This window comes from Triticum urartu, chromosome 1A, assembly GCF_056163025.1.
Source record: "Triticum urartu cultivar PI428250 chromosome 1A, HENAU_Tu73, whole genome shotgun sequence".
NCBI lineage: Eukaryota > Viridiplantae > Streptophyta > Magnoliopsida > Poales > Poaceae > Triticum > Triticum urartu.
This window is the reverse complement of record NC_141873.1, coordinates 214,693,752-214,765,840: the sequence shown is the minus strand read 5'-3', so window position 1 is coordinate 214,765,840 and position 72,089 is coordinate 214,693,752. Positions and strand designations below refer to the sequence as shown.

Sequence of the window (72,089 nt, the reverse complement as noted above, 5' to 3'; positions counted from 1 at the left end):
TCGTCCAAGGCTTAATGCACTCCTTATGGTGGCTTCAAAGTCTTAAAATCATCACTTGTAACTCCGTTCTTGTTCCCCTTGCGCATGCCATCATCTCCATGCTTGAACTTGCTCCAAGGTTCATCTTTCTTGTCCAATCTAGGCCCTTCATTTGTAAGCAAAAGAAATGTATCCAATTTAGGCAGCATCATATTCTCATGAACATTAGAATCGTTACCAAGAAACGAAAGTACCTGATAATTCATTTGGCGTGCGCGAGCTCTAGTAATTGGTCCAGTATGTATAGCAGCAGGGGCTGCGGGTGTAACAATGGTATTGATGTCCTCATCATCCTCCCCTTCTTGAGATGAAGTCATCCTCGACGAAAGTTCATCGTCCTCACCCAAATAAGGCTTCAAATCTGCAATGTTAAAAGAGGGACTAACCCCAAAATCTGCAGGCAGCTCAAGTTTATATGCATTATCATTTATTTTCTCTAACACCTTAAAAGGACCCTCATCACGTGGCATTAGCTTTGATTTGCGCAAATTATGAAATATATCCTTACGCAAATGTAACCAAACAAGATCTCCAGGTGCAAACACCACATGTTTTCTACCCTTATCTCCAGCAAGTTTATATTTAGCATTCATATGCTCAATGTTTTCCTTAGTTAACTCATGCATTTTTAAAATCAATTTAGCACATTCTTCAGCATAAAAATTAACCTTCTCCAAAGATGGAAGAGGCAACAAATCAATAGGTGCACGAGGTAGGAAACAATACACAATTTCAAAAGGGCACATCTTAGTAGTAGAATGCAATGAATGATTATAAGAAAATTCAATATGAGGCAAGCATTCTTCCCACATTTTATTGTTATTCTTCAAAACAGCCCTAAGCATAGTAGACAATGTTCTATTGACTACTTCAGTTTGTCCATCAGTTTGGGGGTGACAAGTGGTACTAGAAAGCAGCTTAGTCCCCAACTTAGCCCATAAACATCTCCAAAAATGGCTAAGAAATTTAGTATCACGATCTGAAACAATAGTATTTGGCACACCATGCAAGCGAATAATTTCACGAAAGAACAAATCTACAACATTAACAGCATCATCGATTTTATGACATGGTATAAAGTGTGCCATTTTCGAGAACCTATCCACGACAACAAATATGCTATCCCTCCCCTTCTTTGTTCAAGATAAACCTAAAACAAAGTCCATAGATATATCCTCCCAAGGAACACTAGGTACACGCAAAGGCATATATAAACCATGAGGATTGAGTCGTGACTTAGCTTTTTGACATGTAGTGCAGCGAGCAACAAAACGCTCAACATCCCGTCTCATCTTTGGCCAAAAGAAATGTGTAGCAAGTATATCCTCCGTCTTCTTGACGCCAAAGTGTCCCATTAATCCTCCTTCATGCGCCTCCTGCAACAACAAAAGACGAACGGTGCTAGCTGGAATGCATAGCTTGTTAGCATGAAACACAAATCCCTCGTTAAGAACGAACTTGTTCCAAGTTCTCCCTTCCTAACAATTCTGCAATACATCTTTAAATTTAGCATCATGCACATATTGATCTTTAATGGTCTCCAAACCAAATATTTTAAAGTCAAGTTGTGAAAGCATAGTATAACGGCGACACAATGCATCGGCAATAACATTTTCTTTACTATTCTTGTGTTTAATGACATCAAGGAAAGTCTCAATGAATTCAACCCATTTAACATGTCTACGGTTCAGTCTTGCTTGACATTTAATGTGTTTCAAAGATTCATGATCAGAATGTATAACAAATTCCTTGGGCCATAAATAATGTTGCCATGTTTCTAAGGTCCGAACAAGAGCATATAATTCTTTTTCATAAGTAGAATAGTTCAGACTAGGCCCACTCAATTTTCCAAAAAAGTATGCAATAGGTTTTCCATCTTGTAATAACACACCTCCAAATCCAATTCCACTAGCATCACATTCAAGCTCAAAAGTCTTATTAAAATCAGGAAGTTGGAGTAAAGGAGCATGTGTCAACTTATCTTTCAATACCGTGAAGGCTTCTTCCTGTGCGGTACCCCAAACAAAAGGCACATCCTTCTTTGTAAGCTCGTTGAGAGGTGCAGCAATGGTGCTGAAATATCTCACAAAACGCCTATAGAAACCAGCGAGGCCAAGGAAACTCCTCACTTGTGTGACCATTTTTGGCTGCGGCCAACTCTCAATAGCTTCAATCTTGGCTTTATCAACTTCAATTCCCTGTGGAGTAACAACATAGCCAAGAAAAAATACTCGGTCGGTGCAAAAGGTGCACTTTCCAAGGTTACCAAACAAACGTGCATCACATAGAGCAATAAAAACAGCATGTAAATGTTCCAAATGTTCCTCCAAAGATTTGCTATAAATCAATGTGTCATCAAAGTAAACTACCACAAATCGTCCAATGAAAGCACGTAAAACTTCTATCATTAATCTCATGAAAGTACTAGGTGCATTAGTTAACCCAAAAGGCATAACTAACCACTCATATAATCCAAACTTAGTTTTAAATGCTGTTTTCCATTCATCTCCCAATTTCATACGAATTTGATGGTATCCACTACGCAAATCAACTTTGGAGAATATTGTAGAGCCACTCAATTCATCAAGCATATCATCTATCCTAGGAATAGGATGACGATAACGAATAGTAATATTATTAATGCCTCTACAATCAATGCACATACGCGACATACCATCCTTTTTCGGCACTAAAATGATAGGAACAATACAAGGACTAAGGGATTCACGTATATAACCTTTGTCGAGAAGTTCTTGTACTTGACGCATAATCTCCTTCGTCTCCTATGGATTGGTATGGTAAGGTGCACGGTTGGGTAATGATGCACCGAGAATTAAGTCAATTTGATGCTCAATCCCTCGAATAGGTGGTAATCCCGGTGGCACGTCTTGTGGAAAGACGTCAACTGATGAGGACATGACTACCTTGGATACGACCAAAAATATTGCATACATGCATATTTGTCAGGTGATTTCTAATGCAAACTATTCAATAATCTATTTATGTTATCCAGAACAAAAATACTTCACACACTTTTGTGTTTTGTCTAATTGCAGGTGTATGGGACATTTGTACAATCCACATATGAAGACAAGGGAAAAGGAGAAGTTTAGGTTGTATTCAAAAAGTCCTCTCACGTCACTTTTGGGCCAAGAGAAGATAGAGTCCAAGTCTCTCACGTTTTGGATTCAGATTCGGACTGCACAGACATACCTGACTCAAAACGCCAACAACTTTTTCATACGGTCTCCGAATTGGGTGATTCTTTTTTTGTTGGAAACTAGATTTCGTGCTCTTTCGAACCCAATTGGATTCACCTTCAAATTCATCCGGAGCGTTGAGTTACGGACGAAACAATCTGACATTGCAGCAGAATCCGAGTCAAACTACAAGCCCAAAGGTGTTGCATTACCTCCACTTGGGCCCATGAGCCTTGTACGACCTAGGGTTAGTTTTAGGCTGCCTTGGGACGTCCTCCCACCTCCTTGGCCGCCACCCCTTGCTCCTATATAAGTAGATCCATCTAGTAGCTTTTTCCTGGGGATTTGTTTAGTTAAAAGTTAGCCATTGCAACTTCGTGTACTTCGTTTGTGTCCAACGACCAGACCAAGACCGCTTATGGATCCCCACCATTATCAATACTTCATATATATTTGCGATATTCAGATTGCTTTATCATATTCTTGCTCGTTCTTCGATTGCTTGCAGGAATAGACCTTCGTGGTCAGGCTGACCGTGCTTCCAGCATCGTCAGTAACCTCAGGAGATTGGTTTAGCGGTTGCTAAGGCGCAACATCGTGCACGTTTGTAGTCGGATCGTCAAAGTCGTCTCCACCAAATCGATAGTTATCATCTCATCGAAAGATCGGGACCCTCGCCTCTATCATCAACGAACTCCTGCAAAATATTAGTGACAGCAGGAGGCAAAGAGGAATGCACGTCCTCGAATGAAAATAATGCCTCTTTACACACAAAAGCATAGCAAACAGATTTGCTGAAATCTAGCTCATCAATATCAGATTTTGTGGGAAGTAAACATGCACTTTTCAATTTAATTTCAGAAGCAACACTAGATGGTTTATTATTAGGTTTCATTTGTTGCTCAAATTCTTTTGCCACAATCGGATTTTCAGTCTTATTTTTCTCCTGTTTTGCTTTATTAGCTCTATTAATATCATCTTTCAAAATGGATTCAGGAGTCATAGGAAGCAAAGTAATATTTTTATCCTTATGAACAAGAGTATACTGATTGTTTCTACCATGGTGTACAATTTTTTTATCAAATTGCCATGGTCTAACAAGTAATAAGGAACATGCTTGCATAGGTACCACATCACAATCAACATAATCAGCATATGTAGAGATACTAAAATGCACACGAACAGTATGTGTGACCTTAACCTTGCCGCTGTTGTTGAACCATTGGATGTAGTAAGGATGTGGATGTGGTCTTGTGGTGAGAGATAGCTTCTCCACCATCTCCATGCTAGCCAAGTTATTGCAGCTCCCTCCATCTATGATGACGCGAACAGAACGTTCCTTCACAACTCCCTCTGTATAGAACAAATTATGCCTCTGATTTTGTTCAGCTTGTGTAATCTGCACACTCAAAACACATTGAGTAACTAAACATTTATACCTGTCAGCATCTTCAGCAGCCATGTATTGCGTCTCATGATCAGAATCCTCTCCACCATGTTCTTCATGTGTAATAAGAGCCAAAGTCTCCTCATCATAGTCACTAGCGGACTCATACCCACCATTCTCAGTAGCAATCACCACGCGCTGAGATTGGCATTCTCTTGCAAAATGTCCTCTTCCCTTACAACGACGACAAATAGTATCACTTGTGTGCCCTGTTGATGCCATGGAAGAAGAAGAGCTCTGCGCAGGCCCGGCAGGTGTGCCCTTGGCAGATATTGGTGGTTGTGCCTGCTTTCTTGTATCACGGCTGGAGGTGGCACCTGATGGAGGTGCTAGTGGAGTGGAAGTAGAGGATGCGCGTGGTGTCCATGATGAAGATCGACCTACAGAAAAGTTTTGTTCACGCCAATGCCTGTCGATCCTGCACTTCACGTTCAGCTTTACAAGCAAGATGGAATAAACGAGTGATTAATATACTCCTTATACTATAGAATGGTCTGAATCTCTCTATTTAATCCACCCATAAAACGTGCAAGCATAGCTTCATTCTCCTCAACAATACCACATCTAATCATGCCAGTTTGTAATTCCTGATAATATTCTTCTACAGAATTTTGTCCTTGTCTTAAACGCTACAATTTTTGAAGTAATTCATGTTGATAATATGTTGGAACCCAACGAGTACGCATAGCAGTTTTCAAAGCAGCCCAAGTAGCTGGAATAGGATATAATCTACAATGTTCAGACCTCCAAACACATGCAAAGCTAGTGAAAGCACAAACAGTAGCAGGAACACGTCTCTCCTCAGGATATTGTAAACATGTAAATCGTTGTTCAGTTTCTAACTCCCAAGTAAGATATATATCAGGAACATATCTACCCTCAAATGGTGAAATATTCAATTTTAGTTTAGGAAGATGGTCATGTACCTCAGGTGGTGGTGCAGCCCTACCGTTGCGATGATATGCATGAGGACGACCTGGTGGTGGTGGTGCTGGTGGTTGCACGTAGTTCTGATTTTGGTCAACCTCATCCTCGTAATGGTCCTCCACCTCTGCAGTACCAGCAGGAGTGACAGAAGCACCAACAGTAGGTACAACAGCACCAGAAGTTTGACCAGGCTCAATGGGAACGCGTTGTGCTCGTCCCACTTGATTTGGAAGACGATGTTGTTGTTGTTGTTGTAGAGGTGCGACAGGTGCAGCGGGCGGTGGTAGACGTGCGAGCAATTCATTAAATTTGTGATCGAGCTTTGTTTCAAACGGCTTGTCAATGCCATCTATCTTCTCCAGGGCCTCTTCAAATCTATTTAGCACATCTTCCACCTGTCCACTCATCATTTGCTGAAACTTATCATGTAACTCTTTGTTTGTCATGTTCTCCCAGTCAGTCTCAGCGGCTTGTGATCCTGCCATGGTTAGCAGCAATAGAAACACACAAGAATATGATCCTACAGACTACTAGTAAGTGGTGGACAATCACAAATCCGTCAAGCAAATCTCAAATTCTTACCAGTTCTTACCCAGCAGCAGGCGGTGATCGGCAACCGTCATAGTCAAAACTCTCAAAGCTTGGATACAGCGATTACCAGGGAGAGTCAAATGCACGACGTAGATGTATATGGAGCTAGGAAGGCTTATAATATGGTAGCAAAAAGGGTCAGCAATAATCAATTCAGAGATGCAAAGTTGAATAAACGCTCAACGACGGTACTGTGCTGGTCCTAGGCTAGACCGTGCTAGAGACGCGAGCCTAGAACACTAACAAAATCACGGTGCTGCACGTAAACAAGGGAGGAGCACGCTCTAAATTTGTTTTTTTACACTTTTTTTTGCTCCACAACAATTGTTTTTCGAAAAAGTCTACAAAAGGTCTAAAAACTGCCTAGCCAGAATTTTCTACACTTAGTTTGGAACTATTTTTCTTCTGCGGGGGTGCACGGAATCTCAGGAGTCCTATTCTGTCACGACTCGAAGTATCGCGTGATCCAGAAATCAAAAACAATGCAACAATTACTGGACTCAGACTAGGACTGGTGGCGGAGATGAATCTGGTGGAATCTCGGACTGGTGGCGGCGATGAATCTGGTGGCAATCGGACTGGTGGCGGATAAATGTTGCAGGTGGACTCGGATTGGCGTGATGGCGGTGGATATGTGTTGGCGTATATGGCAGCGACGATGAAGTTGGTGTGGTGGTGGTATATGGCAGCAGCGATGATGATGATGCGGTGGTGATATATGGCAGCGGTGACGTGACAACCTGTGAACAGAACTCGAAACTCTAAAGGTCTAGACGCTAAGACCAACAACTTGACACGACGATGCAACCGCAAATTCAACAAAGCAAATACAGAAAAGATTATGCAAAGGCTCAGATTGGTTCGGATAGGATGAACTAACCCTAATTTTTTGGCTTTTTCGTGGACTATAGGTACGAAGAACAGACTCGATCTAAACTATGAAAAACTGTAAAATCTCACCGAGCAACTAGGCAATCTGATACCACTTGATAGAGGCGAAGGTGTCCCGATGTTTCGATGAGATGGTGGCTATCGTTTCTATGGGAGTCGACCTTGACGATCCGACTACGTATGCGCGAGACGTCGCGCCTTAGGAATCGCTAAACCAACTTCCGAGGGGTTATTGACCACGCCGGAGCATGAACAACCTGACCACGAGGGTCGGTTTCCTGCGAGCAAACGAAGAACAAGCAAGAAACTGAGATTGCAATCTGGATATTGCGAATATAAGATGAAATCTTTATTGATCAAGGTGGGGTTTTGTGACATCTTCGTCTGGTCATTGGACACAAACGAAGTACACGAAGTTGCAGCGATGGCCAACTTTTAATCTAAACAAAACCCAAAGTCTAAACGACGCCCTAAGGGCTGTATATATGGAGGAAGAGGGGGGAATTTCGTGGCCCTTGGAGGAGGGGTCCGAAACCAACCCTAACTCTTGTTTCCCCACACATACGGACTCTAAAAACAGCCTATACTTAAGTATTTCGAAAATACATGGGCCTGGCCCAATAATAAGGTGACACAGCACCTAAAATAGCCTCTAGACGAAATTTATGAAGTGGCATCTTGTATATTTCGTCCAAGGCTTCATGCACTCCTTATGGTGGCTTCAAAGTCTTGAAATCATCACTTGTAACTCCGTTCTTGATTCCCTTGCGCATGCCATCATCTCCATGCTTGATCTTGCTCCAAAGTTCATCTTTCTTGTACAAGCTAGGTCCTTCATTTGTAAGCAAAACAAATGTATCCAATTTAGGCAGCATCATATTCTCATGAACATTAGAATCGTTACCAAGAAACGAAAGTACCTGATAATTCAATTGGCGTGCGCGAGCTCTAGTAATTGGTCCAGTATGTATAGCCGCAGGGGCTGTGGGTGTAACAATGGTATTGATGTCCTCATCATGGCTTCAATGACAAGGAGTCCGGCGCGTAGATTGTCTTCGGCATTGCAAGGCGGGTTCCCCCTTCCGAGCTCCTAGTTGATCTTCAGATGTAATGATTGTATACGGACTTGTATGCAGAACCGTAGAGGATATAATGTTTCATGGGTTCAACCCACCGACCATTTTTTTGGTAATATGACACCATGCCTGCCCGGCCTTTGCTTGCGAACCGTTTTAGCCGGCCCGTCACCCCACATCCCAGGACGTGGCCCTATTGGCGCATCTTATCCAAACGGAGATCGTGCCTCCCTTTTTAAGGGATTCCTGTCGACCCGAACGTGGGTAACCCAACCATCGCTTGGGTACAACTCCTTGGAAACAAGCAAGTTTTTGATGCCCGAGAGGAGACGTTTGATATCTGTAGTCTTTATATAGGCGTACAGACCCGTCTTTTTCTGCCACGCTCGCCTCTTCCTCAGCCTCTGCTACCCTGAGTTTCAACACCCGGGTTTCAGGCGCCACCAGCCTGATGCGGAGCATCCTATGGACATCACCATGTCAAGAGTTCATTCGGCAAGTGACACGTGCGACATCTACTTCACATACATAAAGGTGAATCCTCTCCTTTACACGTGCTCACTTGACCCCTTCCAGGATGGTATACTACTTGACCCTCCATCGTGCATGCATAGGTACTGTCGGAGCTTCACGAATGTCGAGGAGGAGTGCAAGCGCCAAGGAACAACTACAGCATCCGTGAGGGAAGCATGGAAGATAAGGAAGAAGAAGCCTAGACAAGTTTCTGGAATGCCCGGAACTTCCGGCCCCCGGAACCTCCGGCCGTCCCGGAACTTCCGGCCTCGACGCATCAAAGCCGTCCAAGAGTGTGCCAACTCTCTGGATAGCCTGGACCTTGGCCGAACCTTCGCCTGGACCTTCCGGCCGTCCCCGGAACTTCCGGCCCTACCTGCGCAGACACTCGGGCTGAAGCCCATGTACCCTTTCGCCCCTCACTTACCCCTTTGTGGACCTAGACTATATAGACTCCTCCACCTCCTCCTTTCTAGGGTTAGCATTGGTTTAGCTCAATTGAGAGATAGAGCTACTCTCATCCATATCGGATCTCCTCCGTGCGAGAGACTGCGGCCTCTTCGGAGAAGATCCCTTTGGATTCAAGCCCCCTTTCTAAGGTAAGATCCTCCCGTGGATTCAAGACCTCCTCACGAAGAAGACCGACTACCCTTGTATCGTCTTTAGTTGTCCGTGGATCGTGTATCTTCTCTTATGTACTTGTGTATCTAGCACATGTGTGATCATTCTTGTTGGTTTGAGTGTTCTCTTGTGTTCCCCTCGTGTTTTCCCCTCGTTTCCCTCCTCGTGTTCTTCGCGTTCTTCGCGGGATCCGCTCCTTTCGTGAAAGATCGGGCGATTAGGGTTCTACCCTACATCATCTTGGTATCAGAGCCACGTTGATCACGATTTCAGAGCCTCCCCTCTTTGTTTGCTAGCCTAATTTTGTTGATTTTGTCCCTAATTTGAAACTCCCCACCAAAAACAGCCCCAAATATTTTTGATTTGTTGGTTTGACGAAGTTTTGTTGGATTTGATCCATAGATTTGCTTGGTTTCAAGTGGATCTAGCATTCCCCATCTTTTCCCCCATTTCTATCCACGAAATCTTCCCAATTTTGACCTTGGAAATCAAATTTTTCCGCCCCCGTTCTCAGATCCGGAATTTAGGTTTCGTCCCGGAATAAATTCCACGACCCCCGGAACTTCCGGACTCCCCCGGAACTTCCGTCCTAGCCCCGGAACTTCCGGGCTAAACAGAATATTTACCCCAAAAATCCCCAGACTCCCCGCACTTTTTTCGTGACCCCTAGAACTTCCGGCCTAACCCAAAACATTGCACAGAATTTCAGCATCAACCTTCTTCACCGTTTTCATCACAACTTTTCACTCCGAACTCCGATTTGAGTGTTCTTTGGCTCGTTTTGAAGCTATCGACGTGCCCGAGGACCTCACCTTGGTTTCACCACCTTTTGACACAATCAAATTTTTTGAACTTTGGCATCTTTGCCTAGGGCTTCCACCACATCATCTGCTACACCACCACCGACTTCCGCAACCTAACCAATTTTGTTCCCCATCGCATATGTGGTTGCTTGAGGAGTGATTTGAGTCTCCTAAGGTGTCTAGGCTACTTAGGGACGGTTGCTTCTTCATCAACCGCCACCCCCACCATAACTTCCGCATAGGCATACCAACCATACACTTCTTCCACCCCAACTTAACCCAATTTTGTTTGTGTTGTGAGTTGTGTCTCCTAAGGTGTTTCGGCTACTTAGGGACCGTGCTTGCAACTCCGACACCGTGTATAGTCCACCACCTTACCCTCCACTTACACATTGCATCTCAAATCCCATAATTGCATTCCCACAATCCCACTGAGCTTCCGCAACCACCACCGCATCCCGCTACCACCATTTTGACATTTGAGATTTTGAGTTCATGGTTTTCCTATTTCCTAAGGTGTTTCAGCTACTTAGGGACGAGTCTCCATCATCTTGGTATCTCCATCAAGATCACTGCCACTCATCATCGCCAAGGACGGTAACCTCCATATCATCTTGGTATCGTGGTATCCCTCCATTGTATATTCCCTTGCCATTGCATTGATAACCCCTAGCCCATTTTGCGTCACTTGCCTATCGAGACTAGCCATTTGAGTATTGCCGGCAACGTTATTTGTGCACATTAGTGATCCACACCATACATTGCATACATACCATACCATATCGGTATCATCTTGGTATCATATCATCCTTCGTGCCTCAAGTTTGTTCCCGCATATACACAATAGCTATCTTGGTTTGTGCATTGTGAAAAAGTGGCCATACAAAAAAGAGAATAAATCTTTTAAGCAAAGAAAAAGAGTGAACAAATGATGCGGAGCATCCCATGATCATCCCCATCGACGCACCGACACCTCCAACGACACCACTTGGACCAATGACACGAGCCCGAGCCAAAGCTATCAAAGATAAGGTGAACTCACTCCTCTCCGAACTTCCACTTTCTATGCATGAGACATGGCTACTACCTAAGTCCGAGGTGTTGTGCATGATTAGGCACCAAGAGGGCCCTCCCGAAGATGCGCATGAAGATGTACAAGTCCCCAAGACCACGGATGAGCAGAACCACCGGAAGGAGCCAAGAGCATCTCCCAGGCGCCGGACGTCCGGCCAAGGCCCTGGACATCCGGCCCCTGGAGCGTCTTCCTCTACAGCGGCCCAGCCACAGAAGGCTACAGGCCCCGGACATTCGGCCCCGGTAGCCCGGACATCCGGCCCCTTCCGAGCCCCCGGACATCCGGCCACCGGCCCAGAAATCCGCCCCCCCGAACTCAAGAGCAACAAATGCCACCGCTCCAGCCCGGACATCCGGCCCCCCTGCCTGGACCTCCGGCCTCCCCTGTCTGCGCACAGTGAAGGGCCGAGGCCCGTGTATCCCTTCTCCCCCAAGACTATATATACTGATAGAGGCGAGGGTGTCCCGATCTTTCGATGAGATGATAACTATCGATTTGGTGGGGACGAATTTGATGACCGACTACAAACGTGCACGACGTTGCGCCTTAGCAATCGCTAAACCAATCTTCTGAAGTTACTGATGATGCCGGAAGCACGGCCAGCCTGACCACGAAGGTCTATTCCTGCAAGCAATGGAAGAACGAGCAAGAATATGATAAAGCAATCTGAATATTGCAAATATATATGAAGTATTGATAATGGTGGGGATCCGTAAGCGGTCTTGGTCTGGTCGTTGGACACAAACAAAGTACACGAAGTTGCAATGGCTAACTTTTAACTAAACAAATCCCCCAGGAAAAAGCTACTAGATGGATCTACTTATATAGGAGCAAGGGGTGGCGGCCAAGGAGGTGGGAGGACGTCCCAAGGCAGCCTAAAACTAACCCTAGGTCGTACAAGGATCATGGGCCCAAGTGGAGGTGATGCAACACATTTGGACTTGTTGTTTGACTCGGATTCTGCTGCAACGTCAAATTGTTTCGTCGATATCTCAATGCTCCGGATGAGCTCAACCACGGTCCCACAAGCGAGCGAAAACGCAAGATGACGCGTGTTCCATTCGGTGAGCAACATGGAGGGTCCAACGTGCCGGGCTGCAACGCGAATGCGACAAGAGCGATGTATAGTCAAAACCGATTGACCGGTCGTCACCGGAACCACTATTCACACCAGAACCTTCATTGCTTGGCCTATGGCAGCCACTGCCCTAAAACCACACCTAATCTCCAGCCCCTTCCCCCACCTTTCGATCCCCTAGCCTGCATCAAGCGTCCCCTAGTTCGTCGGAAAGCCATGGTGCGCCGCAATATCACGTATTACAAGATGCTGATGCTGGAGCGCCACGTAGAAATCGCGGAGGCGGTCGGTGCCAGAGACCTCCGTTCCCAAGCTCGCTTTGCGGCGGGCCAATCCGCGAGTTCTCTGAAGCCAAGCTGCGAGGAGAAGGAAGCCGATCCAATGTTCATGGCGGAGGTCGCAACGAAGAAGGCCCCCGATGGGTATGAGATGATGGACGTCGACCTCGTGTCGGCGTTCAAGTCCCCCATGGTGCAGGTGGACCAGCGGTTCAACCTGGCGATACTAAAGAAGCACCGGGAGGCAGAGGCTCAACTCGACTCGGAGCACGCGCATGCCACTGCCATCGAGGCTCTCTTGTAGGCGGAACTGGATGTCATGGATGTGAACCGGGCAGCGGAGGTTCAACTTGAGGCGGAGCGTGCGAATGCCGCTGCCATCGAGGCCCTCCTACAGGCCGAACCAGACGTCCTGGACTTGAACCAGGTGTCAGAGGCTCAACTCGACGTGGAGCGCACAGATGCCGCTCTAATCAAGGCCCTCCTGCAGGCGGAACCGGACATCCTGGACTTGAACCGGGCAGCAGAGGCTCAGACTCAACGCGGAGCGCATGGATGCTGCTGCCATAGAGGCCCTCCTGCAGGCAGAACCGGACGTCCTCGACTTGAACCGGGCGGTGCTCTCGTCCGTGCAGAGCGCCCGCATGGTCCACGTGAACAAGTAGCTGGAGGCCGAGGACAACAACGGTGCGGAAACACACGTCGGAAGCTACGGCTGGTTCGTGCTGGCAGCCAAAGACGATGAGGCCGTCTAGTTCCGTGAGTAGTGATAGTTTTTCTTTATGTTGTTGTTTTTATGGATCTTTTTCTGTGTAGTAAAAACATATATTGTTATGGAAGTCGCCTGACTTGGGTCAGTCTACCATTTCAGGCGGTTGGATGAATATCCAACATCTCCTAACCATTCTTTGTCACCTCTTCTTCTTCCCCAACAGAACACCGCATGGGTCATACGGATACTTCCCAACATGCGGTTTGATAAACATACTCTATGAACGAAAATTATGTGTCAGCAGTAGGATGGCTGAGTTTGGTTTGTTCACATGCGACAGCACGTGTCAGTGAGGGTGCATTCCCTTGGTAGGGTTTGCGGCGTGCATGAGCGATTGTCCATGTGAGGGTGCGGTGCGACCGCGGCGTGCAGCAGCGACCGTGTGAGGGTGCGGTGCGACCGCGACAGTCGTGCGCAAGTGTACCTCGTTATCATTTCGAAAACTTTAGGCAATCTTGGCAAAAATGTGTGGCAAAGTATGGCAATGCAAGGCCTAGACCCAAACAGGATAAGTACGTAGTACTACGTACTAGGAGTACTAGTGTTAAAAAAAGAAAGGCGGGGTTTTCCGTCACGGGATTAATCGATACAAATCCTCATTTCACGTGTCAATTAATGCGTATTTTTTTCTCCAAAGCCCAAAGAGCTAACCATCTCACTCCTCATCGCTTGATTAAGGCAGCGCCATGCAAACAAAACCTTCTCACTTCTGCATGCATGCAGGGGATATTAATGTCCTCGGTTACTAGTACGAGGAAAACCCCATCAATTTTGCCTCGATTAGTGTTATTGGCCTTTTGCAAATTGTAATTTTCATATACTGGCCTTGTGTACAAAAAAATGGAGTAGTAACTATATTTAACTTCCTTCCCCATTGCGGTGCCGTCGACGATATCTCAAACATTGTGGTTTGGCGAAGTACGTTCGACGGAGAACACCATTGAGGGAGACCACGGTAAGTCATTTGCAAGTGCCGCCTGCAAGCCGGGACAACCACCTTATTTGCATCTAGGAAGTCCATTGAACCAAAGGACGCGTAAATGTACTAGTACTGCTCATACATAATAGCACCGTCCGTCCAGCTTAGTGCGGTGAAATGGTTTCTCGAAGAAGACGATGGAGAAGCGGAGGCCGCGAAGAGTGAAATGATGGTTGCTTCGTCCGTGCTTTGTAATTTGACACCTCACTACTTTGTGATTTGTGATAGAAGGGACAGGGGAGTAGACTTTGCCCTCTATATTGTACATGCGTCCAAGCACGGGAGAAAGAGGAGAGACATTGCATTTTTCTATTCCTTTAATCAATCAATCAGGGAGCTTCGGTTCCATCCTTTTGGATTTGGCAACACCGTCCACAATGGTTCCCACGATGCCAAAAGCTATTTTCACATTTGGCTACACATTGTGGATGCCCTTAACCGTACCACTTGGTTTTGCTCCTGTGTGCTATCTATACAAATCTCAATTATATTGATCTATGAAATTATAGAATCAAGATTAGTAAAAAGGAGGTGATTTTGCTACGCGGATGGCGGGGGAGGTTTCTTATTTTTAGGGGACGTTTTCCTGGTGGTTTGCTAACATGCGGTCCCATGTGTCAGTACTTTACCAAGCTGATCCACTTCCCAGGTGAGGCAGAACAACAGCAGAAGCAACACGTGGTTAACTTGAAGAAGATGAGGGAGAAGCGGATTCAGCAACGAGTGAAATGATGGTTGCTTCGTCCCTCCAACTTATTTTTTTAGCATTATTACTTCGTCCATCCAACTTAACTTCAGAAAAGGTGCAGCTTTTTGATTTGACGCCTCATTGCTCATTACTACGCCGGCGCCATGACTGGGTGCTTCACCCGGCTACTCTGCACTGTGTTCCGGTATGGCACGTGGAACCGGTAGCTTAATGCCCCACATGTTGGCGAAAGGGACTAGAAGATTTATGAAAGCGAGTGCTTCACTCTTACAACGAAGGAGTACACGACACGATGGCCCAGTGAACTGTCACTTGTACTGTATATAGTACTATAGTTTTGTTGTTTCGCACGATCCATCGATACAAACCCGATTAAACAGGAAAGGGCGGGATTTTTCCCGCGTGGTATATGATACTGGCCATACATTTCAAAGGCAATTTTAATGTATGCAAACTGAATAATTAAGTAACAATATGATATCTAGTAAAATTAAAAACACATATGATTTATTGTGTTAGAGTGTAGTAGTAGTGCTGTATTACATAGTTGTTAGATGTAACATGCGAGAATGTGTAGAGATGTAGTTTTGGAGAGCCCACAGAGAGAAAAGCGTAATACGTTCACCGAACTTCAGAATAAGCTGATTACGGTCACTATATACGTTTTGCGGTGATTATAGAGTCACTTGCTCATGGTTCAGCATCGGATTGCACTCTGTTGACCGGCCAAATAGTCTGCGTGGCACCATGTTGACTAGTTAAATTGACCACATTCCTTGTGGGTCCCACCTGTCAGTTCGCATAGGGAAAAGGTCAGATAAACACAAATTTACGCAGGCGCGACAAGACTCCACCCCGTGCGGGAATCACCTGGTTGTGTATGTGTCTGTCAGGGCCTGATGTGTGCGCATGCACGTGTAGGTTGAGCACTTGAGCGTGAGAGTGTGTGTTGGTCATGTGGTGTACTGGTGTGTGCATGCATGCGTGCATGTGTGTGTGTGTGAGTGTTGCGTGCGTACATGGCTGCATGTGTACGTGTGAGTGTTGCGTGCATGCGTGGGTGCATGTGTTCGTGTGAGTGTTGCGTGCATGCGGTTCGTGTGCATGCGTACGTCTGTGTATAATCACCACACCAGCTCCTGTGTGTTAAAACAGACGGCTCAGCATACCAATACAAGCCCACCTTGTCTGTTGTGAACGCAGTCATGACTTCGAACCACCATCTAATATTTTTTTGTCATTTGTTTTCATTCTTACTAGCAAGATGCCCGTGCGTTGCACGTAACATCAAGATGCATTTGTATGACTAGTTTATCTTGTGAGAGAAAAGGATGAACGAGGGAAGGCCTCATTTGCAAATGTGAAGAAGTGTGTGGGTACCTTTTTGCAAAATTGTCATAGTTTCTTTCCTATCCGTCAGATATAAATCAGACGGCCTATATTGCAGGATGGCAGGCACACCATCATCACCAACTCTGTTTTTTATAAGAGTGTATTTTATCCCTACTCTTATAAAAAGCATAGTCGGCGATGATCGTGTGCCTACCATCCTGCAATATAGGCCGTCCGATCTATATCTGACGGATAGGAAGGAAACTATGGCAATTTTGCAAAAAGATACCCACACCCCTCTCCACACTTGCAAATAAGGCCTTCCCTTGTTCATCCTTTTCTCCCACAAGATAAACTACTCATACAAATGCATCTTGATGTTCCGTGCAACGCATGGGCATCTTGATGTTCCGTGCAACGCATGGTCATCTTGCTAGTATTTTATAAGAGTGTAGATGTAGAGTAGATACAAGCCGACAGGTGGGCCCGATGGTAGTGAGATAATGTGATGCAACACTAGAGGTGCCACGTGGAGCATTGTGGGGGGGTATAGAGGGGGGTATGCAATGGAGAGAGAGATGCTTTTTGTTTCTCTTTATTTTGACTAACTTTATATATAGTATAAAAATATATAAATTCACAGTGCGGAATAAATATCATTGTGGGCACCATGCAATGCAAGCGTTCATACTCCTCCATATAACTTTGTGATGTTGTATATATGTAGAAATTCTAAAACATTTTTTGGCCACACTTTATTCAAAAGGAATGGTGTATGCGAAATAAACGTGAAGAGAGGGCTTTTTAGATCAATGGGGTACGTGAGTAACGTGTGTGAATGTGTAGTTGATGCATTTGGCAGGGCCTAGAGAGGTACGTGTGTGTATTACGTATTTGAGAGAGGCATGTATAGAGGGGCCGGCAGGGGGGCGTGGGAGAGATAGCACGAGAAATGAGAGTGGTCTAGAGAGAGAGAGATGAATATGACGTCATGACCAGAGATTCCCTTGAGTGTCTATATGCAAGGGGGAGTGGATAGAGGCACCAGGAAAATTTATTTTTTGTGTGTGGTGTCTGTGTTGGTATGTGTGGGTGTGAGAAGATAACGAGACGTGGGGGCAGAGGGTGTGTCACCGCGTGAGGTCCGGTGGGTCGAGGTGAGGCCCTTCGTTCGGTTCTGTCCTGCGCCACATTGGTCGGCCCGTGACGTATTTAGGGAGACCCATGGATGACTAGTCGTACAAGACAAAGATAGCATAATTGTGATGGACTCTATGTCCACTGACAAAGCCGGCTAGGATTTGTAACCCTAGGTTCTGGGACTAAGGTAACCCCTTTATCTCTGATATTACTATTCATCCAACCTAACTTTAAGGGGCATCCTACAGAATGCTCTACTAGAATCATACTCGTCGATTAGGAAGAGACGTGTGAGACAATGCGTGAGAGACAGGCCTAAAGATAATGTGCGTACAGGAGACACGTAGGCAGGTCTATGTATATAGAAAGGGTTGATGGGGATTGTGCGTGTGTATGCTTGCGAGAGGAAGAGTGCTTGTGATAAAGGCTAGTGAAAATAGTCGTAAATGGTTACGAGAGGGAGGGAGGGTTATATCGACAGCATGTGTGCGAGAAAGACACCTCGGGAGAGAGTGTGTGAGCATGTGTGAGAGACCACCGATGGAGAGTGAAACTACACATACAAGGCTGCTGTACACGTTGATTAAAGATATAAATTGTGTCCAAATATTAGGATGAGATCATGATATTTGCAATTCGCGTAAGGAACGGTCATTGATCCATCAGACATCTAGATTCTATCGAATTTGAGAATGTCTATGTTATTATTCGACACAATTGATCCACATAGTTAGTTTTTTGAACTCCAAACAATGTATCGCTTTAGCAATCGAATATAAACGTGAGTATAGTTCATGTTGTGTGTGTAAAGCACATTATACATACGAAAGTTACACAATAAACATTATAAATAGCTACCTATGAACTAGCATACATTTGAATTCAACTTAAGGTGGTTTTAAAAAATCGAATTCAACATGAAGTCCATTCAATTATTTGAATTTGATATCATAGCATTTGTAAATCATACCTAAATTATGGGGGCACCAATATTTGCTCTAATTTTGTACATAATAGCATATGTAGTCGTGTACAAAATAGATTCTAATTTATCTCCTCCATTCCAAAATAATCGTAGTTATAGGATTTTCAAGTGTGAAAATTTCAAAAAGAAGCGGATAATTTAATGAGGTTTTGAAACATACAAGGTCAAATTTAACGTTGTCTATTTAGGTCAGTCCTCAAAGTTCAAGATTAATCTAAACGTGAATGCTTGTGTTTCAAAATTTCGAACGAAGCACCAAAAGAGCCTCTACTCGCCCGAAACCGCGTGAGCCCAATGTTTGGTAGTACAAGGAAAATACTTTTCTAATAACTCTGACCTGTGAAATCTACCGGCCCGACGTCCAAAGGTCTAAACCAGGGTAGGTTTGTAGCTTCATCTAGACACCACGCAACCCCCTCCGAAAAACATTCAAAAACAATGGCCGCTTAAGCACACATGCGCGCGGCCGAAATCGCTCCCGCCCACTATTTGGGACACCTGGGATTACCATCCTACCCCCGACCTGCAGTAGGTCCAAAATTTAAGAGAGGGGCAAAGTTTGTACTTTCCCCAAATTTCAAACAAGCAGATACCATCTTCTGTTCAAAAAAGCCAAAAACAAGCGCGTCCCAGACCGAAACATGGTTCTCACCCCTCCCCCCCCCCGCCCACCCGCCCGATTCCCCATTTGTACTTCGTGGGCACAAAAACTACCTCTCCACCAGCGACGAAACCCCGGCGTCCTCCGTCCGCCACCCCATTCCACCCATCAACTGCCTCCCTCCTCCATCACGCTGGAGCCGATACCCCGACGTCGTCGTCCACCATGACCTCAACCGCAATGCCCTCCATGGCTAGTAGTTGAAGCCGAGCCCGAGCCATCCATACCCGAGCCAGTTCAACCATGCCATCCCGTGCCTCACCGCTGCCGCTCCAACTTCGCAACCCTCCACCGCACTAGAGTTGTTCCTGCTACGCCGTCCTTCGCAGCCTCGGATCTGCTACCCTTCCACCGACATACGGCCACGACAACATAGTCAACAATTTGGCCATGGGTTCGTCCAAGCCTGCACCCTCCAGAACATTGGTTTTCCCAGCAAAAAGAAGAAGATCGGCGCGACATGTGGAGGCGACCACACCGGCAACAGAAAATGGTACTCCTCTTCCCTTATTCATGCAAATCTTATGTGTCTGCTTGCACGGTATTCATTCCACAAAAGACACTAGTTGACCGCTTCTTCTTGATACTAGATGTTCCTAGTAACTCGCGATGCACAAGGTTTCTCCTCATATACTATTTCACCTTAGCTAGAGGTCCGTCACCCCCCTGAATTTCAATTCCTGGTCAGTTGATTCCCAATTAACGAAAGCATTCCCTGGCGTAATAGGTGCTAGTCTACCTATTACGCCGGGGAAGCAGCGCCTCGGTGTTTATCTTAGGGGCGTGTGGGGCCTAGAGCTACTGGCGCCCGATCTGGAGGTCGACCGGGATTAAAGGAATGGCCTAGGGGCGCTGCCAAGCACGGCGGTGGTGTGAGGTCGAAGGAAGGGCGTGGCGGCGGAGGCAGGGGTCTGGGCCGGTGGTCGCTGGCGGTTCGAGAAAGATCGTCAACAGTGACTGGCGGGAGGTAGACAAAGGCCATCTGCCCGTTCCTTATAGATTAGACGGTTCATTAAATAAATCGACTGGCCTATTTATTTTCAGTCGACTGTTATCTTGATATGACCACATGTGGTGCTATGCTAGCGGAGTACCTGCATTTCCTGTGCTCATATATTAAAAAATCATATGGAGTAGAATCTAATTTTGTTTGCCATGCAATGTTGTAGAGCTATCATATGTCTCATGTCATTTATTTTTCAGCCACCTGGTATCTGCTACTTTTACAGTGCACTAGTTCTGCACACACTTCACCCATACTCTCACCATTGTGTTTTTATGCAAGGGTATTTCAGAGTCTGCCTCAAGAGAAGAAGAAAAGAAAAGAGAGAGGTTGCTCCAGCTTTCTACGCGGGTAACCACGGCACATTACAACGCTATAAAGGGTGCAATGTCAGCAGATGGAGACGGTAAACGTAGCTCTGGAGTTGATGACCTCGCTCGCAATGAACCACCATCCCAGGTGCTTGCTTTAACTTCGCGGTGTCATATGTGGTTGCATGTTCCATATGGTGTCTAGCTTGTATTCGAAAGGCCGAAGTCGGTCTTTATTAAGATAAGGAAAGATATTTTTTACATGAACCACCATCCCGTGAGCACCAGAAGAAAAATAGCTAGTCAGGGCACTGGCCGAGTCAGTGACAAGCCCAGCCAAGAGAGGCATCACCTGGAAGCCAACTAAAAAGCCGCGATGGTGGTGAAGCAGCCCGCCTCCCACCAGGCTCGCAGGTCCTAGATGATCATGCTCACCACTCCAGCCGGATGTCTAGATTGTATTGCTTCTAATTTGGTTAAATTGCATCTGCTTAGCTTACACATTATACCTTTGAATATGACATGCCTTTCTATTTTTGGTACATACTAGTACATTTGTGTATTAACCATGTTCTTACATCAAACTAATGTTCTTGTGTATCCCTCGTCAATCACTTATGATGAGGTAGTCAGGCAAGTGGATTACTCCTCATTTAAAGAATGCAGCGTCAGCCCCCCGACATCATTCTCAAGAAATAGCAAGGCTACATGAAGATAGTGAATATAGCTCTGTAGTTGATTACCGCATTTCCCCTACACTAGCATCGCAGGTGCTTGCTCTAACTTGGCAGCGTGATATGTGGTTGCATGTTGCATATGGTGTCTAGATTGTAATTCTTCCGATCTGGTTAAACTGCATGTGCTATTTTGCCTAGCTTATAAATTATACATGTTAATGTGACATGCCTTCCTGTATTTAGTACATAGTACATCAGTCTATCTAGCATGTCCTCACATAAAACTATTGTTTTTTTATCCCACATAAATCAATATGACGAGACACCTTCAGTATATGCAGTGTGATATTAGTTGCATCTTTAATATGATTTATAGCATGCGCTGCTTCTAATTTGTTGAAATGCCATTTATGATGGGACACTTTTAACTTGGCAGAGTCATATTGGTTGCATCTTTCACGTGGTGTCTAGCTTGCATTGCTTCTTATTTGGTGAAATGGTTTCTGCTTAGTTTACACAAACAGTTGTGAATATGCCATGACGTCCTTTTTTTCGTATTATTCCATCCTGGAATCATGTGTTTGCCTTTCATCAAAGTAGTGATTGTCAGTATCATGCACGAATGAGTTTTGAAGAGTGAATTTTATTACTTTTTCTTGTCGGTTTTACTTGACAATTCAAAATCAATGAAGCAGAAGGAAGTTAGCAAGGCAGTGGATGAAGGTGCTCCTTCCAAATGGAGGGCCTCTACAGAATCTACTCCTCCATCCCCCCAAGATGATTTCCAAGACAACACATGCATAGACACTCAACGTAGCTATGTTGGTGATGAGCACGTCTCCCCTAGTGCACCATCACAGGTGCTCCCTCTAACCTGGCACTGTTATATGTGGTTGCATGTTATGTTTGATGTCTAGCTTGTATTGCTTCTAATTTTGTTGAATTAATCTGCTTACTTTACACATTATACTTGTGACTAAGACACGTGTTCCTGTTTCTAGAACATACAATATCTGTCTATCACACCATGTTCTTACATCAAATTACATTTGTTCTAAAGAACTAATTTTTTTTTCGTTTTTCTTGTCGGCTTGAGTTAACATGGCACAGAGAAAGAGGAAGTGAGACAGAACGACAGGGAAAGGGAAGCGGAACAATCCTGTAGATTCTGCTGGTACTGATGGTGCAATAGAAGGTCAAAGTCTAGCGGAAAATTGTACCGACAGGGTATCCCATGCTACACGAGCTGCAGAACAAGCCAAACAGAAACAAATAGCTGCCACCAAACAAGCAGAGACAACCCTAGTTGTTGCAACACCTTCCACAGTACCACCAGCTACACAATATACTCATTCGTCAACTCAGCTAGCAGCACGTTCCCAAGATCCCTTGCCACCTGACACTACTTCCGAAGAACTCTAGACACAAGATGAGTTGGCAAGATCAGATGAACTTTGTGATCTTCAACAGCAAGAAGGTAGTTGCCGGAGTCAAGTTATAGTTGCATGCTTCTTTATATGTAGTCTCACAGTTTGATGTACACTAACACTTCCTATGTTTGTTGTTGGACTAGCACCTAGGCGCAAGAGGAAACAAACATCAGGGATAATGCTCGATAGGTTAACTAAATCTAGAGGAGGAAGAATGAAGATCCGTTTTGAGGCAGGTTTAAAAAGGCCACGTGATGCTACAGAGTCAGCCAAGTTAGTATCAGATGCAGCAGTTGCTGTTAGGTGTCATGTACGTATCCTCCCAACATGGATTCAGTACATGAATGACAAAGACAAAACCCAGTTCAACACCTTCCTCGACCATTTATCTGTAAGTATGGTTATTTATGGAAACTAGTAATATCGTCTTGCTCTGTCCAATACTTTCTAGGTTGCTGATAATGAGACTCCCATAATTTTCAACATATGAGGTTCAAGTTGGATAGCCAAGATGATGCAACTAGACAAGCTTGCACCCATGTTTTCAAGTCTGCTCTGCGACAGTATCGGTATAACTTGAGGAAAACACACTTTGAAGGCAAGGCTAACAGTGAACTTGCCCAAACATCTCCAGTGGAAAATATATCTGATGAAGACTGGAGAGGCCTCGTTAAACAATGGTCCAATCTGAAGTATCAGGTACATTATATATATGTGATCAGATCACATGTTGAAGTCCTATTTACTCATGTGCCACACAAATCTATCTTCTTGTAGGCGAACTGTTCAAAGAACAAGGCCAACCATACGAAAGTGAAATTCCAACAGACGACAGGATCTCGTAGCTATATCGCACACTGCGAGGCTCTCGTAATTAGTTGATGTTTCACTCTTTTCGCTGTACCATATTATCAGATCTATATTGACTTGTTCCAAATGCAGAGAAAAGCACGCAAGGACCAAAAAGTACCTGAACCAAATGCTATCGAAATCTTCAAGGACTATCACACCAGCATGAAGAAGGGCATGACTACACCAGTCAAAGCCGCTATTGTAAGTCCTTAATCCTCATGACTTTTAACTACTACTTACTCTGACTTGTGCCTTGAACTGCATGGTTTGAAGCCAATGTCTATTACTCTTTTCAATTTTATACACAATTGTCTTAGCGTATCATTGCACCTTACAAGGTTTAAAAGAGAGGAGTGATGATCCTTTGATCTTGACCTGTAATCTAGTTCTATGCTGGACTTTCCCACACAATGTTACAATTGCTTGTTTGTCTGTTCTCAGTTGTTTTGTGATATCAATGATGTCATACTATGCTTACCGTATTATAAACTTCGTCTCTTTATCCATAGCCCTCAATACAATGTGAAGAAATAGACAATACATTAGCGATGGTACATGGTCATATGTTTGGAACCTGGTTTTATTATGTACTTTCCAATAAAATACAACTATTATTTTACATGGGTTCACCAGAATAAGTTCTGTATATAGACCAAAGCTATTTTGTTTGGTTTTGCTGCCTCTTTAATATATTATGTTCTAGTACAACAAATGTAAAACCACAACTTTTCAGCGAGCTATGCAAAAAATGGTGGAGCCACCACCTTCTGAAGGTGGTGAGGCAACTATAACCTCAATGTCAGCTCTTGCTGCAGTGGGTCAGTACATATCCACTAACAGTGCCAAAAGCACGTTCCTGCGTAATACGGGCTTGGTTGTTAAGGCAATCTCGTCCAAACTGCCTCATGATCAAGATATGCAAGCTCAAAACAATGTTGTATCTGCGCTCTAGACACAAGTCCATTCCCTAACAGAGACCCTTTGTGAAACAAGGAGAGACATTGTTCGATGTTGTCAAGATAAGCATGGTTTTGAAACCAGACTATCAGACATTTGCTATGTTGTTCAGGAGCCTAGGAGAACTGAAGGCGAAGGTTATGGTGCTCCACCGGACAATACAACATGAAAACGTAACAGTCAGGTCAAATGAATTGAGCTTCTAAACTTCTGGTGGTGCATTTATCTGCTAGACCGTTAACTTTTATGCAACCTTCCTTTTGAATTATAGTTGTAATTTGTTTTGGTGCGATACAAAATTTGTTCTTAACTTGCAGCCACCGGCTGAAGAAAACAGCAAGCCATTTTTGTATAGTGTAGGGTGTTCCCTATATTATCACTGGTGGCGAACTTTGATGCCCACCGGCTGTAGTTAACATGGGCCTCCTACGGGCCGTAGAAACAATGGGCCTTCTAAGGGCCGTAGAAACAATGGGCCATCTATGTGGCATAGAAACAATGGGCCTCATACGGGTTGTAGACACAATGGGCCTTCTATGGGTCGTATCATCAATGGGCCTTCTACGGGTTTATGATCGGTTGGCCAAACATGGGCCAATAACAGACCGATGATGAGGACATGACTACCTTGGATACGGCCAAAAATATTGCATACATGCATATTTGTCAGGTGATTTCTAATGCAAACTATTCAATAATCTATTTATGTTATCGAGAACAAAAATACTTCACACACTTTTGTGTTTTGTCTAATTGCAGGTGTATGGGACATTTGTACAATCCACATATGAAGATAAGGGAAAAGGAGAAGTTTAGGTTGTGTTCAAAAAGTCCTTCTCACGTCACTTCTGGGCCAAGAGAAGATAGAGTCCAAGTCTCTCACGTTCTGGATTCAGATTCGGACTGCACAGACATACCTGACTCAAAACGCCAACAACTTTTTCATACGGACTCCGAATTGGGTGATTCTTTTTTTTGTTGGAAACTAGATTTCGTGCTCTTTCCAACACAATTGGATTCACCTTCAAATTCGTCCGGAGCATTGAGTTACGGACGAAACAATCTGACGTTGCAGCAGAATCCGAGTCAAACTACAAGTCCAAAGGTGTTGCATCACCTCCACTTGGGCCCATCAGCCTTGTACGACCTAGGGTTAGTTTTAGGCTGCCTTGGGACGTCCTCCCACCTCCTTGGCTGCCACCCCTTGCTCCTATATAAGTAGATCCATCTAGTAGCTTTTTCCTTGGGATTTGGTTAGTTAAAAGTTAGCCATTGCAACTTCGTGTATTTCGTTTGTGTCCAACGACCAGACCAAGACCGCTTCCGGATCCCCACCATTATCAATACTTCATATATATTTGCAATATTCAGATTGCTTTATCATATTCTTGCTTGTTCTTCGATTGCTTGCAGGAATAGACCTTCGTGGTCAGGCTGACCGTGCTTCCAGCATCGTCAGTAACCTCAGGAGATTGGTTTAGCGATTGCTAAGGCGCAACGTCGTGCACGTTTGTAGTCGGATCGCCAAAGTCGTCTCCACCAAATCGATATTTATCATCTCATCGAAAGATCGGGACCCTCGCCTCTATCAAGTGGTATCAGTTTTCAGGTTGCTCGGTGAGAATTTCCAGTTTTCCTAGATTAGATTTATTTTCTTACCTATTGTCCAAGAAAAAGCCACAAAAAAGAGTTAGATCTATTCATCTTGATAGAGGCGAGGGTCCCGATCTTTCGATGAGATTATAAATACGATTTGGTGGAGATGACTTTGACGATCCGACTACAAACGTGCATGACGTTGCGCCTTAGCAATCGCTAAACCAATCTCCTGAGGTTACTGACGATGCTGGAAGCACGGTCAGCCTGACCACGAAGGTCTATTCCTGCAAGCAATCGAAGAACGAGCAAGAATATGATAAAGCAATCTGAATATTGCAAATATATATGAAGTATTGATAATGGTGGGGATCCGGAAGCGGTCTTGGTCTGGTCGTTGGACACACACGAAATACACGAAGTTGCAATGGCTAACTTTTAACTAAACAAATCCCAAGGAAAAAGCTACTAGATGGATCTACTTATATAGGAGCAAGGGGTGGTGGCCAAGGAGGTGGGAGGACGTCCCAAGGCAGCCTAAAACTAACCCTAGGTCGTACAAGGCTCATGGGCCCAAGTGGAGGTGATGCAACACCTTTGAACTTGTAGTTTGACTCGGATTCTGCTGCAACGTCAGATTGTTTCGTCCGTAACTCAACGCTCCGGACGAATTTGAAGGTGAATCCAGTTGGGTTGGAAATAGCACGAAATCTAGTTTCCAACAGAAAAAGAATCACCCAATTCGGAGTCCGTATGAAAAATTTGTTGGCGTTTTGAGTCAGGTATGTCTGTGCAGTCCGAATCTGAATCCAGAACGTGAGAGACTTGGACTCTATCTTCTCTTGGCCCAAAAGTGACGTGAGAAGGACTTTTTGAACACAACCTAAACTTCTTTTTTTCCCTTATCTTCATATGTGGATTGTACAAATGTCCCATACACCTGCAATTAGACAAAACACAAAAGTGTGTGAAGTATTTTTGTTCTAGATAACATAAATAGATTATTGAATAGTTTGCATTAGAAATCACCTGACAAATATGCATGTATGCAATATTTTTGGTCGTATCCAAGGTAGTCATGTCCTCATCACCGCATTATGGCCGTAAATGGGCTAGAGTTGAAATCGTCTGTTCATGGGCCGACAATAACGGGTCGTCATTAATCGGTCGTATTTTGATGATGCTATGAAAACGGCCCAACGTATTAACGGGCCACAAATGGGCCGACTGTAACCACGGGCTGAATTTGGCCCACAAGCAGAAAATGACAGTAACGGGCCATAAGTAAACGAATGTGGAAATGGGCCCAAGAATAAATGGGCCCCGAGAAGGCCGAAAGATAACATGGGCTGGAAATGGCCCAATGGAATAATGAGCCGTTAATGGGTATAAAGTGATACACGGTTCATTACGGGCCAATTTCATCACGTGCCGTTAATGGGTATAAAGTGATACGCTGTTCATTACGGGCCAGTTTTACCACGGGCCGTTAATGGGCCGAGATTAATAAGGGCCTCATACGGGCCGAAAGACGTCATGGGCCATACATGGGCTAGAAGTTAAAACGGGCTGGAATTATATTGGACGGCCCAGATGACGCTACTAGGCCTTATTCGGATAGGCCGTAAACGGGCCCTGGGTTAGAGGGTTGTAAATGGGCTATATGCGAATAGGTCGTTAACAGGCTTGCCATGGGCCTGCCCGCCACCTTTTGACCAAGTCAAATGGGCCGCCTTTTCACAGGAATGGGCCTCTGTTGGGCTGTGCCACGTGTCAATGTATCATAGGAGCTTTGGGTCCAATGAGTGGATGACATCTATCCCAACGGTGAGCCGACACGTGTTTCCTCCAGCCAATGATGATTTTACACGTGGAAAATCCCCATTGGTCGGGGCTATTAACGGGTTATGGGATCCAAAACCCGACCCAATAGCTTAACGGTCTTCCGTTACGGTGGATTCCACGTGTCGGTCACCCTTGACGAAAGCACTTCTGTGACGTGTGATTTATCGTCATGGAAGTGGACACTTCCGTGATGATAATTTTGGTAATGTCATGGAACACTTCTACGACAGCACAGGTATGACTATCTTGATTCTATCATTAATTTGTCATGGATGTAAATGCATGATAGAAAACATGACCTACTGTGACAAACACATATCATCATAGAAGTGTACTTTTTTGTAGTGCAAGAGAAAGAGCAAGAGCGAGAGCAGCAGCGCAAGCAAGAGCAAGAGCAGACCTGGCAGGGGACCAAGAGCAAGAGTAGAGCAGCAACGCGAGCGATAGCTAAAGCAGCAGCATCTCCTACTGATGTGGACATCGCCGCCGAGGGAGCGATGTCATGGAGGAAGTGGCGGGTGATGCTGCCGTGGATGGAGCCGCACCATGTTGGCTCGGGACCAAGCGCCGGTAGCACCGTGAGATCGAATCAAGAAGAAAATGCGGCTATTAGTGTACAACCTCTTTGGTGGCACTGATTAGGCCTCAGCTTCATCCGAGGAAACGTTGGGGCAGCTCATTAGAGGTGGAGGACGGGGTGGCTGAACCGGAGAGACGACGAGATTGACGAGAGATCCTCATCTGGTACAGGGGATGAGGGACATCGAGGTGTTGCTGTGGACGACGTCATTGGGGAAGAGCCTCTGGCTGGGTGGCGGACGGAGGAGGGAGTGGGGCTTCACGGGATTTCGCGTCCTCGGTGTACGAATGGGTGGCTGATGGGATGGGAGTGGGGAACCATGGCTTTGGGACACGCTTGGCCGAAATGTGGGGTAAGTTACGAAAGTAACCCCACCGGTTGGAGCTAGGAGGTTCTTTCGGTTCAGGGGTATCACGGGCAATTCGCGTGTTGGGATTTCGTAGGAGGTGGGAGTTTTCGCGCATTGTAATTTTGGGATAGCAAGGCGTGGGTTGAGATGGAGGTGAAGGAAATATGCCCTAGAGGCAATAATAAAGTTGTTATTTATATTTCCTTATATCATGATAAATGTTTATTATTCATGCTAGAATTGTATTAACCGGAAACTTAGTACATGTGTGAATACATAAACAAAGAGAGTGTCCCTAGTATGCCTCCACTTAACTAGCTCATTAATCAAAGATGGTTAAGTTTCCTAGCCATGGACATGTGTTGTCATTTGATGAACGGGATCACATCATTAGAGAATGATGTGATGGACTAACCCATCCGTTAGCTTAGCACTATGATCGTTTTGTTTATTGCTATTGCTTTCTTCATCACTTATACATGTTCCTATGACTATGAGATTATGCAACTCCCGAATACCGGAGGAACACTTAGTGTGCTATCAAACATCACAACGTAACTGGGTGATTATAAAGATGCTCTAGAGGAGTCTCCAATGGTGTTTGTTGAGTTGGCATAGATCGAGATTAGGATTTGTTACTCCGATTGTCGGAGAGGTATCTCTGGGCCCTCTCGGTAAAGCACATCACTATAATCCTTGCAAGCAATGTGACTAATTAGTTAGTTAGGGGATGATGCATTATGGAACGAGTAAAGAGACTTACCGGTAACGAGATTGAACTAGGTATGAGGATACCGACGATCGTATCTCGGGCAAGTAACATACCGACGACAAAGGGAACAATGTATGTTGTTATGCGGTTTAACCGATAAAGATCTTCGAAGAATATGTAGGAGCCAATATGATCATCCAGGTTCCGCTCTTGGTTATTGACCGGAGTCATGTCTACATATTTCTCGAACCCGTAGGGTCCGCACGCTTAACGTTCGATGATGATATGTATTATGAGTTATGTGATTTCATGTACCGAAGATAGTTCGGAGTCCCGGATGTGATCATGGACATGACGAGGAGTCTCGAAATGGTCGAGACATAAAGATTGATATATTGGAAGGCTATGTTTGGACACCAGAAAGGTTTCAGAATGTTCGGGCATTTTCCGGAGTACCAGGAGGTTACCGGAACCCCTCGGGGAGTAAATGGGCCTTAATGGGCCATGGTGGGAGAGAGGAGGAGGCAGCCAAGTGGGAGGCGCGCGCCCCCAAGCCGAATCCGAATTGGGAAGGGGGCCGGCCCCCCTTTCCTTCTCTCCCTCTCCCTCTTCTTCTCCTACTCCAACTAGGGAAGGGGGGAAACCTACTCCTACTAGGAGTAGGAATCCCCCCTTGGGGCGTGCCATAGGAGGCCGGTCCTCCCCTCCTACACTCCTTTATATATGGGGGAGGGGGCACCTCATAGACTACAATAGTTGTCTTAGTCGTGTATGGTGCGCCCCTCCACAGTTTTCCACCTCGGTCATATTGTCGTAATGCTTAGGCGAAGCAATGTGTCGGTAACTTCATCATCACCATCACAACGCCATCGTGATGATGAAACTCTCCCTCGGCCTCAACTGGATCAAGAGTTCGAGGGACGTTACCAAGCTGAACGTGTGCAGATCGCGGAGGTGCCGTGCATTCGGTACTTGGATCGGTTGGATCGCATAGACGTTCGACTACATCAACCGTGTTACTAAAAGCTTCCGCTTTAGGTCTACGAGGGTATGTGGACACACTGTCCCTGCTCGTTTTTATGCTTCTTCTAGATAGATCTTTCGTGATCGTAGTAAAATTTTGAAATACTATGTTCCCCAACAGTGGCATTAGAGCCAGGTCTATGAGTAGATATTATATGCACGAGTAGAACACAAAGGAGTTGTGGGTGTGGGTATATACATACTACTTGTTGTCACTAGTTGTTTCTTGATTCTGTGGTATTGTTGGATGAAGCGGCCCAGACCGACATTACATGACCGCGTTCATGAGAATGGTTGTACCGACATGCTTTGCACATAGGTGGCTGGTGATGAAGCTATGTACCTAGGATAGGGGCATGGACCTGTCCTAAGTACCCTACCCAAGGACATCCCTAGAAGAAGTCGCCTTTCAATCGACTTGGAGGTATCCCACTCAACAGATTCAAGACACTCGACCACAAAGCAATCACTCGACCAAAGTCCAACCACTCGACTGCCAGGAGATCTAAAGTCACCCTGCATGCAAATGGTCGGTCATTAAGTAGCTTTTATGGTCATCATAGCACTTTCTTAGGGGCGTTACCAGTAACCCCCAGTCTTAATGAACTTTAAACCTTGCATTACTGAGGGCTGGAGGGGCCTGGCGAACTCTATATAAGCCACCTCCCTCCTCAGTATCAAGGGTTGGCACCCCTGTTATTCATACACACATAATTCGGTCGACCGCCTCCGGGCACCGAGACGTAGGGCTGTTACTTCCTCCGAGAAGGGCCTGAACTCGTAATCCTCGTGTGCTTACAACTCCTCCATAGCTAAGATCTAACCTCTCCATACATATCCCCCTACATCACTGTCAGAGTTAGAACCACGACAGTTGGCGCCCACCGTGGGGCAGGAGTCTTAGCGCCTAGTTTGAGAAGTTGCGATTTTTTCCGATCTCCTTGATCATGGTTTCGAGCGGAGCTCTGGTGGAGGGCCGCGAGATCCGTCTCGGCGCGCTCACGTTCATCGCCGACGACTCCGCTTGGCTTCAGGAGGCTCCACTCGACGTCGACGCACTCCCCGTCCGCGGGGCGACGCACTTTCACGCATGCGTCCGTGGTGTCCTCCTGCGGCAGCCGTCGACCCAGTATCGGTTAGCTCCCGTGACATCTCCCCACCCTATTTCTCGCTGGTGCAAGTGCTCCGGTCGGTCGAGGCTTCAGAGGTGGGTGAGGCATGCGGTGGCCCGCCAGTCGCCCACCCCACAAGTCGCGGCAATCGAGCCCGATGAATCCCTCTACGGCCTATTCGACCTGTCGACTGGCTCCGCAGAGACCGCATCTGAATGCGACAGCAGTGACCCAGCTGCAGAGGTTCTGGTGATTGATGGGCCACACAGTCCTCCCGGTTTCCCTTGCGCTGATGGAGGCGCGGATGGGGGCGACCCGTCGCGTCCTCACGAGTAGTATCTCCGCGAGCCTCTCACGTCGTTGCAGCGGGAGGGACTTCGCCGCCGGAACATGGATGCACTCCACACTCCTATCGTTGGAGAAACCCCCGAGGCCCGAGCCTTGGAGGACGTGCGCTTGTCTAACTTGGCCGAGCGCACTCGACTGGAGAATCTCCAGCGAATACTCGACGGGCGAGCGCGTCAACGTGCTCTAGAATCCAGTCGACGTCAACTCTTTCCGCCCCCGCAGGTATATCGTACTCCAATTCAGAATTTGGCGGTTGCGGCCCGTATAGCAGAGTCGATTCAGCCCTCCCAGTCAGAGGCTGGCAGAGGCTTGTTGCAAATCAGAGCGTTGCTCCGGGCAGCGGGAGACCAGAATTCCGCTGTTTCTCAGTCGCGGAACAGGATCCGCAGTCGATCCATTGCAGTCGATATAGTCCAATCAGCTCACAGCCCAAGATCGCCTCCGAGGCGTGAGGGACGTGGAGACCGGCGTGATCAGTATAGAAGGAATGAGCAGTATGATCACCGATTTGATCGTGATGATCGACGTCGAGTGCCAACCCCTCCCCCGAGGAGTGGATCATATGTGCGTCGACAGCAGGTGGATGGACACCCTCATAGTGTTGAGCGGAGAATTCCAGTCGACCCCAGGGAACCAGGCTTTGATGCGAGATCCATTCTCGTTCAAGGTTTGGTCGATAGGAATAGAGCTCACCGAGAAGGCCACGACAGAGATGCGCCTACCAGTAGCAGAGTACATGTTTCAGGGCCGGAGTGTTTCAGTCGAGCCATCAGAGCCGCTGTAATTCCTCCCAACTTCAGGTTGGCGACTGGAGTTAGTAAGTTCACCGGTGAGTCCAAGCCTGATACTTGGCTCGAAGATTACCGAGTGGCTGTCCAGATTGGTGGTGGGAACGATGAGGTAGCCATGAAGCACCTGCCTCTCATGTTAGAAGGCTCGGTCAGAGCGTGGCTGAATCAGTTAGCACCCAGCAGCATTTACACTTGGGAGGATCTCTCCCGAGTGTTTGTCACCACATTTGAAGGAACATGCAAGCGACCTGCAGGCCTTACGGAATTGCAGTCTTGCGTGCAGAAACCGAATGAAACTCTGAGGGATTACATCCAGAGGTGGATCACATTGCATCACACAGTTGAAAATGTACCAGATCATCAAGCAGTTTGTGCCTTTAAAGAAGGCGTTAAGTATAGAGAATTGAATCTGAAGTTCGGTCGAACCAGAGAGATGTCTCTGAATCGAATGATGGAGATTGCCACCAAATACGCTAATGGTGAAGATGAGGATCGACTCCGGAGTGGCAAGCATAAAGCAGTCGCCCAAGAAACCGGAGGAAATTCCAGTCGGAAACAGAAGCGGAAAGCCGAGCCAGCCGCTCCTGGGGAGGCCCTGGCCGTAACCCAGGGAAAATTTAAGGGAAAACCCAAAGGACCTTGGAACCCCAAGAAAGTTAAAGACCAAGATGGAAATGATGTTTTGGATCTACCGTGTCACATCCACACCAAGAAAGATGAAGAGGGTAAACTCATTTACCCAAAGCATACCAGTCAACAGTGTCGGCTTCTGATCCAGCAGTTTCAGGGCAAGCAGTCCAAAGATAAGGAAAAGGAGTCGGACAAAGTTGAGGACAAGGAAGATAGTGACGATGGGTACCCCCAAGTCAATTCCACCCTGATGATTTTTGCTGATGTTGAGAGAAAAAGTCGAGTGAAGGTTATTAACCGTGAGGTAAATATGGTTGCTCCGGCAACACCCAATTATTTGAAGTGGTCCCAGACTGCCATCACATTCGACCAGTCTGATCACCCTACGCACATTGCCACCCCTGGGAGGCAAGCTCTGGTGGTCGACCCAGTTGTCGAAGGCACTCGACTGACCAAAGTCCTGATGGATGGAGGCAGCGGTTTGAACATACTGTACGCAGAAACATTGAAAGGGATGGGCATTCCGATGTCCAGGCTCAGCACCAGTAACATGAGTTTCCATGGAGTCATTCCTGGGAAGAAAGCCGAGTCTCTCGGCCAAATTGCTCTTGATGTGGTTTTCGGTGATTCCAAGAATTACCGCAAGGAAAAGTTGACATTCGAAGTTGTGGATTTCCAAAGTGCTTATAACGCTATTTTGGGCAGGCCAGCTTATGCACGCTTCATGGCTCGACCATGTTATGTGTATCTCAAATTGAAGATGCCTGGTCCCAAAGGTGTGATCACTGTTACAGGCAATCGGAAGAAAGCAGAAGAGTGTTTTCAGAAAGGCTCAAAGATTGCTGACGCTCTGATGGCGGAGGTCGAGCTGCAAGAGTATCAGAAGACTGCAGATCCGAGTGAGTTGCTACGAGCTAAGAAGCCTACTTCAGAATCAGCTTTTCAGTCGTCCGGTGAAACGAAGGCAGTTCACATTCACCCGACCGATCCAAACGCTGCTCCGACTCACATCTCAACGACGGTCGACTCCAAATAGGAAGAAGCGCTCATCCAGTTCCTCCGTGAGAACTGGGACATCTTCGCATGGAAGCCTGCTGACATGCCTGGAGTTCCCAGGGGGCTGGCTGAGCACCATCTACGAGTCGACCCGAAATTTAAACCTGTGAAAGAACATCTTCAACGGTCCGCCGTCCAGAAGAGGAAGGCCATTGGCGAGGAGGTGGCTCGGCTCTTAGCAGCGGAGTTCATCCCAGAAATTTACCACTCCGAGTGGCTCGCCAATGTTGTCATGGTCCCCAAGAAGGACAAGTCACTTCACATGTGCATTGATTCCAAGCATATCAATCGGGCCTGCCCGAAAGATCATTTTCCTCTCCCCCGCATCGACCAGATAGTCGACTCGACTGCGGGAAGTGAGCGTTTGTCTTTCCTAGACACCTATTCCGGGTACCATCAGATCCGTCTGTATGGGCCCGACGAGATCAAAACAGCTTTCATCACTCCATTCGGGTGCTTCTGTTATGTCACCATGCCGTTCGGCCTCAAGAATGCCGGAGCCACATTCATGAGGATGATTCAGAAGTGTTTGCTCACTCAAATCAGTCGGAATGTGGAGGCATACATGGATGATATTGTGGTCAAGTCATGGAAGGGTTCCGACCTGCTGACTGACCTTGCTGAAACCTTTGCCAACCTCAGGAGGTATGATATCAAGCTCAATCCGTCAAAGTGCACGTTCGGAGTTCCAGGTGGGAAGTTACTCGGTTTTCTCATTTCCGAACGGGGAATCGACGCCAATCCTGAAAAAATTGGTACTATACTCCGGATGAAACGTCCTGTGCGTGTGCATGACGTCCAGAAGCTTACAGGATGCTTGGCCGCTTTAAGTCGATTCATCTCTCGCCTCGGTGAAAAGGCATTGCCTCTTTACCGACTGATGAAGAAGTCCGACAAGTTTGAGTGGACTCCAGAAGCTGATGCAGCGTTTACAGAGCTCAAAGCTCTGCTCTCCACCCAGCCGGTGCTTGCTGCCCCAATCGGCAAGGAGCCTTTGCTGATTTACATTGCAGCCACAGGACAAGTTGTCAGTACAGTACTTACGGTCGAGCAGGAAGAAGAAGGAAAGGCCTTCAAAGTTCAGCGCCCAGTATATTATGTTTCTGAAGTTTTGACTCCTTCAAAGCAAAGATATCCTCATTACCAGAAGCTTGTATATGGGATTTATATGACCACGAAGAAGGTTGGACATTACTTCTCTCATCATTCCATTACAGTCGTCAGCGACGCTCCACTATCAGAGATTTTGCACAACAGAGATGCAACTGGTCGAGTGGCCAAATGGGCGATTGAACTTCTTCCCCTAGATATCAAGTTTGAGGCAAAGAAAGCTATCAAGTCCCAAGCAATTGCAGATTTCGTCGCTGAGTGGATCGAACAGCAACTTCCGACTCAAGTTCACTCGGAGCACTGGACCATGTTCTTCGATGGATCTAAGATGCTGAATGGTTCCGGTGCTGGGGTAGTATTGGTTTCCCCCCGAGGAGATAAGCTCAGATATGTTCTCCAGATTCACTTCGATTCCTCCAATAATGAAGCAGAATATGAAGCACTTTTGTATGGGTTGCGCATGGCCATTTCACTTGGCGTCCGTCGCCTCATGGTCTATGGCGACTCAGATTTGGTGGTTAATCAGGTGATGAAACAATGGGACGTCAGAAGTCCAGCTATGACTGGTTATTACAATGCAGTGAGAAAGTTAGAGAAGAAATTCGAGGGGTTAGAGCTTCATCACATCTCCCGACTGAAAAATCAAGCGGCTGATGATTTGGCAAAGATAGGCTCCAAGAGAGAAGCCATCCCCAGCAATGTGTTTTTGGAACACATCCACTCGCCATTATTCCAAGAAGATCCTTTTACAGATGAAGCCCCGCAGCCAAAGAGTGCCACAGATCCGACTGAAGTTGAAATTCCGGCAGTGGTCGACCTAATCATGGAAGTTTTGGCAATCACCCCTGACTGGACGATACCGTACATCGCGTATATCTTGATAAAGGAACTCCCGGAGGACGAAGAAGAGGCTCGACAGATCGTCCATCGATCCAAAGCCTTTACAGTCATAAAGGGATAGTTGTATAGAGAAAGCGCGACTGGAGTCGGTCAGAAGTGTATAACACCGGAAGAAGGTCACATAATCCTTGATGATATCCACTCGGGGACCTGTGGTCATCATGCGTCCTCTCGGACCATTGTGGCTAAAGCATACCGAGCGGGATTTTACTGGCCAAGAGCGAATGAAATGGCAAAAGAGATAGTCGACAAGTGTGAAGGGTGCCAGTTCGACTCCAACATGTTGCACAAGCCTGCATCAGCCCTGAAGACCATTCCACTCGTCTGGCCCTTCGCTGTTTGGGGACTGGACATGGTTGGCCAATTGAGAACAGGCAGGAGCGGTTTCACACATGTGCTTGTGGCAGTCGACAAGTTTACCAAATGGATTGAAGCTAAGCCTATCAAGAATCTTGATGCTTGCATTACTATCAGTTTCGTCAGAGAGTTAACATTCAGATATGGAGTCCCGCATAGCGTCATCATCGACAATGGGTCAAACTTTGATTCAGACAAGTTCAGAGCTTTTTGCGCCTCTCAAGGCACACGAGTCGACTACGCATCGGTCGCCCACCCCCAGTCGAATGGACAAGCAGAAAGGGCAAATGGTCTGATTCTCAAAGGACTAAAGCCTTGGCTGATGCGTGATCTCAAGCACGCAGCAGGCGCTTGGGTCGACGAGCTTCCGTCGGTTCTGTGGGGATTGAGGACTACCCCGAATCGGTCGACTGGAAGAACTCCGTTCTTTCTGGTTTACGGAGCGGAAGCAGTCCTACCGAGTGATCTACTTCACAATGCACCCCGAGTCGAGCTTTATACCGAAGATGAAGCAGAACAAGCCCGGCAAGACGCAGTCGACCTCCTGGAAGAAGAAAGAGAAATGGCTATGATCCGATCGACCATTTATCAGCAAGACTTGCGTCGATTCCATGCCAGAAATGTGAAGAGTCGAGCCTTCCAAGAAGGAGATTTGGTCCTCCGAGTGGATCAACAGAAACCACACAAGCTCGCTCCTACTTGGGAAGGTCCCTTCATCGTCACCAGAGTCCTCCATAATGGAGTGTATCACCTTTACAATGTCGGTCGCCAGATCGATGAGCCACGAGCTTGGAATGCAGTACTGCTCCGCCCCTTTCACACTTGAATTCTCACTCGGATGAGATGTAATAAGAAAAACTTTTGTAGTCTATTTATCAAAGACAAGAGTGTTACAAATTTTCCTATAATTGTTGTTGCTTTTGTTTGCGTGTGAAATCCCCCAGTGGGTGGCTTAGCTGCGAATCCGTTTCGCCTAAGTTTGTAAAAAAAATCCTACCAAGTGGCGAGCCAGACTCCCACTCGGAGGCTTAGCTGCAGCTCAGTGCTCGCCTAAGTGTTTAAAAATCCTACCGAGTGGTGAGCCAGACTCCCACTCGGAGGCTTAGCTGCAGCCCAGTGCTCGCCAAAGTGTTTAAAAATCCTACCGAGTGGCGAGCCAGACTCCCACTCGGAGGCTTAGCTGCAGCCCAGTGCTCGCCTAAGTGTTTAAAAATCCTACCGAGTGGAGAGCAAACCTCCCACTCGGTGGCTTAGCTGCAGCCCAGTGCTCGCCTAAGTGTTTAAAAATCCTACCGAGTGGAGAGCAAACCTCCCACTCGGAGGCTTAGCTGCAGCCCAGTGCTCGCTTAAGTGTTTAAAAATCCTACCGAGTGGTGAGCCAGACTCCCACTCGGATGCTTAGCTGCAGCCCAGTGCTCGCTTAAGTGTTTAAAAATCCTACCGAGTGGTGAGCCAGACTCCCACTCGGATGCTTAGCTGCAGCCCAGTGCTCGCCTAAGTGTTTAAAAATCCTACCGAGTGGTGAGCCAAACTCCCACTCGGAGGCTTAGCTGCAGCCCAGTGCTCGCCTAAGTGTTTAAAAATCCTACCGAGTGGAGAGCAAACCTCCCACTCGGAGGCTTAGCTGCAGCCCAGTGCTCGCCTAAGTGTTTAAAAATCCTACCGAGTGGTGAGCCAGACTCCCACTCGGAGGCTTACCTGCAGCCTAGTGCTCGCCTAAGTGTTTAAAAATACTACCGAGTGGTGAGCAAACCTCCCACTCGGAGGCTTAGCTGCAGCCCAGTGCTCGCCTAAGTATTTAAAAATCCTACCGAGTGGTGAGCAGACCTCCCACTCGGGGGGCTTAGCTGCAGTCCAGTACTCGCCTAAGTTTGAAAAAACCCTACCGAGTGGAGAGCAGACCTCCCACTCAGGGGCTTAGCTGCAGTCCAGTACTCGCCTAAGTTTCAAAAAACCCTACCGAGTGGAGAGCAGACCTCCCACTCGGGGGGCTTAGCTGCAGTCCAGTACTCGCCTAAGTTTGAAAAAATCCTACCGAGTGGAGAGCAGACCTCCCACTCGGGGGCTTAGCTACAGTCCAGTACTCGCCTAAGTTTTTAAAATCCTACCGAGTGGAGAGGAGACCTTCCACTCGGAGGCTTAGCTGCAGCCCAGTGCTCTCCTAAGTACGGAACACATCCCAATCTGCAAGGACGACGAGGTGCAAATCGACTGCTACCTTCTCCTTCGGAGTTGCACCACAAATACAAAGTTATTTCGAGTGAAGAACAAGTTCCACTCGACAGATAATTCATGAAGATATTCAATGATAAATCAAGTTCAGATAAGATCCAAAGGTTCTAGACCGCAGATCAAAGTACTCGAGCCTCCAGCTCGACAGAGTTTAGCGGTTACAAAATCCACTCGGCATTCCAAGGAAAATTTAAAGTGAAGCATAAAAGTTTTTATTCCTCATGCGGAGGACTGGAAGGGGCGACGAACTCGTCCAAGTCGACCCCGTCTGCAATGCGAGTGGTAGCAGCAATGAAAGTCTCCATGAAGTCTTGAAAGTTGTGCTTCCTGGTATTGGCAACTTGGATGGCGGCCAACTTTTCTTCTCGCGCCTCCTTGCAGTGGACGCGGACCAGAGACAGAGCGACGTCAGCGCCACATCTAGCAGAAGATTTCTTCCATTCCGCCACTCGACCTGGGACTTCATTCAGTCGAGTCATCAGGGACTCGAGGTCATTCTGAAGTGTCTTCCTAGGCCAGAGCGACGTGTCGATCCGTGACATCGCAACCTTCAACCGAGCAAGATAGTCAACAACGCCGGCAACACGAGATTCCAGTCGGAGCACGTTCATAGCAGCCTCGTCCTTCACTGGAGAATTGATGGGGTCCAAGTCTGTCTCCACTCGACTGGTCTCCTCTTCGAAGTTCTGGCAGAATTCTGTAAACACAATTCAAGGATAAGTCAGTGGCTCTACGCAGATTTGGTAACTGCAAGTCAGTCGGGCCGGAGTAATTACCCTCGAGCATGACGAACAGCTTCTTGGCGGGTCCACCGAGATAAGCCTCCAGATCATTCCTCTTCCCCGCCAGTTCACTTGCCTTGTCATTCAGAGCTATATTGCCATTCTTCAGACGGCTGGCCTCTCGATTAGCCGCGTCGAGAGCAGTTTTCAGCCTGGAGTTTTCCATTTCAAGAGTACCGACTGAAGCCAGCTTTTCTTCAGCAAGCTTCGTTTTGTTCAGGGCCTCCTTCTGCGCTTCGGCAAGGTCTTGATCCTTCTTCTTCAGAGCCTCCTCCATTTTGTCTGTGAAACAGCAAGTGAGATCAACATCGAGGACGGCCAGAAAGAAAGGACAGTCGACAAAAGCTCACCAGCCATACCTTTTGCTTCGTCCCTCGCCTTCTGCAAGTTCTCCTGAGCAAGCTTCAAGGCAAGGTTCAGCTGGATCTGTTTGTTCTCCAACTCAGTGTAGCGAGCCACAAGTTCGCAGGATTTCTGCAAAAAATCAGTCGACAGACATCCAAGATAAGTTGCTTCCGAGTAACCAAGAGACAGTGATGGCGTTTCTAAGACTACAGCCGAATCAAAAACATTCGACAGTAGTCTCGGGGACTACATCCAGTGGGTGCACTCAGTGTGCCCCCACTGGTTCGACCAAAAAAAATTGACTGCCCACAGCCGACCGTGTACAGTTCCATTCGACATGGCCTGACCAGACCGAGTGAAGAAGTTCAGCTAAAGCAACAAAATATAAAGACTACAGTCGACTGCCAGCAATCCACCGTAGTCTCGGGGACTACACCCACTGGGTGCACTTAGCGTGCCCCCACTCGTCAAAAAGATTAATAGACACACCCAGTGGGCGTACAGATATAAAGATCTTCGGAAAAGAGATTCTTCAGATAGCATATCCTAACAGAACAAGCGGTGAATCGACTGACCTGGACGTTGCTCTGAAGAGCTAAGCTCGCATCATAAGCTGCTTGGCTGGCTTCCCGAACCACCTTCACTTGCTCCATCATGATCCCCGCCTGGCGTATAGCCTCTTTAGCGGCACCCACTTGGTCCTCAGGGACGTGGTGTGTGGCAAACAGCGAAGGCGGATTTGCAGTCGACGTCGAAGGTCGGACACTCGTCAGAGGTTCAGCGAAGGTCACAGAAACCCGAGTGGTATCACCACCCTCCCGGACTGCGGCCTCAGGCGCCGGAGTAGTTTGTGGGGTCTTGCCAGCCGGCGCCCTCCTGTTCCTTCGCGCCCTCAGCGGCACTTCGTCGTCATCATCAGGGAGGTCAATGACATGAGGAGCCACAAGAAAAATCCAATCGACCGGAATTATAAGAAATCGTCAGTCGACTAAAAGCAGAGCATCAGTAATCGTACCGGGGTTGGAGGTAACAGCGTCTTCCATCTCTTGATCATCGTCCTTGGCGGAGATCTTCGAGGTGGTAGCACTGCAAATTTCGAAAGTCAGTCAGCTTATTCAATGAGTCGACCAAGAGTCCGTCACATTCGACAAAGGAAAACAAATTCTACTATTACCTAGAAATTGTGGGGACAGTCATCTTCATCTTGGGCAGAGCCTTAGGCGGCTTGGACGGCGTCGCGCGTGGGTGCTTGGGAGCTTTTTATGTTGGCGCTAGAGATGAGGTCCGAGGGCGCTTCGACGACTGCCCAACAGGGACAGTCGCCTTACCATGTTCCCGCGCAGGGTCATGTATAAGCTTGGATCGCCATTCCGAGCGGGGAGGTTCGACTTCTTCCTCCCCCTCTTCACTGGAGTCGTCGTCATCCCCCTCTCCTTCGCCGTCAGATTCCCACTCTTCTCCCTAGTCTCCACTTTCGCCTCCACTCGCCTCTCCTTCCTCGGCCTGCTCCTGTGCTCCATTGGGTGTCGAGTACATCTCAGTAGTGGCCTAGAGGACAACAAACGAGACAAAAGTCAATCGACTGATCCAAAAAGAACAAATAAAGAAAGCAAGATCACAGTCGGAAACGCAAGGTCAGACCTTGTCCACTTCGTATGTTTGGTCGAGTGGAGGAATCCTCCTGGCTCCTCGGGGGTTGTCCTTGTTCCCTATGATACTCAACATCCACCCTTCCAGCATCTTGTCAGTGACCTCCTCTGGGTGAATCCGAGTGGTGTCTTCGAGACCCGAGTACAGCCACATCGGGTGGTCACGAGCCTGAAGCAGTTGGATGCGCCTCCAAAGGAAGACTTCCAACAAGTCCATGCCAGTCACGCCCTCGCGGACAAGCTGAACCACTCGACCGACCAGCACCTTGACTTGCGCCTTTTCCTCCGGCGTCACTTTCAGAGAGGCAGGTTTTTGTGCTCGATTTAGAGAAAAAGGGGGAAGCCCAGTCGACCGTCCTGGGGTCACCTGGTCTTTACAGTAAAACCAAGTCGACTGCCACCCACGGACTGACTCGGGAAAAGTGATAGATGAAAGGAACTTTTTCCCATCATCTGGATCGCCAGACCCCCGCACAGCTGGATCACCTATGTCTGTTCGTCACTCGACTTGGCCTTCTTGACCGACTGAGAGCGGCAAGTGAAGATGTGCTTGAAGAGTCCCCAATGGGGACGGCAACCCAAGAAGTTTTCACACAAGGAAACGAAAGCAGCAAGATACACAATAGAATTGGGAGTAAAGTGATGGAGCTGCGCTCCGAAGAAGTTCAAGAAGCTCCGGAAAAAAGGATGAGGAGGCAGAGAGAATCCACGATCGATATGGGTGGCGAGGAGGACACACTCACCATCAAGAGGCTGGGGTTCGACTTCTTTCCCCGAGAGGCGTGCAGATTCGTGGGGAATGAATCCCCCCTCGACCAGATCATCGAGATCATCCTGCCGAATCACTGACAGCATCCAGTCGCCCTGGATCCAATCCTTGGGCAGAGCAGTCCTCGAGGAAGATCCGCCCCAAGCGGACTTCTTCCCCTTCCCCTGCACCGCTGCCTTCTTCGCGCGCTCCAGAGCCGACGTCTTCCCCTTCACCATCGTCGCCGGCGGAGCTCGAACAGACCTACGGCACCAAGGTGGGAGCGGAGGTGGCGGAGGATCTTGTGAAGGGAGGGGGAAAAGTGAAGGCGCACTGTTCGGGGGTCCCGAGCCGGCAGTTTATAAGAGGTTGCTTCTGAGTGGCTGACTAGTAGGCCCAAGCAATCCTGTCAAATCCCGCAACGGGCGCGCGCGCGGTACGTGGCGAAAAAGGTGGCGCGGGGATCGAGGAGCTTCCGTCCTATCCCATCCGATTACTGCGGCCGCCCCCGTCCCGCGCGCTTCCCGAAATTCAAATCCCGCAAAATCCGCGGGCCGCAGAACAACTCGTCAAACAGAAGATCCCTTTCACACCTTCACTCGGAACTTCACAAGTAAAGAAATTCACTCGACAGGAGGCCAAGAATGGATCAAGGCGACTGAAAGAAGTTGACGACATCATCCGTGACAATTGATCCAAAACAAGACGTTCATATAACATGAAGAACTAGTCGGAAAGATCCCCAACTCATTCCCCACTCAAACCTTGATCCATTCGGGGGCTAATGATGAAGCTATGTACCTAGGATAGGGGCATGGACCTGTCCTAAGTACCCTACCCAAGGACATCCCTAGAAGAAGTCACCTTTCAATCGACTTGGAGGTATCCCACTCGACAGATTCAAGACACTCGACCATGAAGCAATCACTCGACCAAAGTCCAACCACTCGACTGCCAGGAGATCTAAAGTCACCCTGCACGCAAACGGTCGGTCATTAAGTAGCTTTTATGGTCATCATAGCACTTTATTAGGGGCATTACCAGTAACCCCCAGTCTTAATGTACTTTAAACGTTGCATTACTGAGGGCTGGAGGGGCCTGGCAAACTCTATATGAGCCACCCCCCTCCTTAGTATCAAGGGTTGGCACCCCTGTTATTCATACACACATAATTCAGTCGACCGCCTCCGGGCACCAAGACGTAGGGCTGTTACTTCCTCCGAGAAGGGCCTGGACTCATAATCCTCGTGTGCTTACAACTCCTCCATAGCTAAGATCTAGCCTCTCCATACATACCCCCCTACATCACTGTCAGAGTTAGAACCACGACAGCTGGCGGGTGTCATTTTCCCCAACTTTAGTTGAATCGGATTCAATGAACAGGGTTCTTTCTGAAGATCAAAAAGCAATCACTATACCACATTGTGGTTTTGATGCGTAGGTAAGAACGGTTCTTGCTAGAAGCCCGTAGCAGCCACGTAAAACTTACAACAACAAAGTAGAGGACATCTAACTTGTTTTTGCAGGGCTTGCTGTGATATGATATGGTTAAGACATGATTATATAAATTGTGGTATGAGATGACCATGTTTTGTAACATAGTTATCGGCAACTGGCAGGAGCCATATGGTTGTAGCTTTATTGTATGAAATGCAATCACCATGTAATTGCTTTACTTTATCACTAAGCGGTAGCCATAGTCATAGAAGCAATAGTTGGCGAGACGACAATGATGCTTCGATGGATATCAAGGTGTCAATCCAGTGACGTTGGTGATCATGACGGTGCTTTGGAGATGGAGATCAAAGGCACAAGATGATGATGGCCATATCATATCACTTATTTGATTGCATGTGATTTTTATCCTTTATGCATCTTATTTTTTTTAGTACGGTGGTAGCATTATAAGATGATCCCTCACTCAATTTCAAGGTATAAGTGTTCTCCCTGAGTATGCACCATTGCGACAGTTTGTCGTGCCGAGACAACACATGATGATCGGGTATGATAAGCTCTACGCTCACAAACAACGAGCGCAAGACAGTTTTGCACACGCGGAATACTTGGGTTAAACTTGACGAGCCTAGCATATGCAGATATTGTCATATTTCGGGTTCCAGCAAAACCCCTGAGGTTCGAACACTGGGGTGCGCACGAAGATCTCCCCTCCCTCTAACTCACACCCTCACCGCAATCTCACGGCTCAGCGCGTCGATCTCACAGAATAAAGGGACACAAGATTTATACTGGTTCGGGCCATCGATATGGTGTAATACCCTACTCCAGTGTGGTGTGGTGGATTGCCTCTTGGGCTGAGGATGAACAGTTACAAGGGAAGAACAGCCTCCTGAGGAGAGGTTCTGTTGTGCTTGGTGAGTTTTTGTGGTGGTCTTGGTGGAATAGAGGCCCGAGTCCTCTTCCCAAATATTAGGCGGGAAGGGATCCCACAATGGCCAGTATGAAGGGGGACAACTAGTACAAGCTATCCTGACAAAATATGGTCTTCACCTGCCAAAGGCTCTGGTGGTGACGCCGTCCTGGGCTCCACGGTGACCTCCGTCCTGCCGTCCTGCAGCTCTTGGTCTTATTGCACCGATATGGAAACCTTTGCCTGCTGTCTTGGGACTCCTCGCCTGTGCCTGCCTCTTTAGCACCAAAGAGGAAACAAGGACACTGTGTGCTGGCGCCCGCCTGGTGCCCGCCTGGCCTTGGTCGTCATGGCTTGCATCACAGGAAGCTCATGAGGTGTCCCTTGCCTTGATCTCTCTGCCCCTCGCGAGCCAGCCTGGTGAGGCTGCCCCCGAGGAGGTCTTGCGTCTTCTGCCTCACAAGGCTCGGCCCCTCGCGATGGTTTTGAGTGTTTGCTGGTTAAGATGGGCCGTACGGGGCTGCTGACGGAGCCACGTCGTCGACCACAGGCAGTCAAGTCTGGGGACCCCCGTTCCCAGGACGCCGACATATATGGCCTCGGAACACTGAGACCAAAAGGTCGAGCGTGAATCAGATAGAAGATGTGATCAACATAGTGATGTTCACCATTGAAAACTACTCCATCTCACGTGATGATCGGACATGGTTTAGTTCATATGGGTCACGTGATCGCTTAGATTATTAGAGGGATGTCTATCTAAGTGGGAGTTCTTAAGTAATATGATTAATTGAACTTAAATTTATCATGAACTTAGTACTGATAGTATTTGCATATCTATGTTGTAGATCAATTACTCGCGTATAGCTTCCTCGTTTTATTTATATATGTTCCTAGAGAAAACTATGTTGAAAGATGCTAGTAGCAATGATGCGGACTAGCTCCGTGATCTAAGGATTATCCTCATTGCTGCATAGAAGAATTATGTTCCTGATGCACCGCTAGGTGACGGACCTTTTGCAGGAGCAGGTGCAGACATTATGAATGTTTGACAAGCTCGGTATGATGACTATTTGATAGTTTAGTGTGCCATACTTTACGGCTTAGAATCGGGACTTCAACGGCGTTTTGAATGTCATGGAGCATATGAGATGTTCCAGGAGTTGAAGTTAATATTTCAAGCAAATGCCTGGATTGAGAGATATGAAGTCTCCAATAAGTTCTACAGCTGCAAAATGGAGGAGAATAGTTCTGTGAGTGAGCACATACTCAGAATGTTTGGGTACCACAATCACTTAACTTAGCTAGAAGTTAATCTTCCGATTGATAGTGTCATTGACAATTTTCTTCAATCACTGCCACCAAGCTACAAAAGCTTCATGATGAACTATAATATGCAAGGGATAGATAAGACAATTCTTGAGCTCTTCACGCTGCTAAAGGCTGCGGAGGTAGAAATCAAGAAGAGCATCAAGTGTTGATGGTCAACAAGACCACCAGTTTCAAGAAGAAGGGCAAAGGGAAGAAGGGGGGCTTCAAGAAGAACAGCAAGCAAGTTGCTGCTCAAATGAAGAAGCCCAAGTCTGGACCTAAGCCAGAGACTGAGTGCTTCTACTACAAAGGGACTAGTCACTGGAAGCGGAACTGCCCCAAGTATTTGGTGGATTAGAAGGATGGCAAAGTGAAAGGTATATTTGATATACATGTTATAGATGTGCACCTTACTAATGCTCACAGTAGTGCCTGGGTATTTGATATTGGTTCTGTTGCTAATATTTTCAACTCGAAACACAGGCTACGGATTAAGTGAAGATTGGCTAAGGACGAGGTGACGATGCGTGTGGGAAATGATTCCAAAGTCGATGTGATCGTTGTCGGCACGCTACCTCTACATCTACCTTCGGGATTAGTTTTAGACCCGAATAGTTGTTATTTGGTGACAACATTAAGCATGAACATTATATCTGGATCTTGTTTGATGCGAGTTGGTTATTCATTCAAATCAGAGAATAATGGTTGTTCTATTTATATGAGTAATATCTTTTATGGTCATGCACCCTTGATGAGTGGCCTATTTTTAATAAATCTTGATAGTAGTGATACACATATTCATAATATTGAAGCCAAAAGATATAAGTTTAATAATGATAGTGCAACTTATTTGTGGCACTGTCGTTTAGGTCATATTGGTGTAAAGCGCATGAAGAAACTCCATGCTGATGGGCTTTTGGAATCACTTAATTATGAATCACTTGATGCTTGCGAACCATGCCTCATAGGCAAGATGACTAAGACTTTGTTCTCCGGAACAATGGAACGAGCAACAGACTTATTGGAAATAATGCATACTGATGTATGCGGTCCAATGAGTGTTGATGCTCGTGGCAGGTATCGTTATTTTCTAACCTTCACAAATGACTTGAGAAGATATGGGTATGTCTACTTGCTGAAACATAAATCTGAAACATTTGAAAAGTTCAAAGAATTTCAGAGTGAAGTGGAAAATCCTCATAACAAGAAAATTAAGTTTCTACGATCTGATCGTGGAGGTGAATATTTGAGTTATGAGTTTGGTCTTCATTTGAAACAATGCGGAATGGTTTCACAACTCACGCCACCTGGAACACCATAGCGTAATGGTGTGTCCGAATGTCGTAACCGCACTTTATTAGATATGGTGCGATATATGATGTCTCTTACTGATTTACCGCTATCGTTCTGGGGTTACGCTTTAGAGACGGATGCATTCACGTTAAATAGGGCACCATTGAAATCTGTTGAGACGACACCATATGAACTGTGGTTTGGCAAGAAACCGAAGAAACCCAGGGGCTCGGCTGCGGCGACCAAGCGGAACTAAGCGGCCGCGAAAGCCTACCGCTTTGGCAAGGTGGTGAAGACGGCGCCGCTGGTTTATGCGTAAGTTCTGACTTCCTTCGTATTTTCTCCTTTCTTGCCGATCTCATCTGAGTCTCCTTTACTTCGTTCCTTTTGATTTGGGGTCGGTGGAGACCTCCACCACCACGCGGTGGATCGATCCGGCCACCGACCTCCGGGAGGCGACGGAGCGGAACACGCGGGAGGCGCGCGAGGAGGCCGCCCACCTGGAGAAGTTGGAGGTGGACAAGGCGGAGGCTTCCGCCGTGAAGAAGCTGGCGGAAGCAGAGGCCGCCGATGCGGCGAAGAAGCGGGATGAGGAAGCTGTGCGCCATCAGTCGGTGACGTTCGTCGTCCCCCTGAATTCTGTGCCGCCACCACCGGAGTTCATGGCACAGACTGGGGAACCAGCGACGAGCACCCTATCATGGAGAGGGAGGGCGGCGACGCCGCCATTCCGGATGTAATCGTGCCCCCACCACCACCTTCTCAAGAGGCACGAGATAAGCAGCCGGCCGACCCACCGGTGCCGCCGGCCGGAAATGAGATGGTGATAGGCCTGACTCCCGGGACCCGCACACCCTTGTGCCGCCGGCCTGCGAAGGCGGCCTCGGCGCCACGCCCACTGGAGGTTGGCTCCGTGAGCTCCTCCATCCTGGACACCGAGGCAACCAGCACCGCGCCTGCTGGATGGGCGCGGGGAGGCGGGACGACCCACCTAAACAAGGCGGTCCTGGAAGTCCAAGCCAAACTCCGCGCCGAGGACGATGCTCTCAAGCATTGCAACAAGGCATTCCTGGAGTCGCAAGAGGCCATCCGGGTATACCTCTTGCTCCTTTATTTTAAATTTTTGTATTGCTTCGTGGGAGCACGCCAGCGCACCCACTGGGTGTAGTCCCCGAGTTCAGGGCCGGCTGCTGAGCAGGCAGCCCGGAAATCTAACTTGCAAGCTTCGTGTACTAATACATTTACTGCAGGACTATCATAACCTCCGCGCGGCCGCCTTCAACTCCCGAGTCCAGGAGTTGGATCAACGCACCGCCGACTTGTCGGAGAGCGGGAGTAAGTCCTCTTCTTTCCGCGGGGTGCGCTGGCGCACCCGCAGGCTGTAGTCCCCGAGATCCGGGCCGACTGCCGAGTAGTGGGGCCAGATCTTCCTGGCGCTACATCTTTCTTTGCTGATTGTTGTCTTTTCCTTCCTTTTCTGATTTTCCAGAGGCCAACGCCATCCTTCAATGGCAACTGGGCGAAGCCAACACCGCGTTGCATGCCAAAGAGGTGAACTGCAGCAAGCTGGCTGAAGAACGTGACCGGCTGGCCACGCAGCTAGCGGAGCAGGTAGGGCTTCTTCAGAAGGCCGAGAAGGAGGCGGAGGACAAGGAGGTGGGTCTTCTCGCCGAGTTCGAGATCGAACGCTCCGCCTGGACTGACAAGGAGGCGATGCTGACGGCCGACTTTGGCAAAACCGAGGATATGGTTGACGATATGCGACCTTCTTTACTTTTTTTTAAGTCGCCGGCCTCTAGCCAAGTCGGCTTCTTTCTCTTTTGTTCTGATTCTTTTCTTAGTCCTGGCAGACTTCTTTCCAGGCCACTTTGGTGCCGCCAACCAGGCTATCGAGGCCGACCACGAAGAATGAAGGGCGGAAGGCGAGCGGATCGCTGCCAATGCCCTTTACACCCTTCGCGAGCAGCTTCTCAGCATCCATGCCCGTCTTCGGCCGACTCATCGGATGCACGAGGCGGATCGAGCGCGGCTGTGTTGGGAGGCTGGATCGGGGCTGCTCGATCAGACGAACTGGGGGCACAGGAGCCATTGGATGCTGATCTGACGGCTCTAGATGGGTGGATGGTTGATGGATCTGGGGAGGTGGCTGGCTATGCATGGGTTGGTGAGGAGGGGATCTGGGAGGATCCAAAGGGAGAGTGTGGCGGCGGCGGGTGAGGGATTGGATGGATGGGACTGCCTACACTAGGGTTTGGACCTATATATAGCAATAGGATTTTTGGGTAGGGGCTAATCCGGTCTGTCTGATCTAAATCGGACGGTCGAGAGAGAAAAAAATAGGTAGGGAGCCAAATAAGAAAAACGGTGATGTAATGTAGACGTTTGGGGATGATCCGAATCCAACAATGATGACTGCCCGGGTCGGGTCCGGGAAAGTTTCGGACGCGCACGAGAGGTCTATGCACGGCACAAAGAGGGGTAGGCTGGGCCTAGGTGGACTGTGGAGAGCGGGTTGGTCTGAGAGAAGAGGGGAGAGATGCATGCCCGGCACTGTTTCCGGAGACCAAAAACGTCCGGCGAGAAGACCGGCTATACTACCGCTATAGTTATCCGTTGGGGCGTCAAACGAACTCCGGATGCGACGAAACTTGGCAGGCGGCCTACCTACAACATAAAAACGCCGCATGCCAACTTTCACCCCATTCCAAGAACATTTTTCGGCCACTTATAAAATACTATTTCGGACGTGCCACGGGCGCGTGCAAGTGTGTCTGGGCTCAGAACGGACAATGGACGGAACTGGAAGACCCGGACGGATGCAATTTTTGAAAACATAATTATGCAATGCACATGATGACATGGCAAGATGCGACACGCAAGCAAAAGACAAGGCCACAACAGCGAATAACTGGAAGACACCTCGCGCAACAGTCTCGGGCGTCACAGCACTCCACCACTACGAGAGGATCTCGTCTCGAGATCTAGGATGGCACCGGAGAGAAACGGAAGAGGAAGAGAAGAGGTAAAACTAAGTTGCTTCTTTAGCAAACGAGTGAAACCATGAACCTTCAGAGGTTTAACAAATTGAAAGAAAAAAATACAACAAAGATGAACAAAGTTGAAAACGCTCCGTTAGAAAAGAGGAACAAGGAACATTACTAGAGCCTCGTAGGTTGGAAGGCATATAAAAGGGTTGGAATGGATAAGAAGTACATGCAAGCACTCCGGTTGAAACGAGATGTACAAGGAACGATAAAGATCAATTACGATAACACTCCAGTCAGAAATGGAAGGTAAAGAATATGAGCTTGGCAAAATGAAAGCACTTGGATGAGACTCCAGTTAAAAGAGGAATGATAGCCACAACACTCTGGTTAAAACAAGATAGAGGAGGAAAAAAGGATGATATAATTTGGGCAGCACTCCGACTGAAAATGGAAGGAATTAACAAGAACTTGACAAGATGAGAGGATACTTGATGAAATCAACAACACACTGCCTCCAGAACTATTGAACGAATGGCACAAGGGGTAAGAAAAACTTCAGACAGCACTCCGGTTGAAAAGAGAGGAAAAACTTGATAGGATGAGAGAACTTGAATGAGAACACAACACTCCTGGTTGAATGGATAAGCAAAAGAAGAGCATGATCTTCACAATTCGAGATGAAGAGTGAAGAGAGCAACATCACAATGCTTCCGGAAAAACTTGGTGATGAGATAAAGCGGAAAAACTTGGGACTCCGGAAAAGAAAGATGAACAAAAGAAATCAAGAATTTTGATGAACCTCCGGAATAAGGAATTACTCATTTGGATGAGACAAGAATGAGAATTACATTATGCTTATCCTTCACCATTTTAAATTGATGACAAACAACGGATTTGACATACTACTTATTCTCGTAGAAAGGATTAAGATAGATATAGCGCGAACTTAAGAAGGTCTTCGATGAATCACCAGTAGGATTTGATAGAACGAATGAATTCATGTAATAAATGAAGGAATAAGAATCTTGCAAGAACCACCATAAGAATAAAATGAACAAAGCAAAGATAAAGAAACACCAGAAAGAATTATCAAATGAACGAAGATGCTTGAGAGATAGATACAAGTGAACGGAGAGATCATGAACTGATTAGAGGATGTTTGAGCGATGCACCGGTAAGATTTTGGAGAACGAGAGCTGAAAGCTGAGAATGAGTGATATTTGAAAAGTTGGCCTTCGGAGGAAAGAAATGGAAACAACTCATGAAATGATCCGGATGGGTGAAAAGAATTCTCACGATCGAAAACAATTATGGGAGGATGGCATAAGGCTAGCACCATGAATCTTGAAGAGAATGGAGCAAGATTAAAGAGAAACTCTTCTTCGGTCTTCAAATGTTGAGAATGATGATGAGAACCACCACTGAGAATTGTTTAGATACTCCATAATGAAAATTAGAAAGGTTGAACCAACGATGAAAAGAATTTGAAGGATCTTGGAGAAAGCATTTGACTGATGATAACTCATTCTTATGTCAAACATGGAAAAGAATTTGAGAGAAACTCCGGGAAAATAGAAGAGTCAGGTAAGATCCTGGGGAAAGAAACCTATGGGTTAGGGCCCACTCAAAAGATACACCATGGAAATAATTTGAAGATAGATTGCACTGGTTGAATTAAATGACTTGAATGAGATTGCAACCTCGAAAAAGACTTGAACGGATCGAGAATGTAAATGTGAATCTTCTGAGATATCTTCAGCACTTCGGAACAATTGAATAGCAAGCGGGGAATGATTATGAGGTGCAACGGCATGGAAAAGCATTTGAAACGAGGAAAAGGATGTGATCAACAAAGTTTGAATTGAAACCAACGGAGAAGAAAACGAGTGAAGAGTGACGAACTTGAAGCTTCGTTAGCATCTTCATGAGAATCACGGGGTATGAACTTTGAAGGAAAAGAATGAAGAAACTTCACATGAATAAACTGATACTTGATTAAGAAATCTTAGTCCTCGAAGAAAAAGGGTGGGTGGGCGGGAAAACAAAGGCAACTTGAAGATGGATGAAACAAACACCGTTGACGAAAACTGAGTTTGGATCTTACAAATGTTGAAATGATCGGATCCACTTGACGAGAAGCGCGCCAGTTGAAAAGGATTGACATGACAATCTTGATTATCATGAAGGATTAGTATTCACATAGGAATATGAGAACACCGATTAGGAAAGGTATGGAATCAACACTTGACTTCGAAGCAACTCGAATACCACAACTCAAAACAAAAACAAAGGATTGGCTTGGAAAATAAGCCGAAACAAACATATGATAGAGATTTTGTCCAAAGTTTTCGTGGTGGGGCCCAAACGGGCTCGATCGTATAGCACCATCATGTACAAGGCAGTGCACATGACATACGAAGCGTCCCCGAGTCAGCATAGCCAAGTACTCTTTAAGACACAACGAGACCACTGTAAAACCAACCATGGATAGGCGGATCACTAGACGTCGAACCCCAATTTCATATCATACATCTGTCGGAAAGATATCCTAGGAGCTACTTGAATTCCCACCTATGAAACTCCCAAAATTTTCTAGTTACGCAATCAGGTCTTGGGGATATAGGGGAAGTATAATATCTCACCCAAAACTAGCAAATCCTACATCCAGCTGTATCCATCCTTCAACACATAACCAAGAAACCATTAGAAATCATTTACCTCAACCTTCGAAAAGCATCCATTATACGAGTTATGGAAATACTCCCGAACTCCCGCCCTAGTATTGGGTGGCGTCGAGGTTATCTCACCAACAACTACATAAAAGAGATTTTCGATGTCGGCGAAACTCAGGTATTCCAGAACTCCAACGATAAAATTGTGACGACAACACCTTGGAGCTCAACTCCCCGGGACACTGCCACAACCCCTAAATGTGAGGAGGCACCAAGAACAATGTTCTCTTCACAAAACCATCGGAACGATTCCAAGATACTCGCGTGATCCTAAAAAAAATTCATGAAATTTGAGGAGAGAACAGTCAAAACTCTACGTCAGGAGGCCTCACAAGAGCGACGAAGGGACTGGGGAGTAAAAAGAATCCTACTCTCTGATATATATAATACTATAACACTCAAAACATTTTTCTAGCCTCAATAACATCGGCGATTCGATCAAGCAGGGGGCTCCTAAGTCGGGGAAGGCTCTGATTACCAACTTGTAACACCCACGATGCGGATATATCTCCCACGTGTCGGAGCACGACTTAGAGGCATAACCGCATAGTAGGCATGTCGCAAGAGGGGTAATCTTTACACATCCCATGTACTGAATAAGAAAGGGATAAAGAGTTGGCTTACAATCGCCACTTCACACAATACATAAATATAGCATTACATCATCTAGAATACAATCAAGGTCTGACTACGGAACCAAAATAAAAGAAGACCACCCTTAATGCTAGATCCCCGATCGCCCCAATTGGGCTCCACTACTGATCGAAAGGAAACGAAACAACACAACAAACACGATCTTCATCGAGCTCCCACTTGAGCTCAGCTACGTCATCTGCACTGGTATCAACGGCACCTGTAACTAGTTTTGGAAGTAATCTGTGAGCCACGAGGACTCAGCAATCTCACACCCGCGAGATCAAGACTATTTAAGCTTATGGGTAGGAAAGGGTAGTGAGGTGGAGCTGCAGCAAGCACTAAGCATATATGGTGGCTAACATACGCAAATACGGGCGAGAAGAGAAGCAACGCACGGTCGTGAACTAGAAGTGATCAAGAAGTGATCCTGAAAGCTACTTACGTTCAAGCATAACACAAGACCGTGTTCACTTCCCAGACTCCACGGAGAAGAGACCATCACGGCTACACACGCGGTTGATTCATTTTAATTAAGTGTCAAGTTTTCTACAACCGGATATTAACAAATTCCCATCTGACCATAACCGCGGGCATGGCTTTCGAAAGTTCAAAACCCTGCAGGGGTATCCCAACTTAGCCCATCACAAGCTCTCATGGTTAACGAAGGATAGTCCTTCTCCCAGGACGACCCGATCAGCTCGGAATCCCGGTTACAAGACATTTTCACAATGGTAAAACAAGACCAGCAAACCCACCCGGATGTGCCGACATATCCCGATAGGAGCTGCACATATCTCGTTCTCCGGGCACACCGGATAAGCAATCCGTACAACTAAAACCAACCCTCAAGTTTCCCCGAGGTGGCGCTGCAAGGGGCTCTAGTTTGGACCAACACTCGGAGGAGCACTGGCCCGGGGGGGTTAAAATAAAGATGACCCTTGAGTCTGCACAACCCAAGGGAAAAAGGCTTAGGTGGAAAATGGTAAAACCAAGGTTGGGCCTTGCTGGAGGAGTTTTATTCAAAGCAAACTGTCAAGGGGTTCCCATAACATCCAACCGCATAAGGAACGCAAAATCAAGGAACATAACATCGGTATAACAGAAACTAGGGCGGCAAGAGTGGAACAAAACACCAGGCATAAGGCCGAGCCTTTCACCCTTTACCAAGTATATAGATGCATTAATTAAAAATAAGAGATATTGTGTTATCCCAACATATCCATGTTCCAACATGGAACAATCTTCAGCTTCACCTGCAACTAGCAACGCTATAAGAAGGGCTGAGCAAAAGCGGTAACATTGCCAAACAATAGTTTGCTAGGAAAGGTGGGTTAGAGGCTTGACATGGCAATATGGGAGGCATGATATAGCAAGTGGTAGGTATCGCGGCATAGCAATAGATCGAGCAACTAGCAAGCAAAGATAGAAGTGATTTCGAGGGTATGATCTTCTTGCCTGAGATCCGCAAGGAAGAAGAACGAGTCCATGAAGAACACAAATGGACGAAGTCGAACGAATCTTCACAAACGCGACGTTATCGGAACTAACCCGAAGAAGAAACATCGGAAAGAAGCAAACAACATAGTAAACAACCACCACATAAACATGGCACGATGCACAACCAAGTATGATGCATGTCCGGTTTAAAGAGGCATGGCATGGCAAAGTGCACAAGCAACACTACAAGTTAAGTGGAGCTCAATATGCAACGAGTTGCATATTGACGGAACACCACATTCAAGTTATTTAGTTCGATATCGTTTATGTACCCAACAATATTAAATGTTGATTAACATGGCAAGAGGTGAAGCAAAAGATAACTACCTATCAAGGCAAGTTTAAATGAGGCCGGGACAATAAACAACAATTCCAGAAAATCCTCATGTGCACTTTATGGATTTGGCATTGTTCTGCCCTAAACCATATTTTAGAGTTGTTAAACATGCAAATTGATGCCACCATGTTAAACTAGGCATTTTTCTACCCCATTTACATATAAAGTTTATTAAAATCGGAGCTACGGTTAATTAGTTATGAATGAAAGCATTTAGAATGTTATTTAAGAAAATTAATGCAAACAACAGTTTAAACATTTTAAGCATAGATGAAAATGGCATATTATGAAACTAGATGAAATTCTAGTCATATTACATATATGAGTTGTTTTAATCCGATCCACGGTTTGGGAGTTATAAATGCATGAACATGGAGGGGTAATCTGTAAATATGCAGGTTTCTGGATAAATACGCAAATTCGCAGACAGGAAAAAACTACACTCGACTGAAACTGACTGGCCCAACAGAAGGAAAAAAACAAGGCGCTGGGGTTGGCCTCATCATGGGCCTCGGCCCGGTCGATGCAGAGGCTGGAGGAGGCCGGTCAACGCGCTTGAAGACAGGAGCGAAGCAGGTAGGGGCTTGGAGCAGCGGCTTCAGACGAAGCAGGGTGCGGCAGCGGTCGCTCAAACTTGACGAAGCAGAGGTGAGGTCGGGCATGGCGGCGCGGGACTTGGCGAGACGGCAGGCTGAGGTCCTTGGGAGACGGCGGCGGACTTGGCGGGGCGATAGAGCTGGCAGGACTTGAAGGAGCAGGCGGGGCGGCGTGGGACTTGGTGGTCGACGCGGCAGGGGCGGCTTTCTCTATCTGCTCCTGACTGAAGGAGGCGGTGCAGCTCGGGGTAGCGCTTGGGCTGCAGTACGAAGACGATGGCAGCGACGTGTACGGAGCTCCGGCGAGGCGATGCAGATGCGGACGAGGCGGTGGAGGCCGGCTCCGAGGCGGACGGGCGCGGGTCAACGGGGACGGCCCGATCTTGTTAGAGGGAGTTGCAGTGGTGAGGGACTCCAGCAAGAAGGGGAGGTCGCAGAGGAGGCTGATCTGGCGGCCATGGCTGCTCGGTTCCCTGTGAAGAAGAGAACAAGGGGAGAGCTCGCGCCTAAGAGAGAGAGAGAAAGAAGGAAGGGAAAGGAGCAGGGGAGGAAGGGCGCGGCAGGTGCTCATCTTGTTGGCTGCTGGTGGTGGTTGCCGGTGGCGAGGTTTGCCGGGTGCCGCGAGGTTGGAGGAGCTCGGGCCTCGGGACAGCTCCACGAGGTGGATCGAGCGCGGCTGTGTTGGGAGGCTGGATCGGGGCTGCTCGATCAGACGAACCGGGGGCACAGGAGCCATTGGATGCCGATCGGACGGCTCTAGATGGGTGGATGGTTGATGGATCTAGGGAGGTGGCTGGCTGTGTGTGGGTTGGTGAGGAGGGGATCTGGGAGGATCCCAAGGGAGAGAGTGGCGGCGGCGGGTGAGGGATTGGATGGATGGGACTGCCTACACTAGGGTTTGGACCTATATATAGCAATAGGATTTTTGGGTAGGGGCTAATCCGGTCTGTCTGATCTAAATCGGACGGTCGAGAGAGAAAAAAATAGGTAGGGAGTCCAAATAAGAAAAACGGTGATGTAATGTAGACGTTTGGGGATGATCCGAATCCAACGGTGACGACTGCCCGGGTCGGGTCCGGGAAAGTTTCGGACGTGCACGAGAGGTCTATGCACGGCGCAAAGAGGGGTAGGCTGGGCCTAGGTGGACTGTGGAGAGTGGGTTGGTCTGAGAGAAGAGGGGAGAGATGCATGCCCGACACTGTTTCCGGAGACCGAAAACGTCCGACGACAAGACCGGCTATACTGCCGCTATAGTTATCCGTTGGGGCATCAAACGAACTCCGAATGCGACGAAACTTGGCAGACGGCCTACCTACAACATAAAAACGCCGCACGCCAACTTCCAACCCATTCCAGGAACATTTTTTGGCCACTTATAAAATACTATTTCGGATGTGCCGCGGGCGCGTGCAAGTGTGTCTGGGCTCAGAACGGACAACGGACGGAACTGGAAGACCCGAACGGATGCAAGTTTTGAAAACATGATGATGCAATGCACATGATGACATGGCAAGATGCGACACGCAAGCAAAAGACACGGAAACAACATTCAATAATTGGAAGACACCTGGCGCAACGGTCTCGGGGCGTCACAGTCGGGGTGGTGCACCACCTTGGAAGCAGTCCGGCATAAAGCTCGGGCGCTAGTGGCTGGCTCCATAGAGGGCATTTCTGGCATTAGGCTCGGCTAAACTCCTTCAACTTTTTTGAGCCAAGGTGATCTATGGCACCTCGGATATAGTCCGGCGTTGAAGCACAGATACATTTCGGCGTTGGAGCCCGGGTGCAGTTTGGCGTGGGAGGTCGGCTGTAACAATACTCTTATGCAATCTGGCGTTGGAGCTCGGATACATTCCGGCATCGGAGCTCAGAAGCAGCCCACCGTTGGAGCTCGGCTGCGAAAGACAAATCGGATGCAGTCCGGTGTTGGAGCTCGGACGCAAGAGAATGCTGCCGCCCGGGAACAACTTCAAACCTGAGGTGTGGCATAAAAATAACAAGGCATTGATAAAGGCCGAAGAGTTAAAGGGCTCCTCGGATACCCAACGTGTGAGATCTTCAGATTTAGCTCGGCAATCCTCAAGATAGAAGATGGTAAGATTTGTTGAACCAGTTTTCAAGACCGACGACCAAAGACAAAGAACAGTTCGGAAGAATCGAGGAGCGTCCCCAGATTGAAGACCGGTTCAGGGGGCTACTGACGGTGTCCTGGACTGGGGGGGGGGGGGTACCCACCACGTCATCTCCCGATCAGTTGGATTGGGCCGAGGACCCACAGGGCCGAATACTCATGGGCCAGTTCGGACAGCCGAAGACATATACGAGGAAGATTCCACAAGACTTGGTGATCAAGACAAGGACTCCTCTCCATCGATGTATGCGACTAGGACTCTTGTTATCCTAGGCCTCTAGTATGTTATATGAGCCGAGGCCAGGCTAGTAGATAGATTATGATATTATTCATCATACCCTTAGGTTTTAGACCACAACATATGATCTCGAGGTAGATCAACTCTGTACTTGATACTCCATCAATATAAACAAGAGCTGGTCGTAGGGTATTACCTCCATTAAGAGGGCCCGAACCTGGGTAAACATCATGTCCCCTGTCTCCTGTTACCATCAATCCTTAGATGCACAGTTCGGGACCCCCTACCCGAGATCTGCCGGTTTTGACACCGACAGGCGGCAAAGTGAATTTGCAGCGCATATCTGAGCTTGTCACCCTTGGGGGAGGTGAGAACTACGCCGGCTCCCAAACCGGTGCACATTTTTGAACCATCAAAATGCATCCGCTAATGGGTGGAATCTGGCGCTGGCGGCAAGTACTGGGTCTCAGCCCAGTCGACGAGGAAGTCGGCCAGTGCTTGTGACTTGATGGCGGTGCGAGGCTGGTAGTAGATGGTGTAGGGGGCCAAATATATGGCCCACTTGGCCACTCGGCCAGAGGCATCTCGACTTCCAATAATCGCAGCAAGCGGAGCTGTGCAGACCACAGTGATTGGGTGCTCTTGGAAGTATGGCTTCAGTCTCTTGGAAGCAAAGTGCATGCCATAACACATCTTCTAATAGTGGGGGTAGTTCTGCTTGGAGGCAGACAGTACTTCGCTTAGGTAACACACCGGCCTCTGGATTGGTAGGGCTTTGCCTTCTTCTTTCCGTTCCACCACAATGACCGTACTAACCACCCGACTGGTAGCGGCAATGTAGAGGAGCATTGGTTCTTTAGGAGTCGGGGCTGCCAAGACAGGCGTGGTGGTCAACATCTTCTTGAGCTGGAGAAAAGTTTCATCTGCCTTGTCATTCCACTCGAAAAAGGTGGTCTTCTTCATGAGCTGGTACAGGGGAAGAGCCTTCTCGCCCAGCCGACTGATGAAACGGCTAATAGATGCCAAGAAGCTGGTAAATTTTTGCACATCTAGCAGTCGGGCGGGTACTTCCATCCTTTCGATGGCCTTGATATTCACGGGTTGCACTCTATCCCGCACTCTAAGACCAGAAAGCCAAGAAGCTGGCCGGCTGGTACCCCAAAGACACACTTCTCCGGGTTGAACTTGATCTGAAATCGGCGCAGGTTCTCCAAAGTCTCCCTGAGATCCTACAGTAGCGTCCCACGCTTCTTTGTCTTCACCACCACATCGTCTACATAGACATGAGCATTTCTGCTGAGTTGTTTGAGGAGACACTTCTGCATGCAACGCTGAAAGGTGGCACCGGCATTTCTTAAGCCGAACGTCATGGTCAGGTAGCTGAAGGCTCCAAGTGGCGTGATGAAGGTGGTCTTCATCCTGTCGGCCGGGTCCAACTTGATCTGGTGATACCCGGAGTATGCATCCAAAAAACTCAACAGCTCGCATCCGGCTGTAGAGTCGATCACTTGGTCGATCACTACTAGGAAAAGGCCTACTAGTGGCGCACCAGTTTTGCCTACTAATGGCACACTACTGGTGCGCCACTAGTACCACGCCACTAGTATTTTTACTAATGGCGCACCACTGGTGCGCCATTAGTATCTGGTATAATAATGGCGCACCACGCCGTGCGCCATTAGTATGCCTCCCAGGGGGCCATATTTACCCACGTGCTTTGGCATACTAATGGCGCACTGTGGGGTGATGCACCGTTAGTATCCTTTGGCATACTAATGGCGCACTTTGTCGTGATGCGCCATTAGTATCCTCTGGCATACTAATGGCGCACTTTGAGGTGATGCGCCATTAGTATGAATATTAGGTTTTTTACTTTTCTGAGTTTTGCACAGGTTACAAAATATATTATTGGAAAGAATATAGACAACAGCACACAGCAACAATAGATTCATCGAATACAATAGAAGATTAGTCTCCGAATACATTTCATCATATTACTCTCTGAATTCAAAAGACCGAACAAAGATGAAATATTACAAGTCTCGAGACCGCAAGTAGCGAGTTTGTCTTTACATTACAAGTCGATATTGATCATCTAAACTACCATCACATAGAAGAGAGCTGCGGTCATCAGGATGAGCATCATCGCAATGAAACTGTTCTTCATCCGGTTCCTCCAACGCTCCCTCCCCTCTCCCGCTAGATAGCGAGCATATCTAGATTCCGCCTCCGCCCTAGTGGAGTACCCTTTGTAATGGTGAACCTGTCTCCGACACTCCTCCCAGTCATCATAGACTCCGGGAAGCTTACCCTTGTACACGGCATACGACGGCATCTCTATGCACAAGCCAAACAACAGACAATACACAAGCAATATATAAGTATGCAACAAAAGGATCGGAAGAGAAAAGCAAGACATTAATAGCACGATTCATGGTCCTACTAATAAATAGCATCGATTACATCTAAGTTGAATGACTGTCCAAACCAAAGAGACATACAATTCATTAAAGTTTAATTACAACATGAGCCAATCAATGTTTCAGAACTACACATAGCATCACTACTTTCGACCTGACTCATGGGACCGGAGCGTGGATGAAGCCGCCGTCTGTCGTGATGGTCATGAAATTATGGGTGTTGTCAGCCTGCATTTGTAGCGTTGTGTCCATCTCACTGTTGGACGGTTGATATCTGAGGTAGAACTGCCCCGAGGTATGAAGGACATCTTGATGGATGATTTCCGCTAACTCCGACTGGATGCGAAAGAATTCTTGTCTGATGTCCGCGTCCTGGATTGCCGACAAGCTCGCGGCCCAATCTTTGAGATTATCTAGTAGCAGAAGGTGATGATGGTCTCGTACGATCGCCCGCATGTGATGGAGGTCGTAGTAGGCATCCTTCTGACCGCTAGGCGGCGGCTTGACGCAGCAGAACTTAGTATTGTGGGCGAACACGTGCCTGCCGTACCTACGAACTGGCCTGGTGAAGGTGCCTCCAGATTTGGTGTAGCCGGGGAGAACATCATCAAGAACTTTCTTGATATTTGTGTAGTCTGTCTTGGAGTCATGGTTCGGGTCGAAATACGTGGCCATGGAATATTTCGGGCTTAAGAGGATGAGTGTGCAATGTGTGTCACTGCACAGAACACGGAATATTAGAAAAAAAGAAAGAACGATCGAAATCTAAGAAATCATTTGTTTCGGGGCGGTTAAGGGATGACTTACTCAAGAAAGTAAGACACGAGGAAGTTATCCTTATCTGGGTTTGCCAGAATGATGCCTTCGAGGTGTGAACTCGCGACTTGGCGGTCCCCAGCGCTGCCCAAGGGCTTGGCACGCATGGAGAAGGGGTCGACTATCACGATGTCCGGGGTCCTGTCTCTAATGATCCGCATCTCCATACTCAGCGAAAACAGCCGAACGAAGGTGTAGTGCAGCGGATGAAGGTTAAACATAGCAAAGATGTCATCAAACCGCAGGACGATCGTACCCCCGATGGCGCCATGGACAAAGCCCTTGCCCTCTGGCACCTTGGCCACGAAAACCGGTTATGCCACATCATTCTCTCTGAGACGCCGCTTCTCCAAAGAAAGAACACCGTCATGCATACTCCGCATAGCACCGGTTGCAGCATTGAGCATATTTGTCGGTAGCATCGCCCTACCCGCCACATGCACCCTCCTCGAGATATCCTTAGGTGAAGGTGGCACGTCCTGAGCACGGATCGTACTCGGTGCCAGCTGGCTCGCACCGGCGCCCTTTTTAGCCTTTCGTTTCCGTCCCTTCTTCTTGATCTGCTATAATGGGACCGAGTTCTGCTCACAGACTGCCTTCTTGAGCATGTTGGGGCTGATAATATTTGGCACCTCAGCTATCTGAGGCTCGGTGAAGGCGGCAGCTGGAGGCGTCTCCTGAGAACCGAACGCCAGACGACGCCTGTTGCAACTGGGTTTCTCCGCCGTACCAGCTAGATCGCGGTCGTCTTGGTTGGGTTCTTGAGAAGGAGGCCCGCAGAACTCGTCACCGTACCCATGTTCAGCAAAGTACTTATCGACGTTGGTAAATGTACCGTCGTCGTTGTCGTCGTCCGGATCCTGTGCCATATGCATGTCCGGAACCTGTGCCATAGGGATGTCCGGCATGTCCGGTAGCGTTGCGGCGTTCTTGCCATGGCTTGCCGCCGGCACGACTGGAGGTCTTGTCTATGGGGTGGTGTCCCCCGCCCCCAAACGATTCTGGCTCTTCGGCTAAAGCAGGGGCCAGCTTACGCAGGCGCTGAGGGTCATCTCTTCTTCTTCGTCGGCCCCAGCGGGTCGAATTGGAGGTAACAGCTCGTCGCAGCCTGGTAGCACCAGAACCACTTCAACCCTATACATAGTGGGTGGAACACGGGGATGCCCGGTTGAACGATTCTGCCCTTGGCGACATCGACCAACTCGCCACCCACGAAGTGCAGGAGAGTGCAAGGAACATCGGCGGCGCCCTGCGAAAACATGTAGGGCGTCAGGGATGCCCAGTCAAAGGCAAGGAGATGAAGTCATCGGCCGAGAGGCTTATTTACCATGATGCCGTCGAGCTCGGCTAATGTCGAGGCACCGCCAATGGCGGGCGTGCAACTGACGAAGGGGGCGCTTGCTGGCGAGGTGCCGGCCGGCGTACACCCGGGTGCATTAAGCTCCAATGCCCGTGCCGGCGCCGGAGACACGAATACCGCCTCCGCCGAAGACACCAATGTCGCCGCCTGCGCATTGCGCGAGTTGCTGGCCGTGAAGATGGGAACCGGGGGAGGCCCCTATTGGCCGCCCGCAATCCACGTCGTCAGCAGATGAATCAATGTAGGCACCATGGCGTTGAGCATCGTTCCCAGTTGTTGTTGCACTTGCTCTTGGACAATCTTCGGAATCCGCACCACTTGTGCCTTGAGTGCTTCAACCTCGCACGACTGGCTTTTCGAGCTGGTCTTTTTCTCCTTTCGCCCACCAGCGGTATAGTATGATGGCCATTTTGTGGACAAGCCTTTGCCGGCCACACGACCAGCTGACGTCGGCTTACTGAGCTTATCCTTGTTTTTCATTACGTTCAACGCCCTATTTAAAGGGGTGTTGAAAGGGGAGCTCTGAGACGACCCTGCGCTACTGCTTTCATTATCCCGCGGAAGGAACCTGAACCATTTAGAAATATTGGGGATTAATAGAATGCAACCATATGGAGCTAATTACGCGAGGGTGTATTCCTTACCAGAACAAGCTCAAGCTCCTTGGTCTTCGGATCCGTGGTAAGCTCCTTTGTTACCGGGTCCTCCTTGTACCGGGCCCTAAGAAAGTTCCTGGTCTGCTTGTCACGGTATTTCTCGAAGCGGGGCGGTAGGCCTTGCTCGGCACGCTCTGCGTCCTCGTCCCATATAGGCTCCGCCACTCTGTAACCGCCGGGACCAAGTTGGTGGACACCTAAGTTCAACTTCCGCATTTCTTTCCCCCACTGACTTGATTCGGAGGTTGCGCTGCTCTCGCACTTGATCTGGAACTCCTTGTAGTCATCTTCGCTCATCAAAGGATATTTCGCATGATCTTCTCATAACTATTACCTTTTTCAATCATTGCCTTCATCGTGCTTTTCCAAGTAGACAGGGCCATGCTCATCCTCGTGAGGGCGACACCGTTCACTTTATTCCCTGAGAGGCGCGTGTTTGCAAACTCAGCGAGGAACTTGTATCGTTCGTGCATTTTCATGAAGAGGAGGCTGCGCAAATTCCCTTGGTCCTTATGCCTTAGGTTCTCGGTGTTGATCGAGACGGTGCTCCAGAGAATGCACTCGAGCTGAACCGAGTACCCCTTGACTACGTGTTTGGGTGCCGTCGGATGCCCGTCGGAGTTCACTTCAGTAAATTCCTCCCTGACGGTGCCGAGCACGCTCGGGCGCCGGTCCTTCCGTTGCCTCTTCGGTTTGCTGCCATCTGTGCGTGCGCCGCCATCATCAGTGGTCGCATCCGTGGCACCATCATCACTGGTGTCATCCCCGACGCCACTAGGGGTTGTGTAGTCAGGATCGGTGTCTTTCGCGGCGTCCTCATAGCGGTGAGGTTCTTCCTCCTACTCCTGGGACAGCTCCCAGAATTGCTTGCCGCCCGAACTGCCGGCCTCATCGTTGTGGGCCATGTTTCGCTCTAAATAGGAAAAAAGTTTGGTCAAAAAGTAGGGTATTGTCAAGGAAAAAGATCATGGTCTCATCATTTAGGGTTTTTCGACACCGAGGCATCCTAAAAGCTAAGCTTTTATCATTTAGGGTTTGTTGACGCCGAGGCACCCTAAAAGCCTAAGCGTACACCATTTAGGTTCTCATCGACACCGAGGCACCCTATAGAAGCCAACTTAAGTTTTCATCATTTAGGGTTTATCGATGCCAAGGCACCCTAGGTTGGGCCTAATCACTTGGCACTAATCACTTGGCTCTATTGCCACCTATGTTGGGTTTATCATCTAGGGTTTATCGATGCTAAGGAGAATTCTAAGTTGGGCCTAATCACTTGGCTCTATTGCCACCTATGGTTTAATGCAGCAAGAATGGCGGCGCAGTTGATCCTACTTAACTAATTACTAAGATACCCCGGCCCATGCATTAGTCGCAAGTACCCCATATGTCCTATTTTTAGCAACGTCATGCTAAAATTCACGGAAAATTTCAGCATGACCTTTGCTGAAAATAGGACATATGGAGTACCCAAATTTGCCGGAACGGAAGTTAATCGACATTCCGGCAAACTCAAGGGCCTCTCGGGGTACAGCAGCAGCATCACAAGTTGACAAAATTACACCATGATGATACCAAATTCTTGTAGCAGTACAATGAGTTCACAGGATAAAAAAATCATCCACATTCACCAACCCAAACTGCTGGAGATACAAAAAACCAAAACATAGCCTCTTAAATTATTTGTTATAAGGTTGTGATTCCATGATGTTATAAGGTACCTGTTTTGATCAGAAGCAGCAATTGCCACAAAATAATTTCACACACATATTCCAACAAGCACCTCAAAGCAGTAGAATATTTACTAGCATGTGTTTGCCAAACTGCAACTATGTGATAGTGAACAACACAAGAGGTGCTGCTGCTCAGGGCTTTAATTTGAAATACTACTGGAAGATAACTAACTAAAAATATGTGGAAGTGGAGCATTACTAGTCTACAGAAAGATAACGCAATGTAACAAAAGTGTAACTCTATCTATCTACAATGAGTGGAAATGGCCAAGACTAAACAACTTACTACTTAACAAATTCTTAGACAGGCCATACACAACACGGTAGCTCATAACGCACCAACCAGTCAGATAATAAGAGAAGTTTAGCACCACTGATACAGTGCTCCAGCTACCAAACCAAACAAGTAAATCAATTACCACACCAGCAGAACCATACAGTCAGTCCCGTGACCCTCACCATACATGTCACTATGATAGAGCATTTGAAGGGAAAATCACATGTTAGGCACGCATAGTGATATGGGGCACATTCAGATTCATACTAGTACAGCATGCACATAGAAATGGTGCTCTTTTTTACTACCTGATTCTGTCAAAGTGCAAGCATGTGTTGCAAACAAGTAGGTGGCTCTGCTCGCGCACGCCGTCTGTAAAGAAAGAAGAGTGGATTACTATATCACAAAATTTCCTGGAGAGCTCCAACCGGCGCAAGCACAACAACAACAATGTGGGGGAGGCAAGGCGCAGTCTTCGCTAAAATGATGGACAATTGAACCAACCTACAACAATTTCAGACTACAGTTGCCGATAATTACCATCTCCTGACAGTTTCAGACTACAACAGTTTCAGTTAACTGTTTTTTAAACTACAACAATTTCAGTGAACTTTTCCTTGGACTATAACATGTGATGCATAGACATTGAACTTTTGCATGAAAAAATAATTACTGAATGTGGCCGGTCCCAGCCACCAACAAATGTGGCCACTACCATATCATTCAAGATATGATCCATACATCCTATGGAATGTTACATGTCTGTCTTGGATAGGATGCAGGTGTACATGGACCAGAAAGAAATCTAGTACTAAGGAATTTACAGAAGATGTGCAGTGCAATGCAAGAACCCCAAGTCTACAACTTACCGTGGCCGATGCATGAAATTCGGTTGTAGCTGAGGTTGAGCACGCGAAGCTTCGTCAGTTCCCGAAGCCCCTCGACGTTAGCGATCTTGTTCCGCGACAGATCCAGCGAGTGCAGGCCCTTCGGCAGCGATCCGGGGGAGATATGAACTGCATGCCGAACAGAACAACCCAAATTTGGCAATGGAAGTTGTACTATCTATCTACTAGTTACTGAATGTCTGAAGATGCTACTGTCTAATACGGGAGCACGGGAGCATGCGAGCACGCGGGAGCGGCGGCCGCACCTAACCCTAGGTCGCCGCCCCGTGGGGGCATGGGGATGAGCGGGGGAGAGAGGGAGGGAGGGAGAGAGACTAACCAGGTCGCGCAGGGAGGCTCGCCCCACCGTCGAGGAGTGCGTCCGACGAGGCTAGCCACCGTTGAGGGGCAGCTCCGACGAGAGAGATTTGGTGGTGGCCAGAGCGGAGACGACAGACGGCGGAGACGGCGAGCTTGGGGGAGGAAGGGATAGACGGCGGGGAGGTCGCGGGCTTCTAGGGTTTCGAGGGAGGTGAGGGAGGCGGCGCTCGGGGGGTAGGCGGGGCTCGGGGGGGAGGCGGCGCTCGAGGGGGAGGAAGGGGAGAGGGAGGTGGCGAGGGCGCGTGGGCGGCAGCGGCGCAGTGGGTCGGGGCAGCAGCGGCGGCGGCGCGGTGGAGGGAGGGACGAGAGAGGGAGCGGCGCGGTGGAGGGACAGGGACGAACTGTCTGGCGAGAGGGAGGGACAAAGTGTATGGATGGGGAAGATTACTAATGGCGCACCCCCAGGCGATGCGCCATTAGAATGTTTTTTTCGTAGCAATGGCGCACCAGCGGGACAGTGCGCCATAAGTATACTTTTTTTAGATAGCAATGGCGCACCAGCCACCCGTGCGCCATAAGTAAGAATTTTTTTTACTTTTTAAAAAATTAAAATGAATATAAATATGAAACAGTAATATTTTTTATAAAAACAGTAATAATTGTTGTTTAACAACAATTGTAGTCTACACTTTTTTATTATTATTTTTAAAAAAATGAATATGAATATGAAACAGTAATATTTTTTTATAAAAACAGTAATAATTGTTGTTTAACAACAATTGTAGTCTACACTTTTTTATTATTATTTTTTTAAAAATGAATATGAATATGAAACCGTAATATTTTTTTATAAAAACAATAATAATTGTTTTTAACAACAATTGTAGTCTACACTTTTTTATTATTATTTTTAAAAAATGAATATGAATATGAAACAGTAATATTTTTTATAAAAACAGTAATATTTTTTAAAAAAATATCATCAAATTTGTTATTTGAAAATATCATCGGCGGCGGCGGTGGAGCGGGGGAGGGTGCGGGGGGTGCTCGTCGGCGGTGGTGGAGCGGGGGAGGGTGCGGGGGGTGCTCGTCGGCGGTGGTGGAGCGGGGAAGGGTGCGGTGGGTCGTCGTCGGCGGTGGAGCTAGCGGGGGAGCGTGCGGGTGGGATCAAGATCGAGATGGAGGGGGATCGAGATCGAGTGTCCTCATGAATTCAAAAAGTGCCCATGAAATTTAAAAATATTCATGATATCAAAAAGTGCCCACGAAATAAAATCGAGAAATGAAGACTACGATTTAAATACAATCGATTTTAGCTAGCTATCTGTTCACAATCTTCTTGCCCTTCTTTTTCGCAAATGGAGTTCTTCTATGGAATGGACGTCCTTTAGGTAGGGTGGTCCTGCTTCTTCTTGTGGTGTATGCTGCTACTTCATTGTCGTCGTCATGTTCGATCTTCGGGTCGCCGTACTTGTTGAAGTCTTGCTCATTGGCAACTCCATCCATTCCAATGATCTTCCTTTTGCCTCTCCTCACGACAACACGACTGGGCTTTGACGGGTCGGTAATGAAGAAGCATTGGTCCACTTGGGAAGCCAGTACCCATGGCTCATTTTTCGCGGTGAAGTTTGTGCCCGCGGTCTTTGATTTGGCTTCGGGTATAACCATGGTGGTGAAATACCGGTCTTCTTTTAGGACGCTCTTGGCCCATCTGACACGGAACATCGGGACCTTCTCTCCAGGGTAGCTCAGCTCCCAGATCTCCTCGATCCTTTCGTAGTATCTGTCCTTGTCGTTACCGGTGTAGGATTCCATCGTTACCCCGGAGTTCTGATAACCATCGCTCCTCATGTCCTTGTCCTCGGTGTAGAATGTGTAGCCGTTGATATCGTACGCCTCATAGGTCATCAGGTTGTGCTCGGCACCCTGTGACAAGGAGAATATGAGATGTTCTTCCGCAGAAGAATCCTCATGTAAAGGGTACGACAAAAGCTTCTACTTGAACCAACGCGTGAAACATGAGTTGTGCTCTTTGATTATATCTCCGTCCGTCCTCTGTTGGCCTCAATCATTGTACGTCTTCTCAATAAAGGTTTTGTGCTCTACCACCCAAGGATCGACCACATCTATGTGTTGTAGCGCGACTAGGTTTGCTCTTTCAGAGTCGACGAGTCGACCCTCAAAGTCGACATGCATTTCGCGGCGACCCTCACGGGGACCCCATCCAGCGAGCCTGCCGAGGTGCCTGTTGACGGGCAAACCAACGGGGTTCTCGATGCCTAGATAATTCGTGCAGTAGGAGATGCACTCTTCGGTCAAAAAGCCCCTGGCTATGCTTCCCTCTAGACGTGACATGTTGCGAACATATCCTTTGATGACACCATTCATCGTTTCTAACGGCATCATGCTGTGCAGGAACGTCGGCCCGAGTTGGATGATATCCTCCACGATATGGACCAGCAGATGCACCATAACGTCGAAGAATGCGGGCAGGAAGTACATCTGAAGCTCGCATAGTATCACCACGATCTCTTCCTTAGCCTTCTGAGTTGCCTCACGCCAACCGACTTCCGAGAGATGATGTCGAAAAAGTTGCATAGGCCAAATAGCATTTCACGGACGTGCGCATCCATGATCCCACGGATTGCAACTGGAAGTATCTGCGTCATCAGCACGTGACAGTCGTGAGACTTCATCCCGCTGAACTTCTGCTTCGCTGGGTCTAGGTATCTGCTTATCTTCCCCGCGTAACCGTAAGGAAGTTTTACTCCTACGAGGCAGGTGAAAAACTGCTCGATCTCCTCCTGACTTAGAGTGAAGCACGTGGGAGGGTAGTCATTTCCGGTCTTCTTGGCCTTTTTGCCTTTGCGACGACTTTCTGTGTCCTGCTTCGCCTCATCATCATCAACATCATTAGCGTGAAGCTCCTGCCTGATGCCCATTGATTTCAAGTCTGCCCTTGCTTTCGGCCCATCTTTGGTCCTCTCTGGCATGTTGAGCAGGGTACCAAGCAGACACTCGCACACGTTCTTCATGATATGCATGGCATCAAGGCTGTGAGGCACACGGTGGATCTTCAAGTACGGCAAGTCCTAGAAAATAGACCTCGTTTTCCATACCTTCAGCAGCGGCTCTGGCGCCTTTCGCTTCTTTCCCGGCTCTGGCGCCTTTTGCTTCTTTCCCGGCAGTGGGCAATCTTTCCAATTTTTCAACAGCTCATTTATTTCCTCGCCGCTCCTCGTACGCGGGCGTCTTCGGGGTTTGGTTTCACCATCGAACACATCCTTGCGTTTCCTCCACGGGTCATCGTCGCGAAGCCACCTTCGATGTCCCATGAACACGGTTTTCAAAGACCCGGGATCTCTATCTAGCTGGCGATACATTGTGTCATCCATGCACCTGACGCATCCAGAAAATCCGTGGACCACCTGCCCCGCGAGATATCCATAACCGAGATAGTCGTGCACTGTCGTGAGCAGTGCGACTCTCATAGGGAAATATTGTTTCTCTGCGGCATCCCACGTATTGGCTGTCATTTTCCACAGCGTGTCTAGCTCCACTTTCAGCAGCCCCAGATACAGATTGATGTCATTCCCTGGTTGTTTCGGCCCTTCAATTAGCATACTCATGTGAATGTACTTCCTCTTCATGCACAACCAGGGGGGAAGGTTGTACATCCACACAAACACAGGTCAGGTGCTATGTGTGCTTCTCTGGCTGCCAAACGGATTGACTCCATCGGTGCTCATGCCCAGCACGATGTTCCTTGGATCCGTCCCAAATTCTGGGTGTTCGAAGTTCAACGCTTGCCACTGGCTCCCATCCTTAGGGTGACTCAGCATCTTGTCTTTTTTATTTATCTCCGGATCATTTGCGTCATCTTCTCGCTTCTTCCCCTCCCTATCTGCGTGCCAACGCACGAGCTTTGCTACCTTATGGTTCGCGAAATACTGCTGCAGACGAGGAGTGATCGGAAAGTACCACACCACTTTTCGAGGAGCTTTCTTCCTCTTCTTGTATCCAGTGACGCCGCACACTGGACATATGGTAGACTCCGCATGCTCGTCCCGATAAATGATGCAATTGTTCGTGCACACATGGTATTTCACGTGTGGTAAATCCAGAGGACACACGATTTTCTTCGCCTCCTCGAAACTGGTAGGGCACTTGTTCCCCTCGGGAAGACGTTCGTGCCAGAATGACATGTTCTCATCGAAGCATGCGTCGGTCATTTTGTGTTTTACCTTCATCTCCAGAGCCATGAGCGTTACTTTCAGGCAGGTATCCTCGGGCCTGGATCCTTCATACAATGGAGTAACCGCGTCTATCTCCAGTTGATCTAGCTTGGCTTTCTCTCGGGCGGCAGCTCTTGCGTTATCTATCTGCTTGAGAAGCAGCTCTTGAATATGAGGGTCCTGCACCCAGCCCATCGATGGTCCATCGTCGTCTACTCCGTCGGCATCTTCATCTTCATGATCATGCCCTTCGTCTGCTCCGGCATCTTCCTCCTCATCATGTCCGGCATCTTCTATGTGATGACTGTGTACAGCATCACCGTCGTGATCATGTCCTGGAGATTCTTCGTCTTCTCGCCCTCCCAAGCCGCGGTGGTTGTCTTGCTGCCCTTCCTCATTTTGTCCCCGGCCCCCATGGACGACTTCATAGTCATCTTCATCACCTTGCCACCGATAGCCATCCATGAAACCACACAAGAGCAGGTGGTCCCGCACCTGCCCGGAATCTGGGTCCGCAATAAGGCTCTTCAGCTTGCATCTTCGACATGGACATCTTATCTCCGTCTCGTTCTTTTGAAGCATCTCGGCCTTCGCGGAGCCCAAAAACCTGTTCACGATGCCTTCGGTCATCATGCGGACCATGGTCGCCTGCGGGGTAGAGCAAAATGATATTTTAGAACCAATAAAAAATTTGGCATGACTTTCCCGAAAAATAGGACCAAAAGGAATGCATAGTGCCAAAATTCTCG

At 47.7% G+C, this 72,089-nt stretch overlaps 1 protein-coding gene and 1 pseudogene across 1 annotated transcript; both read right to left on the bottom strand.

Annotated features, from left to right (window-relative positions):
- Positions 1-39,200: 39,200 nt before the first annotated feature.
- On the bottom strand, positions 39,201-48,092 carry LOC147990631 (uncharacterized). The gene is made up of 2 exons (XM_087538325.1): positions 47,931-48,092; positions 39,201-39,692 (listed from the first exon to the last, which is right to left on the bottom strand). Exons 1-2 carry the CDS (start codon positions 48,090-48,092, stop codon positions 39,201-39,203), a joined length of 654 nt encoding a protein of 217 aa, XP_087394451.1.
- A 17,726-nt stretch (positions 48,093-65,818) lies between these two features.
- On the bottom strand, positions 65,819-71,982 carry LOC147990630 (uncharacterized; annotated as a pseudogene).
- Positions 71,983-72,089: the final 107 nt, after the last annotated feature.

Bases quoted from the DNA above. Each gene is read 5' to 3' on its own strand.
- LOC147990631 (XM_087538325.1), bottom strand. From the start codon at position 48,092: ATGGCGCACAGCTTCCTCATCCCGCTTCTTCGCCGCATCGGCGGCCTC. The intron at 39,693-47,930 runs GTCGGTGGCCGG...CCTTGAATTGTG, and splicing joins CGCTCCGTCGCCTCCCGGAG to TTTACAGAATTCTGCCAGAA.